Source organism: Gossypium raimondii, chromosome 8, assembly GCF_025698545.1.
Source record: "Gossypium raimondii isolate GPD5lz chromosome 8, ASM2569854v1, whole genome shotgun sequence".
In the NCBI taxonomy this organism is placed as follows: domain Eukaryota; kingdom Viridiplantae; phylum Streptophyta; class Magnoliopsida; order Malvales; family Malvaceae; genus Gossypium; species Gossypium raimondii.
In genome coordinates, this window is record NC_068572.1 from 49622571 (window position 1) to 49694659 (window position 72089).

General features: G+C 32.6%; 4 protein-coding genes across 11 annotated transcripts; 2 read left to right on the forward strand and 2 right to left on the reverse strand.

Annotated features, from left to right (window-relative positions):
* The first annotated feature begins 3816 nt into the window (after positions 1-3816).
* LOC105791891 (bZIP transcription factor 16) lies at positions 3817-14256 on the forward strand. 6 transcript variants are annotated; one of them, XM_052634301.1, is made up of 14 exons: positions 3817-4085; positions 8071-8132; positions 10179-10300; positions 10374-10430; positions 10520-10594; positions 10761-10850; positions 10946-11005; positions 11105-11274; positions 11867-11921; positions 12683-12725; positions 12832-13121; positions 13379-13456; positions 13565-13690; positions 13827-14256. In XM_052634301.1, exons 3-14 carry the CDS (start codon positions 10229-10231, stop codon positions 13929-13931), a joined length of 1221 nt encoding a protein of 406 aa, XP_052490261.1. In that variant the 5' UTR covers positions 3817-4085; positions 8071-8132; positions 10179-10228; the 3' UTR covers positions 13932-14256. The 6 variants fall into 6 exon arrangements, with proteins under 6 accessions (XP_052490261.1, XP_052490262.1, XP_012475637.1 ...); XM_052634302.1 differs by having other exon boundaries at positions 10185-10300; XM_012620183.2 differs by lacking the exons at positions 3817-4085; positions 8071-8132 and adding an exon at positions 9133-9475 and having other exon boundaries at positions 10185-10300.
* A 115-nt stretch (positions 14257-14371) lies between these two features.
* Positions 14372-15238, reverse strand: LOC105791892 (uncharacterized). Its single transcript, XM_012620184.2, has 2 exons — positions 14816-15238; positions 14372-14659 (listed from the first exon to the last, which is right to left on the reverse strand). Exons 1-2 carry the CDS (start codon positions 14961-14963, stop codon positions 14514-14516), a joined length of 294 nt encoding a protein of 97 aa, XP_012475638.1. The 5' UTR covers positions 14964-15238; the 3' UTR covers positions 14372-14513.
* Positions 15239-30431: 15193 nt separating this feature from the next.
* On the forward strand, positions 30432-32825 carry LOC105791894 (probable xyloglucan endotransglucosylase/hydrolase protein 30). Its single transcript, XM_012620188.2, has 4 exons — positions 30432-30702; positions 30809-30909; positions 31110-31318; positions 32182-32825. The coding sequence occupies exons 1-4, from the start codon at positions 30495-30497 to the stop codon at positions 32717-32719; spliced, it is 1056 nt and encodes a 351-aa protein (XP_012475642.1). The 5' UTR covers positions 30432-30494; the 3' UTR covers positions 32720-32825.
* Positions 32826-56029: 23204 nt separating this feature from the next.
* On the reverse strand, positions 56030-63546 carry LOC105791893 (glycerol-3-phosphate acyltransferase, chloroplastic). Of its 3 annotated transcripts, none has more exons than XM_012620186.2 (13): positions 62967-63535; positions 61799-61896; positions 61139-61225; positions 60917-61014; positions 60304-60361; positions 59615-59716; positions 59455-59516; positions 59262-59372; positions 59056-59134; positions 57428-57547; positions 57248-57358; positions 56653-56823; positions 56030-56533 (listed from the first exon to the last, which is right to left on the reverse strand). In XM_012620186.2, exons 1-12 carry the CDS (start codon positions 63244-63246, stop codon positions 56689-56691), a joined length of 1341 nt encoding a protein of 446 aa, XP_012475640.1. In that variant the 5' UTR covers positions 63247-63535; the 3' UTR covers positions 56030-56533; positions 56653-56688. The 3 variants fall into 3 exon arrangements, 2 of the variants coding, with proteins under 2 accessions (XP_012475640.1, XP_052490829.1); XM_052634869.1 differs by lacking the exon at positions 62967-63535 and adding an exon at positions 62053-62937; XR_001133134.2 differs by lacking the exon at positions 56030-56533 and having other exon boundaries at positions 56674-56823; positions 57248-57354; positions 62967-63546.
* Positions 63547-72089: the final 8543 nt, after the last annotated feature.

Sequence of the window (72089 nt, forward strand, 5' to 3'; positions counted from 1 at the left end):
TAGTATTTTGTTCTAGGATTCCAAAAATATCAAAATTACAAAAAAGGGGAGCTAAATTGACTTACCAATTGAGCTTGGAACTTCAAAACCCCAATCCTCCTTTTTTTTTCTTTTCTCTCTCCTTTCTCCTTCTCTGTTTCGTTTTTCAATTCTGTTTCTTTCTCTTTTATTTCTTGTTTTATTATTATAATAATATAATATAACAATATACTTATTATTTAAGTAAACATAATATATAATATATATTTTAAATTAAAAAATATCTTAGATATTTCTTTTCTTATGCCACCTCAATTTAGACTGATGGCATAATTGTCTATTTGGTCCTTTTAACTTTCTTTAATCTATAATTAAACTTTTATCCCCACTTCAATTTAGTCCTTTTTCACAATAACTCCTAATTTAGATAAATTCACTTAATTAAAACCTAACTAACTACACAACTAACTTCGTAATATTTATAATAAATATTTACGAGTCTAATTTATCGGAACGAAGTCCCGGGTAGGGGTGAGCATTCGATCGAATCGAATCGAATAGAAAATTTTCGAGTTAATCGAGTTTTCGAATCTCATTTTATCATTCTAACTTTATGTGAAGTTTTCTCGAATCGAGTCGAGTGAGATGGAATTCGAATCGAATCGAATCAAATATATTTGTTCGAGTTAAATTTTAAAAAATAATTTTGGGTCCTTGTAACCACTGTCACCCATCGGAATAAAATTTGTCCACCTTAATCAAAATTTTTATTAACTTTCATCACCTCATAATTTATTTATTAATTTTTTTATATTGGTTAGCTTCTTTGCTTGCTTAGTTGTTTCAATTATCTTCAGATTCTTGTCACTATGTATTTTGGAATTAAAAATATATTAAATGTAAAAATATGATTTTTTAATAAAAGTTATTTTAAAATAAAATATGAAATTGATACCAATATAAAATTTTAACACGAATATTTTATGGCATAATTAATAATTCAATTTTAATATAAATATTCAATATGACTAAACAATTCAATAATATAAATAATATAAATAATATAAAATGTGAAATTTAATTTAATAATATAAATAGTAGGTATAAATAAAATTATTACTATTTATGTTTAGTGAATTTTTTGGATAATTTTGATTTTTTATTTGAGGTAAAGGTGAGAAGTAAAAGTTTAGGGGAAAATAAAAGGTTTTGGAGAATAAAAGTTTGAGGGAAAGTAAATAGGGGGAGTAAAATTTTGGAGAGAAAATATTAAAAAAAATTGGAGGGGGGAGGGTTTGGGGTAGATGAGAGGTGGGATAGGAAGGGAATAAAAGTTTTAGGGAAAAAGTGGGAGGGAGTAAAAATTTTGGGAGAAAGTAAAAGGTTTTGAGGGTTTTTGGGAGTAAAATTTTGAGAAAAAATAAATGGGAGAGTAAAATTTTGGTGGGAAATGGATTTTGGGTAGATTAAGGGTTGGGAGGGAGTAAAAGTTTTGGGGAAAGTGGGAAGGAGTAAAAGTTTTGAGGAAAAGTAAAAGGTTTGGGAGTTTGGGGTAAAATGTAAAATATTATAGTTTGATATTCAATTATTCAAATTATTTGAGTTATTCAATTTGAAAACTCAACTCGATTCGAACTCGAATTTGAAAAAAATTGAGTTGATTCAATAACTCGATTAACTTCGAATAACTCGATTCGCTTAACTCGAAATTCAATTTTTTCGATTTTTTCGAGTCGAATCGAGTTTTGCTCACCCCTAGTCTCGGGAATACTTTTTTTTTTCAATTTGATCCTTTTTAATCAATTAACCATCGGAACATTAAAATTTCTTAACGAAACTTTAATACTATCCTAATGACACTCCGTAAATATTTATAAAAATATTTACGACTTAGTTTATAATATCGAGGTCTCGATACCTCGTTTTTGACCCAATTTACCTAATAATTTCTTTTAAATCACAAAATTCTCAAATTTTAGAAATATTTCTAAAATCACGCTTAACTTATAATTATTAATTAATAAATTTTCTAATTTTTTATCGGGTTTAGTGATCTCAAATCACTGTTCTGACACTACTGAAAATTGGGCTGTTACATAATCAAACATGAACCAGCTCTTACCACCGCAGCAACACCAGTCGCATCGGGAAATTCTTCACAAACGATCTCATCAACATTAACTAGTTAGGCTTGATGACTCCCATCGACCTCCACAACTTGATCCAACAAAGATGGGTTCACTCCCTCAATAGGATTATTCGGTTCAGAGCTTTGGGCTAATTGTTTGGCCAATAAAAAACTCATTGATTCATTACCTTGTAATGTTTTTTTACCCCGATTATTCATTAAAGTTACAACCCTCTTTGATCCTAAAGACCCAATTGTAACAAGGCTTACTTTCTTCAATTGGCCTGACGGGCCAGCATTACCCTTAAGACCTAACTTATTATACTACCCAATCTAGGCCTCAAGACCCTCAATTCCCATTTAACCCAAATTTATAACATCTCTTTGTGAATTTCCTGCTAATGTTTCTTTCCCTTTACTGCTTGTCCCCCTAAATTCTTATCTCCATCACCAAGCTCATCCATATCATTATCTAAGTAAATCAAAGCACTAAATCGGGAACCTTCAAATTTTCTCATCTGATTTCCCACTCCAATCACCCTAAGCTCCCTCGATTTACATCGTGAATTCTTCTTTACAAGCATCCAAGGCCTATAGGACCCACCTACCTCTCTTTTGCCTTCATTGGCCATCATCGAATCCACCAGCGTCGAAATAGACGGTAGAGTCTCCTTTTCAGCATTAGGGTCAAGTACTTTATTTGGGAAAGCCTCCTTCATATGCCCATACCTCCCACATCTAAAACAAATTGTCGACAAGAACTCGAACTCGACTTACTAAAGGGTGTCGTTGATCAAAACTGGAGAGACCAAAAGCTTGTCCAAATTGACATACACGACCATGCGAGCAAAATGCCCTATTACCCTACTGTTGGTATTCATATCTAGTTTTGTAACTGTTCCAACCATTCCTCCAATTTCCAATTGTATCTTCCTTTTGTACATATAACACGATAAACTAGGGAGCATGATCCACTACACCACACTCTAAAAAGGTTGTGCAAGGTTGAAATTCATCGTCCAAGGCTGCAGCGATAGATACTACCCGTAAATAATCCAGGGGCCTTTAGAGAGCACTTTATTATAATTACTCTTGCTTTGAAATCTAGTAAAAAAATACTCGTTTTCAATATCCATTAATTAAAAGGGTGAAGAAGGTTTCTAATGGCTATAGATTTTGTTCTGCAATGTCGAATACCCTATATTACATTCCAGGATTTTTAAAACCACTGTAGTACCCATATCATTAATCAAAATCTGGTGATCAATCCATTAGTATAGCCTTATCCAAGCCCTCGGATTTGTTCGTAAAATGAACTTTCTTGGTGATCAATCCTTCCGCAAAAGAATCTTCAAACCCAACACCTTCGTAGAGAGAAGTAGCCATTGATACTTGTAGTTTTAATTTGTTTGATTTGATACTTGTATTTTTTCTCAACTAACTTTTTGATACTCCAGTCTAATGGTGTTAAATTATGTTTAAATGGACACATGGACGATTGAAAAGGTGCGTAGGCGGTGCGTGGGCCAGATCTTCAAAGCTAAACATGCATGAAGAAAGAATATGCAAAAAAAAACAAAAAATCGTTTCCTTTTTTTTTTTTTCCTTTTATCCCACTATAACATTTTTTTTTCCTTTTTGTACCTTATCTTTTACAAATTTGGAAAAACATGGTTAAAAAGTTTTCATAAGCTAATATTGTCACTCCACTATACTCTTACGTTTCTTAAACCAATGACGACAGCAAACAATAACCTACTTTCTCCTCTTCAACTTTTATGGTTAAGATTTTTTTAAATCATCTTTTAAAAATCCCAAAACTTGAACCAATGCCTTGACTCCCTCTTCACTGATCTCGTAGCTCCGGCGTTGGATGGTCGTGAGTTTGAGGCATGTTGTTCCTCTCACCGTAGGTCGACTTACCACCGCTGGGATCGTGGATCTGAAGGTCAAAGCTTAAGGAACCTATAAATGGAAGGTGATGGTTTCTTCATTCTGTGATTTTTCTACTTTTTTATGGTTTTAACTCAGTTTAGGAAATCTGACTTCAAATCCACAATTAGGACGCTAAAAAGATAGTGGTTTCCATCAATGATGATGGTTTTTTAGGTATGGTTCAAAGTTGATTTTAAAATATGTGTAAAAAAAAGTTAAGTTCAAAATGGAGTGGGTTTCTAAACACTAGAGTTCAAAATTAGGATTTAGGCTTTGAAATTCCTTATTTTAAATAGTGTATATTTCAAAATTTGGGTTCAAGTTTGAAGAAGGTATTGAATGAGTAAAAATATTTTACAAATTAATTCTAGTTTTGGATTTGTTTGCTTCACTTCGATTCTATACTTATTCTATAAAACTTAGTTGACTTTGGATTTTTAATTAATAATTTTATTTTTGGATTTGATTATTTCACTATGAATGATATTTTTAGTTTAAGAATATTTCTTCTATTAATTAAAATAAGGGTAACGTACACCAATAATCATTTAACCTTGATTTCACTAATAAAACAGTCACTCAACTTTTAACTTAGTCACTCAACTTTAGAAAAATAACAAATCAGTCACACACTAACATTTTATGCTATAGGCCTAACGAAATAGGTAACATGGCTAGTAAAGTAGTTGACGTTGCTAATTAACTTGCCACGTTGGACATGAGGAGCAAAAGGGTCTTTTTATTATTCTTCTTATTCTTCAGCTAACCATCAAAAGTAGAAAATTGTCAAACAAAACCTATGGCATTTTTAAGGTCGCTGACCCCCACCATTGTCATAGCCACTGCCTCTACCTCTACCTCTGCTCTGCCTGCCACCTTTGTTTTCTCTTCTTCTTTTTCCTCCTCTTCTCGTAATTCTTCTCATTTCCCCAAACAACCAGCAACCTAATTTCCTTTTCATTTATGCTCAATAATCCTTTCTATTTCCTTCCATTTTCTTTCATTTTCCAAGCAACTAATCAAACTAAAAAAAGAAAAGCATAAGAAAAAAAATTAAAATAGAATAAACAAATCAATTCATACCAAAAACAAATGAAACTCACCATCAATGGTGGTGTTCTGAGTCTCACAAATAACAAGTCTAACTCAACACGAATTCTAAATTGCTAATCTGGACGATTGAGTTAGTGACGCCGACCTAGTTTTAATCTTGAGACCACGAAATTTCAAAAATCTAACGCATGTTCTCTAATCAGAAAGAAAAGAAGGGGCAAAGACAACAACATCGACTGAAACCGTGAAGGAAGCCATGGGAAGAAAAAAAATATTCAGATGAAAAAGGTGGAGATTTCAAAGAGTGTGAGGGATTGGATTATTGTTAATAAATGAGAGATTTTTGGATGATGCGAAAGGAGAAGACAAGAAAACGTGGACGACGACAATTGATTTCTAAGAGTGAGGGATTGGATGGCATCTCCATTTCTTTTCTTCTTCTTCTTCTTCTATTGCCCAACTAGGGTTCTTAAATTGGGGTCGCCTAAATGACAACAAGCACTCCAACATTGTCGGTTAAATGATAGGTCAACTCTCCATTATGTCTATAACGGAAAATGGTTACTATGACTGATTTGTTATTTTTCTAAAGTTGAGTGATTGAGTTGAAAGTTGAGTGATTATTTTATTATTAAAATCAAAGTTAAGTGACTGTTGGTGTGCTTTAGCCTTAAAAGAACCGTGAGAGCATGAGAGTAGAAATGAGGTTATTTTTTATTTATGTTTTTAAATAATTTTGACTAAAAATAAAAGGTAAAACTTTTATCAAGTCTCTGTTTCCTGTCTGTTTGGCTTTTTTAGTGTGGCCTACAGTGTCACGTGTCGCTCTTTTAGTAAGCCATGTGTCTTATTATGTCAGAATTTGACACTGTTACACTAGAATACCAACAAGCTAGAAGGAACAAAAATATAGATATCAAATTGAACAAATTAAAACTACAAGTACCACATTGAAAATTTTGTTAAAATACATGAGATTTTTTTTACCATTATCCTTAATTATAATTGTAAGGATTTTTTTTTGTATTAAATAAATCTAAAAAAATAATTACATATCATGATATTTGAGCATGAAAAACCATGAACATCATAATCTAGTTTTATACGAAGTCTCTCAAAATGTTTGTCAAGACACATAAATGCTCACTTGGTATAGGCTTGCAATTTTAAACTTGTTTTCATATCACAAATTTTAATTCTCCACATATTTTGTATTTAGAAGGATCATTTTGTTATCAACAAAGTATTTGTCTTGTAACAACTCGATTTTCAATAGTAACCAAAATGCAGCTTTCATAAACTCATTTTCAGAAATGAGTCCGTAAATATTAAATAAGAATATTTACTGAAATTAATATAAAAATATATTAAAGATTTGTCTAGTAATTTTTTGAATTAATACTTAATTAAGGTTTAGAGATATAGGTTTTAATTAACCAATGACTTGAGGATTTAAATAGCAATTAGTCAAAGATTCAAAAATTAAACTATTTTTAATTGAAAGATAGTGGAAGATGATGATAATTTCCTTAAAGTTTGATTAGTGAATGATTAAGCAAAACAAATAAGATTTAATTAATTAAGTTAGAGTAATTAACTTTTAAATCAGGTATAAAAGCCAAAGTTAGTGGAAAAATGCACATTTTCTTCTCCATTCACCGTCTTGAAGCAAGAATAAAATCCTTTCAAGTTTTGAAAACATTCTACCATCAATTAAATGGTAAATTCAAGTCATTTTCTTGTACTTTTATAGATTTAAGGTCATGAGAGCTTGATTTAGTTAACCCATGTACTAATTTAAAAGTCATTAAAGTTTTAAAAGTTTCCATTGTTAATTTCTTGAATAATTAGTCTTGTAATTGATAGATTTTAAATTTAAAATATGAAAAGATTAGATTTTAAAGTTAATTTAGCTTAATTTAACTTTGTAACATTAGAGGCCAAATTGAATTAATGTAAAACTTCTTATGAAATTATTTAGAAATAGAAAATATAAGGTTCCTAATGAGACTGTATGAAATCGATTTTAATTTGAAGCTAGAAACCAAAGTTATGCTTATTCGAGTTTAGAGACTAAATTGAATAAAATATAAAATATGAGGGAATAAAAAATAGAATTATATAAAATCATGCATATCATGGTATAGTTTGAAAATGTTTATTTTATGGTGTATGTGATTTTGTGTTTGATTTCACATAATAAATAGTTAAATATAATTAGAATTCTATTGAATTTGGCATGTATGGCTAATTATGGATTGAATTGAAATGACATGTGAATATTGGTTAATATGCAATAGTTCAAGGTACAAATATGAAAATTGATTAATTACGGGACATGCAAATGAATTATGTGATCTGGTACAGAGATTGGTAATGATGTACATATGGAGATGATGTTTGTGTGAACTTAGTAAAATGTTATGGTACGTTTGCAATTCCAATAGGGTTATACATGCGCTTGATCGGGGATATTTTAGGTTATAACGAGGTCTAACATTTTTTGTAGATTCTCGGGTTATATGTGATCTAGGTTTATCCTGGACGGGTAACCTAATATAAGTCAACTTGTGTGAGCAACCTTGATATTATGTCAGCTTGTGTGAGCAATTTAATTACCTGTGTATCCAAATATGTTTTACTATAGTTCCATCGGATGATAATCAATTAAGTTGAAATAGAAAACTTGAAAGTGAATTGGAAATGAAATAATATATACTTATAGCTTGACAAGTGACATGTGATTTCCTTGATGCTAGTGATATTACTCATGACATATAAAAATGACTAACATACTTGATTGGTACTGTTGATATGTGTCTAGTTATGCTAATATGTGCCAAGGATAGCCATGTTGAATGTCAAAATGATTAGTAGATACCATACTTTTAATGATTAAGGTAAGTATGATAATTTCATTTTGAACTTATTAAGCATTGGTATGCTTACTCTAGTTATTTTTCCTTCCCTTATAGATTGACATATTGCGGAACTTGTCGAGCTAGATCAGCAGAGGAATGCACACTATCAAAAGACGGTAGATATATATTCATTTTGAGTCTAGACATTGTGGCATGTATAATGACCTTTGTTGTTCAAATGGTCAATTTAGAGTTAATGACTTTGTGTTAATGTGATAATGGTTAAAGTAGTGAAATAGGTTTAATATGTGATCTAACTTATGCATGTCTTGGTCTTGTGTGATGCTAGAAGGTGTAATAACCTTAATTTGTATGGTTTTGCATATTAAAGATTGCAATTATGATAGTTGGAATGGCTAAATTGTTGAATGACTTGAGAAATGATATAATTGAATGATAAGAATGAGATGTAATTGAATGTATGTTTTGTGTGCTTCATGTTGTAACCATTTAAGTGCTAAACTTTCAAATTGTACTAATATGACAGTGTTTGAATTAGCAAATGATTTGCTTTAGATATGTATAGTTGATATGGAATTGATCATGCCTTAAGGTTGAAAGGTTGAATTGTATAATGTTGAGTGGTTGGTTTAGATACTTATATGCTTGAATTGAGTTTGTTTGACATGGTTGAAAAGCATAATATTTGTAGTAAGTTGAAAGAAGTCATTTGAGTGTTGGTTTGAAAGCAAATGAATAGATACCAAAATGTTAAGTTGCCAAAATAGGAGCAACGCCGCGACCTCGAAAATAACTTTTAGTGTCAGAGTGTTAAAAGTCTACAACTCTTTTCAGTTTTACAATATTATGTTTTGTAAATTTTAAACTTTAACTAAACATTAGTTGTTATTAAGTACTATTATAATGTAAATTTTGGTTGCCAATAATAAATCTAATTTTTATTGTATTTTTCTTGAAAATAACTTTCAAAACATCTTATTGAATCAAACCAACATAAAAAAAAACCAAATATTTTTCAAAAATAATTTTGCAAGAGCTGTTTTCACGTTTCAGTTAAACAAATCCAAGTGAAAAACCCCACAGTAACTGCTTGAAGGACAAAACAGAAATTTCGCTGGGTCAGGAAAAATAGAGAGGAGAAATAGACTACAGTACGGCGAGTTACAGAATTACTCCGTGAACCTTTCTCCCTTTTCGATTCCATTTCCACCCCCAAAATACAATTTAACAATCCCTCAAATCAAACCCCAACCTTTACATTTTCCCATCGGGATAAAAGAAGAAAGAAACACGGGCAAATTAGACTTTTAGTCTCCCAATCGTGCCCTAATTATTTTCCCCCAAATTGACATCTGTGCCTTTCTCCCCCAAATTGACATCTGTGCCTTTCTCCCCCACCCATCTTAATTCAATTTCAACCTCCTTAGCTTCCGAAATTTTGCTTCTATTCAGTGGATCAGGCTTGGGTTTCATTTCAATTTGGTTTGTTCTTCGAGTGGTAATTCAAAATTTAAATTTATTACCTTTTTGTTTGTTTAATGATTTTGTAAATTAGTCAACAGCAAATTTATTTATTTTTTAAATGCTTGTTTCTGTTTTCTGCTGGATGCATGTTACCTCTTTCTCTTTAGTGATATCTGCTTGTTTACTGAAAAAAAACAGGAAAAAAAGAGATGATATTTGAACATTTATATGCTCAGTTGTTTTTAACCATTTAGTTGTTTGTAATGCGAATGGGGGAAATTTGTTGTTGCAATCGAGAGATTTGAGAGAACTTCTGAATCAGCTAGAATCCACAAAATGAGCTGTTTGGTTGCCGAGAAAATGACTTGAGAGAATTTTTCTGTGTAATATTCATTAAGTTATGAAAATGAAGTAGACTGTAATATATATACAAGCAGAAATTAGTTCCAGCTAAGCTAACGTACCAGCTGCAACTTAGCTCACCAACTAACTCTAACTAACTTCTCCATAGCAGACTAAGCTACTGTATAAACCGTAATATTTGTGATTGGGGCTAAAGAAATCGCTATGTGCATTTTATAGGTTTTTTAAAGGCAAAGCTTCAGTGTTAATATTCGTTATAATTTTTTGCTAAAAATAGTTTAGGGTTAGATAAATTGCATTGTTTTGAGTGAATATACTATATAGTGAGGAAGAAGGTGCATACTGCCTTATTGTTATTGAAGTATGTATTTTAGTTGTAGGATGGTTTGAGGGGCTTTTAGAAGTTGGTTGCTGGATATAGAGAATGGGCAGCAGTGAGATGGATAAAGCTGCAAAAGAGAAGGAGCCAAAGACGCCGCCTGCTATTACCGCGCAGGTATACTTTTATTGTTGTTTGAAAGTTTTGGTTTTTTTCCCCTGTACCTTTTAATGATTTTCTTGTTTTTCAGGAGTCGTCATCGACCACTAACTCGGGTTCAGTAAATGCCGATTGGTCTGGGTTTCAGGTTTGTTAGATAAGATCTTTAGTTTCATTGCTTTATTGAGTTTCATATGTAATTCAAATAATTACATGTGGATTGTTGTTTGCTAACAGGCATATTCTCCCATTCCTCCACATGGGTTCTTGGCGTCAAGTCCCCAAGCTCCCCCATATATGTGGGGAGTTCAGGTACTTATGATTTCTCTTAGAATGATTCATTGTTATGATAGTTAAACTTTCTCGCTTTCATTTGTTAAAGAGCTTTAAGATCTGGTGGCATGATTAGCTCTATTAAGATTTAATGACTTAATGTACTGGTTCATAAAGCTTTAATGTAATTCTTTCTTTGTTGCAGCATATTATGCCTCCCTATGGTACCCCACCACATCCTTATGTTGCAATGTATCCTCACGGTGGAATATATGCTCATCCATCCCTTCCTCCAGTATGTTCTCTTCCAGTGTTCTTAGATTTTATTTCTAATGTCATAATATCTCAAGACTTGGAGCCATCTTTTTGACATGTTCTAATCTTTGACAGGGATCTTATCCTTTTAGTCCTTTTGCTATGCCTTCTCCAAATGGCATTGCTGAGGCTTCTGTAAGCAGTTCATCTTACTTTGTCTTACGATTAGTTTTCTGGAAAGGTTTGCCTTTATGTCCATGCTTCCAAAGGATTGACTCTAGAGATTTTATGCAGGGAAATACTCCCGGGAGCATGGAAATGGATGGCAAGCCTCCTGAAGTGAAAGAAAAGTTGCCAATTAAAAGATCAAAAGGGAGTTTAGGCAGTTTGAACATGATTACCGGAAAGAACAATAATCTTGGTAAAACATCAGGAGCTTCTGCTAATGGAGGTTACTCTAAAAGGTATGCAGCAAAGAAACGGTCTTGCACTTATTGTATAGTTTTTGGTCGTTAGTTTGTGTTATTGCTTGTTACAAGGAATATTTCTCACATCAATTGCTTGGGGAGGGGGTTATTCTTGACCTGCATATGTAGTCTTATGGAGAAATTTAATAGAACTGAGTTATATAAAAAAGGGCCTATGAAACAAAGCAGTTGCAATTGGGTTCATTGAGAAGTCAATAAAGTCCTTTATTGAAGAAGCTCTCTCCTTTAGCTCCATCCTGAATAAATCTCCCATGTTTCTCTCTTCATTTATGGTGTACGAAGTGTTAGAAAGTTTAGAAAGGCGTTTGTAAAAGTCATTGTTATCATCCAAGGTATGAATCAACTTATTGTTCTGTTTGTTTTGTGGCTTGAAAGGTTCATGTTTTAATATGATGTAGGCCGATGTTATTTGTTGTTGCTTTGAGCCTTTTAGTTGGTATCAGAGGTCATATCTGGATTTTTAAATGCATCAATTCATCTGAGCATACACTATTTGCTTGTGCTTGCTATCAAAATTATTGCCCTACTTAATTTAGCTGACAGTGGAATAATTGTTATGCATGTGTAGTGCTGACAGTGGAAGTGAAGGTACAAGCGAAGGCAGTGATGCAAACTCCCAAAACGTGAGTGCAAGGCCTCTTACCTCATTTATTAGTTTATTTTTTTGAACTGACCTTCTCTTTTTATTAGTTTATTATTTTGAACATGATTTGCTCATGTATTTCTTCTATATTGGAGGTTGTGAACACCCTGCCAGAACGGTAGGATTTCAGGACAGGAGTTTGCAATTTCATGACTTTCTGCCCCACCTCAGCTATTAATTTACCCTACAGTCTGGATATGTATACTCTAGGTTTTGAAGTGGATGTGAAGATTGATGTTTTAATTGATCAGCCTTGCCTTGAATCCCTCTTTTTCTATTAAATAACCCTAATAATGTTGATTGCCTGGGAAAGGGAATAATCCTCAACATAAGTTGTTTTGGATGGAACTGTATCTAGGGTTCCTTCTTTCTCTTTCCGGAAGTCACAATACTCTTGTAGCTTCTCAATTATGCTGTTCATAGCTACTAGGAGTTAACCTGCCTGCTGATCAGATTAATTTCTTTTATCTGTTACATGGGAAACAAAGTTTAATGGGCCTTCTGTACGTCCTAAGAAAAACATTTTGGAGTAAGGTTATTGAAGAAATGCTAAAGCTGTATTCTATAATCATCTCAATTACAACTCCTCATGTGCTGCAGCTTCTTTTGGAACTCTTCCAAGGATGAGAAAACTTTAAATGTTTCATTTTTATTCAAATTCAGCCATTCACCTATATTGCCTTTAATTTCTTTTTTTCAGGTCAATATTATGCTATAAAATGTTATTTTCTTCTTTTTTAGGATTCACAATTGCAGTCTGGAGATGGAAAAGATTCTGGAGAAGGTTAGTGTTATTGACATGACATGACATGACATCTTTTTGCACTGTATTGTTGCCATTTGTGTTTGTTCTGACTTCTGAGGGAATGTCTGCAATGGTTCTTATATAGGTGAAGCATCTCAGAATGGACGCTCAGCTCATGGTCCTCAGAATGGAGGTCCTAATTCAGCCCATTCAGTGGCAAATACAGCACTGGCCATTGTACCTATATCAACTACTGGGGCTGCCACAGCTGTTCCTGGTCCAACTACTAACTTACATATTGGGATGGATTACTGGGGTACACCTGCTTCATCTAATGTTCCTGCAATGCATGCGAAGGTTCCTTCAACCCCAGTTGCAGGAGGAATTGTAACCCCTGGATCACGGGACAATGTCCAGTCTCAGCTTTGGTTACAGGTTTTTTCTCTCTGAACAATATAGTGAAATTCAAGATCTCCTTAAGAGTCAATTAATTTTCTTTTGGATGTGGTGCTATGCTTTTTTCCATGAAATGTCAAATTTCAAACTAAATTTATTGGAATATAATTAAGGTTTTTCTCCTCCAAGGAACTGCTACATACTTTCCTTGCTGATATTCTAAGAATGTGTTTTTGTATTGCTTTTTCTTTTGGTGTTGTATGTAACTGGAACTATTTCTGGTTTTATGAATTTAGGATGAAAGAGAGCTTAAAAGACAGAGAAGGAAGCAATCAAACAGAGAGTCTGCTCGGCGATCAAGGTTGCGAAAGCAGGTAATGAAGTAGCCTTTAGAAATTGCAGATTTTATTATGGTTATCTGCCATTAGAGGCTCAGAAATGAGTTGTTTATCTAAGATTCTAAATGCTTACTATTGAATCAGGCGGAATGTGATGAGCTGGCTCAACGTGCTGAAGCCTTAAAGGAAGAAAATGCTAACCTTAGATCAGAAGTTAGTCGTCTCAAGAGCGAGTATGAGCAGCTTCATGCTGAGAATGCCTCTCTTAAGGTCATAATTTACTCTTGCTTTGTTTTGCAAAATATTAAAACTTGTTAGTATGTTTCTATATTTCGAACTGTAGTCTGCCTTGTCCAAAGGCCTATTTGCATAGAATTGCTTTCTAATATCAGTTAGATAATTGCAGGAGAGGCTAGGGGAAATCCCTGGGCACGAGGATCTGAAGTCTGGTAGGAATGACCAACATAGAAATGAAGATGAACAAACAGAGATTGTGCAGGGTAGTCACTAGGTTTCATATACCCTGTTTCATGCCTCATCCAGGAGCACAACCTAACCAAATTAGCTACAGAAGGTTTTTATTTTGCATAGCATGTTTAAATTTTATCAAAGCTGACCTTGATAGTTTTTAGGCCCCTTTATCCTCTTATAATCCATCACCAGTGATTTGGCTTGCCTTTACAATGAAAGTCTTAGGATGTTATGTAGGGTCAATATCCTGTCATACCTTTCCCTATTGAAAGAAGGGTACAGTTTAACTTTTCAGGCTTGTTTTATGTTAAAATATGATTGATGAATGTTTTAACTGTGGGAAGTAATGAACTCTGATTCATTAATACTTTGGTGCTGCCAATTCATTTGTTATTCTCTTTCAATTGTCATGAATTTGTTGTGTATGGTCTATGTTTGCTACTATTGAGCTATTCTTACAGCAAATGGCACAAAAGCGTATAAACAGCAACCCTTACAATGCTTATGATTCATGTACTAGAAAATTGATAAACATAGGGGTGGCAAAGATCCCAGAACAATACAACAAAACGAAAGATACTGTTACACACTGGTCATTCAATGAATTTAGACACCCTTATTGCTACTCTTTCCTTTTGTCATAAGCAGCTATATTTTGGGATTCACATTCAGGGCTGAATAGGCGAACCAACAAAGCAGATGCCGAGCTGACAGACACAGCTCCACAGGCAGCCCACCGAAGACTTCTTGGAACAGTAATTCTAGGGCCTGCACATTACCATTAAAAAAAGAAGAAGTTTATGATGACAAAAACTCAGGATACAGGAACAGCAAGAAACTAACATTGAACTTATGTACATCATAAGCAGACACCCAAAGTTACGAACATATTTAATATTTTGGAAGGTTAGTGAGAGAACAGACCGTAATGCAATCTACAGAGAACCCAAAACCCTAGAGCTCCTCCGACCGTAAAAATCCCAGCCGTTTGTCTCATTAACCTGGAACAAGGCTTTGCATCTGATCTCATCAATTCACCATCCGACCAGCCAAGCGCACGCCTCAACGCCATCTCTCAACGCTTGTTCGATGTTACCTAATGCTATCGAACCCACACAAAATCGTCTTCTCTGCTTACTCTGTCTTCGCCTTCGTTACCCGGACTCGGCAATTTGGGGTGCCGTACCCGTGTCGACGCGATCCAACACGGTACACGCGTCAGATCCGGAAAAAACCAGCAGACACGGCGGTGGGTGAGAACTGAGATGAGAAGAGAATAAAAAGAAAAATAAACTGATTTGCAGAGCCGAGAGAGAGTAGAGATGCACGATGGTAGGAGGAAGATGATGGTATATATTAGGGTGTAATAAATGCAGTATCTGTATTATTATGTTTAAATATCCCAAAAGTCCTTATACTTTTTAAAATTTTTAAATTTAATTTTTATACTTTAATTTTGACATATTGAGTCCCGTACTTTTTAATTATTCTTTCTAATTTTCCGTTAAAGTTAAATGATGGGGCTGTTATAAAAGGTAAAATGACCTTTTAGCCTTCAACAATTTTATCAATTTAATCTTTATCCTTAAAAGTACGTAAAAAGTAAAAAGAAAATCATATTTTAAATAAAACAAAAAATAAAAGATTTAATATATATTTAAAAATATATGAAATAAATAAAAACTTTTAAAATTTAAAAATAATTCTAAAATATAAAAAAATATAAAAATTCAATGTTATCTAAACTAGACCGAGCCAACCAATCAAACTGAGAACCAACTGAGGAATCAGTTCAATAAGAGGTGAACCAATTGAACCAAGTTAAAAAATTTGATTGAATTGGCAATTGAATCGATTTTTATAAAATTTTAATATTTTTATTTTTAATAGTTTATTTATTTTGAATTGGTCGAACCGGTCAACCAATCGGCTCTCAGGATGAATGGTTCGACAACTGGTCTGGTTTCAAAAATATTGCCAAATTTTCAAAAAATAAAATTTTTATTCCTTGAATAAAAGGTGTTCATAAGCTGTGTAACCCAGTTAGCCTAATTAGTCCGACTCATTTTGGGATGATTTGGACTTATATTTTTAATCTTGGGTTGGCCCAAATTGGCCCATTTTATTATTTAAAATAATAAAAAATATAATTTTTAAATTAATTTTAATTTTTATAATTAGATTTAAATATAAAATAATTTGTTATTATTTTTAAACATTGAAATAGTCCATTATGGCGAAGCGAACTTAAATTTCAAGTAAGGCCTCAGTCTGCTGCCCTCACTCATAAAATTCTCTAATGGTAGTAAAGTCTCTCTGAAGTTTGAATTATTTATTCAGTCCATAATAAATCATATTTCAACAAGTATTTTTAAATTTAATTCAAATAATTTATGCACCACAAATAATTTTAATTAAATTTAAATATAAAGTATATGAAACATTAAAATAATGATACAAATTCTATATTGATTCGAATTAAATTTAAATATACTCTCTAATTTTTTTGGTTCAAAATACACTATAAAAATTTCAAGACTTAATTTATTATTTTGTATTTTTGAAAACGGGTCCACTTCTATATGAAATTCTTTTAATATAGTGTATTTTGAAAAAAATTAATATGAATCGATTTAAATTTTATTTTTACTAATATTTTATATACTTTATAATTAAATTTACATAAAATATTTTTATATATAATTTATCCAATTTAACTAAATTTATGGAGTAAATAATAGATTTTATGAATTTTGGATGTTTTCATATTTTTCATTTATTAAAATTATTTAAAATGATTTTCTAGGAAAAAATATATTGTTAAACTTTTATGAGTTTTTAATTTTCACATTCATATATTTTTACTGAAAATACGAAAAACAACTTTTAATTTTTAAATCATTTCTGTAATTGTTTATGTACTTTTAAAGAGTAAGGATCAAATTGACAATAATTGTAAATATTGAGGGTTAAAAAATATATTCTTTTCTTATAATAGCTATTTCAACAATTCTAATAGCAAAATTGACAGACAGACCAAGTTTTTAAATAAAAAAAGTATATGGACTCAATGTCACAAAATTAAAATATAAGGACTAAATTTTAAATTTTAAAAGAGTAAAAGGATCTTTCATGTATTTAAACCTTATATTTACAAGCATAGTTTTAGATGAGAGAGAATAATATATACAGAATAGTTTCTTACCTATGCCATGGATTTAATTTTATGTATTAATTTAGATATACTATTAAGAATTTTGTATAAATTTTTTGCACGAATTAATTAAAACATATTAAATTATTTAAAATTTAAACATCTCACATTAAGAAAGTATATCATATAAATAATTATACACAATAATATAAAGTAAAAACATAAGTTTATTTGTATTTAAAAATTAAATAATATTAAATTAGTTCATATAAACTGTTTTTTTTTACTTTCACAAATAATATGTTTATGTAATTAAAATCTAATAATCGATAAAATAAAATTTTAAATCGGATCTATCTCTTGAAGTTCATGGCAGATGACCCTAGTGGTTCCTATGCTTACAATGGCATAGTTAGATAAATTGTTACTGTAAGAGCTTTCGCCCCATTATTTAGCCCCCAATAATATTAGATTCAATTAAAAAACATAATGTCTTTTTGTCAATAACTAAAAAACATAATATTTGATAGATAAAATATCCTATGCTTCCAATGGCATAGTTAGATAGGAGATGTTGATGTTATTTTTCTATGGCGGTGGGTAAGGAAACATCTTTTAAAATTGAAGTTTAGCATGGGAAAAATGATTAAGATAGGTTAAGTTGAAATGCGACAATACTCTTCTAATGGAATCTCTGTTGGCAAGTGGAGTTGTTAACAATTCGATGGCTGAGTTATGTTTATTACTCAAAGCCATTTTTTGATAAAAGGTCGACTTTTATTTTGATAACGAAAACGAAAATGGGAGTCGTCACCAATCTTTTTTGATGAGGTGTGATCAGGTCACCTCGTAAAAAGGTTGTTTAATAAACAATTTGAATTTATTAAAACAACGCTTTTGGTCTGCGAAATTCTGAAAAACGGGTTCGGGAGTCAGTTACGTATGAGGAATGATTAGCACCCTCGTTACGTCCAAGATTGGTACCTAGCTGATTAATTAGTGTCTTAGTGTCGAGAATTGAAAACTTTGAAGAGATTTAAAATATGATCCTTTGTTAAAATATTAAAAATTTTCAAGAAAAATGGCATATTTCACGTTAATCAAGAAAAAAATTATGTCCCGTAAATTATGACATAATGTCTCAAATTCCCGATACGAGAATAAATGCCGAAAAATTTACTCATTTGAAAGATATTCCATTATCTCGGTTTTATAAAAGACCATACTCCGTAAGTTAGAATACGATCTTTTATTAATTCTAGAGATTATTGAAACTTATGTTTTAAAAAAGATTCGTATGTTCGAATTTGTCGAGAAAAATCGAAACCCCGTAAGCTAGGGTATGACCTTTTCGAATCAAAATACGAATTTTTACTTATTTTAAAGTCATAATTTATGTAACGAGTAAAATTAATGTAACACAAATTGGTAAAAATAAAACACAGGGTTAATATGCATAACAGACTAATAACAAATGCGTTAATATAAATAACAATAGTACGAGCAAAGATAAGATAAATAAAAAGGCAAGCTATTTATAAAAAGAGTAAATAAACGAATAAAAATTAATAAAAGTTTAAATAAAAATTGAAAATAAGCAAACGAATAAAAGAATGAAGATATTAAATAAAATAAATTAAAAGTGATGACAATAATTATAACAATGATAATCCAAATTTGAAAGTATAAAAAGATAGAAATAAATAAGTAAATAATAAAATGAGAATAACTATATTTAAAATATTTAGATAAATAAATAAAATAAATAAAATAATGCAAAACTAATCAATAATAATATTGTAATAATAAGTAAATAAATAAAAGAAGAAAGAAAAAAATAATGACAATTAATTAATTAATTGATTAATTTAATAACAATAACATAGTAAAAATGGCAAAAAGGACCAATTTGAAATTTAAAACAAAATTTGGGGGAAAATCATAAATAAATAAAAGGAAAAGGAATAGATTGAACGTGCAGATAAGAAGGAGGGACTGAATGGGCAATAATTCTCACACTCCAAAACGCAGAGCTTCAAGGGACCAAATTATAAATCGAAATAAATTATAGGGCAAAATTTAAAAATAAAAGGAACTTAATTGCAAAATAATTTAAAAGCGGAAGGGCTAAAGGTGAAATTAGCCCTTTCGTTAAAAACGCGCGGATCTACCAGGCGGATCAGGTTGAATTCGGGTCGGACGCAAAACGGCGTTGTTTTGGCCACTGGTGCTTAAGTCCAAAAGGGCACCATATCACACCCTATATAAATAAAAAAAAAGAAGAAAAAAAAACATTTCAACTTCATTTTTAAAAAAAGAAGTCTGAGAACTCTCTCTCTTCTCTCAACCCTTTTCCCCTCCCCTATCTCCAGCCTAGGGTTTCGGCCATGGGCCGCCGTAGGCGGTGGTCAAAGCGACGTGAAGATCAGGTTTTTTAACCCAGTTTCAGATCCCATTTGGAGGCCCAGTTTTCTTGACCCAAAAAGCCGAAGAAGAAGAGATCTTTCACACCCTTTTTTATCCGATTCCGATGACGAGAAGGGATTTCCAGCAACGAGACTTACGGGGCGATTCCAGGTATTCTCCTTTCCCTTTTTTCTTTTCGTACCTTTTTTAAAAACTAAAATAAAATAAAATAAAATAAAAACAAAGAAACCCTAAATCAAAATAAAAGGGTAATCACCTTTGTTTCCCTTTTCTTTTATTTCTTTCTAATCTGTTCGTAGAAAAATACATTGGTTCGATCTGGCTTTTATAGCCGAAAATATAATATTTGCTACTGTTCATTACTGTCTTTTTCCCCCTTTTGCACTGTTGTTGCATGTTCCTTTTCATTTTGCAGGTAGCGTTGGAGCAGGTGGGCAAAAGGAGGCAGAGCAGGTGGCGGCAATAGCGGCTGCGGCTAGCTTGGGTTTCAGCTTTTTTGAAACCCTAGTTAGCCTATTGGGTTATTGGGTTTTGGGCCTGTTGGGCTGGGTTTTTGATTTGGGCCTTTTGGGCCATTATTATTTTGTAATGGATTGTTTATTTTTTATTTGGTTTGGTTTTTGTTTTGGCACTAGGCCCGGGTAAAATTGTGCTACTACAATTACATTGTCTCTTAGGCAGGAATTGGAAGGTATGTGTTTGTCATGTTCCAAGGGCGCATAATGAAGTTGTAGATCATATGGCTAAGTGTGCGAATTCTGGATTTATGAGTTTATGTGTGTTTGATGAACCGTCATTATCTGTTCGGGAGTTGTTATTAACTGATTGTAACAGTCGTTCACGAGCTTAAGTGCGGTTTTGATGTAATTGTAGTTTGTTATTATCTTCTAAAAAAAAGTAATAACTAATATTGATCTAATAGTAAAGGGATTAAAATAAACTTTTAAATATGATACAAGTACTTGTAATAAACTTTCACTTAAATCAACCTATTCCAATCCAGTAAAAGAAAAGCTAAACTCATGAACAAAATAAGTTGGAGAGATGCCCAAAAACTTCCAATATCATCTTAACTAATACCATTTCATCAAGCAATTAACCATTCAAGTCTTACATTTATGGTTATCAAATTGCCAAAACATACACTTATGCATGTATAAACATTAACACTTCTTAATTCAAAGATTAATCAAGCTCAAACCACACTATCCATTCAAAGTTAACACATATCTTAACTCCTATGTACATGCCACATAATCGAGCTTAAAATAAGCAAAATTCTACCGGGTCGATAGTAGGATAGTGTGAGTTTCGAAGTGATCCGATCGACGTGTTCTGCAAACCGACAATCTACAGAAAAAAGGAAAACAACTAGGTAAACATTTCGAATGCTTAGTAAGTTCAAATGGAATTTACCTTACTTACCTTAACTTTCACAATAATGTAAGCTATTAAAATTTAACGGTATAATACATTACATCCTTTGGCACCTTATACTTTCATGTTCAAATCAACAATATAACCAATAGGTTAGTTTATTTGCATAACAAAACTATGGTACTCAAATCATAAGCATATACAACCATTCAAACCATACTCAATTTGAAAAATAACAACTCAACACGTGTTCACACATTTCAACCATTTCGTTTCCAATTTAAATTATCGTTTTGTTTTTGTTTTGCCTAGAGAACCGTAGTAAATTGAATTTGGATACACGAGATTTATTTGCTCACACGAGCTTCGGACCAAGGTTGCTCACATGAGCTTAGTTTCATGCTGCTAACATGAGCTTTTGAGAATCCACAACATATGTTTGATCTCAAGCCATCGTATTAATTCCTAATCAAAACACCCATTTCCCTTTTTGGAACATAATGACATGTCATTCGTATCCTGATCGTTTACTAAGTTCACACAAGTTCTATTACAATATTCAATTCATTTCAATCCCTGTAATGTTGTCATATACATATCATTCAAGTATATAAACATTCCACATCCATTCTATACATCGTATTCACTTGTAATAATATATTTCTCATACTTTACGATTTAGTCTTTAATATGCCAAAATCGTCAGAATTACAATTAACCTAAACTAACAGACAGTATAATATATAGTTCAAACACATCGTAAATAATATAGTAAGTTCCATATGAACTTACTTGGCACAAACAGCAACAAATGAAACGTTGAGGACTAATACGTAATTTTGCCTTTTCCTCGATTATCCTCTAGTTTGTTCAATTCCCAATCTATATGATAATTCATTTTAATTTATTAATTCCAAATACCTTATAACATCCTATTATATGCATATGATAGTTTATTCCATTTTTCAAAAGTTCCCTAAAGTTTCACATTTTATTAAATTTAGTCCTTAAAATCGAAATTGCTATAACTTTCAAATTTGAGCCTTAATTTTGAAATCGATCTCAATTTTATCCTTCTACAGCCTTCTATTATCCACAATTACAGAAATTCAACATGAATTTTGATATTTATGCACTTTAGTTCCTATGTTCAAAACTAGCAATTAAACTTTACAAACTAGTCATTTTTCACTTTTAAGCTTAAAATCTAACAAATTAATACCAATTTCATCAAGTATTCAACAATGGAAAATTTTGAAAAATTTACCAGTTTTACAAATCGGTACATGAGTTAGCTAAATCAAATTTTTGGAACCTTAAAAACATAAAAGTTACAAGAAAAGGACTTAAAAATCATATCAAATGAGAGACCGAATGCTAAAGCTTCCAAAACCCTATTTTTTTCTCCTTTGCATGTGAGATTGAAGAAGAACTAAGAGCACGTTTGGTTCGCTGTATTGGATTAGAGGTGTAATGGAATAGAGGTGTAATAGCAAATCAACTGTTTGGTTGAATGTAATGGAATAGAGGCGTAACAGTAATCTTGTGTTTGGTTGAATGGAATAGATGTGTAATAGCATAATGGAAAAAACTAAAATGACTAGAATACCCTTAGCATAAATTTGTTTTGGTAAATGATTATTGTTATTGTTATTTAAATTTTAATAAGATTATTATTATCAATAATAAATAATTTAATCATATTTAAACATAATTATTATTAAATATATTTTAATTAAAATATATAATTTAATAAATTTCATAATAATTAATATTCTTATATGAATTTACTCAAATCATAATATATGATACTATAAAATATAAATTAACATAATTATTATTAAATATATTATAATTAAAATATATATTTTAATAAAATTCTTAATAATTAATATTCTTATATGAATTTACTCAAATCATAATATATGATACTATAAAAGATAATTTAACATAATTATTATTAAATATATTTTAATTAAAATATATAATTTAATAAAATTCTTAATAATTAATATTCTTATATGAATTTACTCAAATCATAATATATTATACTATAAAAGATAATTTGAAATAATTAATATTAAATATATTTTAATTAAAATATATGATTTAATAAAATTTAAAATAATTATAACTAATAAAATTTAATAAGTGAGTAAGAATTGAACTCTAAAAATAAATAAAAAAACATAACCATATCGAATTATCATCAACAACTCGATTGAATTTACAACAATTCTGAATTAAATGGAAGTACTGCCTCAATATCTCACTTCAACTAAAAATATAAAGCAAGCATTTAATAGAAGAAATTCAAGCCGATACAATATCTCTTTTTCACCCTGCTCTCAACTCCAATTGGCCTTCCATGAAACCAATTCTTCACTTCAAACAAAATAGCTCACCAATCTAGCAGAAAACGAATCATGTCCAAAGTTGCCATTGAAAATAACCTCCAACTTCATGTGTCCATTCCACAAGTTAAGGGAAAAGCAATCTCGCCAATTCGGATTTATATGATGCATTGATAAATCAGGAAAAAGAAGGCCATGAGGTAAGGTTGCTAAAAATCACAATGAATCAAAAGTAATTTACCTCTCCAGAAGGCTAAATTGCCAAGAGCACATGTTTCCTCTAAAGCACCAAAACCGAAGGCATATTTGTTGACAAGTTGCGATCGCCTCAAGATCTTAGTTCAACTACAATATAAAGCAAGCATTCAATGAAGAAATTAAAAGCTTACTTGTTCCTCGTTTTCAGTGAAGGGAATCGCCATTTATTCCCTCTACACTCTTTGTTGTCTTCGTTCCTCGATAGTAGCAAATTTCTAAAGTCAAAGCTTAAACTCTAGGTTTTGGCTTACTTATACTACAATTCATTAAACACCATCCATGAAAAGCACATCTATAATGTTAGATAAATTTTGTCTTGCATTGGTCACAACCTTGACATTGAGACCACTAGAGATCAAAGTTATATAATTCTAAAAGACAATGCACAGAAAATACCAACCACCTAGTCTTACATCAACATAAAAGCCTAAGTTATAAGAAAAAAACAATCTTTCTGACCCCTAATCACACCAAAAGGAGAAGGGGAGAGTAGCTACTTGAAATAGTACATTTTAAAGTTGCAAGAACAAGGAAATAAGATTTGTCACTTTAACTTACAAGGAAATTAACAAGTATGACAGATAATATTCCCAAGTAAACACATATAAAAGTGAACATGCTAGTGTGGCATAGGCAAACACGAAAAACCAGAGAGGAAGTCAATGATTATATACTTACAGTAGATAAATATTGATTCAATCAATTCAGGAGAGAAAAAGAGTGCAGTGGCTTATGTATTAAGAGTTTTTCAAGCAACCAGGTGAACCTGAAATTAGCATTTCTTTTAGGATACAGAGTGAAAAAATAAAGAGATGGTTAAGAAAATGTCAACCACATAGATTTGCATAATCAAAAGCATTTTGTAGTCACCCACTTACCCAAAATTGTAAAAGAAACCAAGAACTTGGCATGACTCTTTAGACAAAAGAAAATAATGCAGTCAGCTGCCTTCCATTCTAACCTTTCCAAGATTATACCCATTGAGAAAAACCAAAACTTGTCTAAGTTACCACTTTCACAGTTAGAAGTGACACCTAATTATCAGTCAATTCATCTTCATACAAAACTACATGCGTAACAAACATGAATACTTCCCTAAATGCAAACTTAAGAATGTTAAGAGAAGCATACAAAATAAAATGTATCATCTTTCATACCATGTTTATAGTTTAAGACGCTGACCTCATCACAGAAAAGAATTGCTTCTTTTCATGTGAGCGCAGCGACATCAAGTCATAGCAGTGCAATCCTCCCAATGGAGGCTTGAGCTCCCTCCAAATTTCTTCCTTGGGTTCGATTGCAATTTAAAATGACAACAAAATCATCATCAATCACTATCCTAAATATCCTGGGACACAAAAATAAACCTTTGCAAAATTTCCTAGTCTCTAAATTCTCAAACAAAAATTGCTAATGCATGACATAGAACAAAAGCCTAATTCTAGCAGCTCCTTTAAAAGAAAATATACCTTGTTTGAGTCAAGCTCAACCATGTCACTTCCACAGTCATAGTCCAATATCACCTGCCGGAACGGTTTACTGAAACATCCAAACAATCAATTTTGCTTCACTTTTAGTTTAATATTCAAAAGTAAAATAAAATCAAACTAAATGATAATAAAACTGAATTTAAATCACCAAAAACGTTAAATAAAATAATCGACATTTCTTTTTACCTCTGAATTTCCATTGAGCAGCAGAAGGAACTTCAACAGGAGGCAAACCTTCATGCTTCCAACCGGAAAAAGCATCTAATGCATTGAAACGAATATCGTTGCCGCTTGCGACGTCTTTAAGAGAACCAAACAACTTTCACCGAATATCATTTCCGGTAAAGTGGCGAAGTTTGGAGTCTTTGTTCCCATTGTTGGAGAGCCAATAAGTTGAGAATCAACCAGTTACCACCATGAAACAACAACAGGGTCGAGCGGATGAAGAAGAAGAAGCAGTCTGCTAATGAGTGATGAAGAAGAAGCAGTTGTGGCGGCCGAAAGGAAGGAAAAAGTTATGGAATCAAAAAAATCAGAAGAAGCAATTAGGAGGGTAAAACAGGGTAGAAGAAATGGGGAGAACTTAATACGCAACAAAACATAACTTTTCATCCGGAATAGAAATCGGTGTATTTTGGGGATTAGGTCTGTAATGGATTAGACCTGTAATAACAATACACTGAACCAAACAATGGATTAAAGAGATATTAAGTGGGGCCCACCGATTATGGTAGCCAATACACCCAACCAAACATAATGTTTCATCTTTTTTCTTTTAATTTCACTTATATAGTTAATTAATTTAATTAAGATTAACCGAATTAACCTTAATCACTAAACCTTAAGTGTAATCAACAAAAATAAGAGGGTTCCAACCAATGCCACTACCGTTTACCCCTTCTATAATGGTCCAATTGCTCAATCTGTCCTTCAAGTAATTAAAAATTCATAATAATTAACTTTTACCACTTTTACAAATTAGTCTTATTAACTATCTGATTGACATAATTAAATGACCAAACTTTAATTAAACTTTATACTAACGTCCTAAATATTAAAATAATAATATTTATGGAATCGATCATTGGAAATTGAGTTTCAAAACCACTGAAAAACTGGTTGTTATATTTTTAAACTCCACAAATATGGTCAGGGGATTGACAAGTGTCGATATAGTAAACTATTAAAAAAAGAGACATGTGTCAATTTTTTAAAGTTGCTTGTGGAATAAAAAGTACACTACTAGTATACCAAATATTCACCCTATATTTATAAAAAAAATATTAATTGAATCAACGTTTATGATATTACAATTTGTTAGAGGTTACATGTGGAGTGCGTTAAAGGTTTAAGTATTTATATTATTATTCAAGAGTTTAGTTGAAGAAATGTTATTTATCAATCAAGTTTCAATTCAGTTAAAATTATCAAAACTCGTCCCTTTTACAAAGTAGCAAGGATAATGGTGGTGCTTTTATCTTTTATATAAAATCTGGAAAATTAATAAAACCTAAAACACCATCATCTTTTATGTGTAAACTTTATTATTTCAACCAAAACTTTATTTAAATATATTTTACTTCAATTTTAATAAATATAATTGTTATATAAAATGTTCACACGTATCATAATTGTATCCTAATTTACTATTTAAAAGTTTGGAAATTAAAACATGTATTAATAAAACAAGCCTCTACCCAGATTTTCCCCAAATTAATCCATGGGAAACTGTTAAGAAGAAAAGAAGTTTGAGATATGGGAATGAAAAAGTATCCATAATTTTATTTTGGAATAATGGTAAATTTAACCTTTAATTTTATATATATTTTTGGTTAATTTAGTTATTATTCGCTTTTTAGCTAAATTCAACCATTAACCTTTAAAAGGTTAATTTATTTATTTTAACGAAAATGATGACAAAAATATTAATTTTTAACGATGTTGGCATGTCAACATGCGTGGTAGTCCACGATACTTCACACTTGACATGTCATTATTATTTTCTTATATCTCATATGAACAAAGAATTTAAAATTTATAAAAATATTCAAAAATTAAAATTAAAAAAATCTAAAATTAAAAATAAAAATAAAAAATTCATGAAAGTTCAAAAAAATTAAAATGAAGTACTTATAGATTGCCATTCGAGCTGTTAATTTCAAGAATTTAACATTTTAGTTAGTATCTTGATTAAAAGAACAACTCGACTCTTTTTAAAAAGTTGAGGACTAAATTTAACTGAAAAAAAAAAGAATAAAGATAAAATTAAGAGCTAAATTTGATATTATATTTTTTTATTTAAATTATTACATTTCAATAAAGAAGTTTGAGACATTTAAAAAAAAAATATTTCTTTAAAATCAGCAGGCAGGAGGAGAGGTGTGAGTCAAATGTCAAACTCCTTCCTGCGGCGGCTGATATTAAGGAGAAATGGTGGTGTTAGATTTTATTTAAGGAAATAAAGGGACACATGAAAATTAAAATCAAACAGTGGAAATTTCTTCTTTCTGCGGCTGCTGCTGACATTAAAGAAATAAGTAGACATGTGAAAGTTAAAAGGGGAGGAGGCATACAAGTGGATATTAAAGAAATAAGTAGGTATATATATATATATAATTCAAAAAATTAGCATGAAATACACATGAATTGTCATGGGGGCGCTATATTTAAAAAATTAACATTTTCATCAATATCTCTATTAAAAAAATAATATTTAGACTCTTTTTTTAAGGTCAAATTCTTTTTAAAAGGTTAAAGGTGAAATTTAGTAAAAAAAAAAGAATAAGAGCCAAATTGACAAAAAATATAAACGTTAAGGGTAGACCTACTCATGGTGGCTCAGCCCGAAGGCCCGATCAAAAGTGGGGGGGGGTTTGGGCAAAAAAATAAAGTCCGTTAAAAAAATAAGTCAAGCCTCGAGTAAGGCATTTTTGGCCTAATTTTTTTCTATTTTGCTATCATTTCACTATTATGTTACTATTATTTTGTTGTTATTGTTTGGATATTATATAAAACTTGTTTTGTTGTTAATTTTGTTATTATTTTAGAGGCATTTGCTTGTTAAGTTGCATATATCTTAGTGTTATTTAAATATACATATTTTTTAAAATTTATTTTCAGGGAAATATTTATTTTAATATTTTTAGTATTTTTTTATGTATTATATATTTAAAAATTATATAAAAAATTAATACGGGCGGGTCGGTCTAAGCCCGGGTTTTAGTATTTTTATTTGGATTGGGTTTGGACAAAATTTTATGCCCATTTTTCGGGTCGGGCATAAATTTTTTGTTGGGCTCGGCCCGACCCGTGAACACCTCTAGTTAATGGTCAAATTTGTCTATAATAAATAACGAAACATTTAGTTTGTAACTAATTAATAATAAGAACACATTAAATATGTACAATATTAAAATGAAAACATTAGATTAACTTGTGACACCAACTCAATCAACAAAATTATTAATATATATAGTTGATGGAGGTAATAAAATGTGCATATTAAAATTAAAATGTATAAAAAATCAAAATAAAATTTTAATTGAGTGGAAAATTTAAGGAATTTTTAATGAGATTAGCATGGTTCAAAAATAACCCATATAATATAACTTAATTTAAAAATAAAAGAATATCAAAATAATTTTCCAAACTTGGAACACCATCTCAGAGATTTAAAAAATATTATTTTTGTAATTTAAAGTTGATACATTCTCTCCAATTTCCATTATGAATATATTCATTTCCACGCAATTATGAATCCACAACAATGTGTATATTGTTTCTACGCCATATCAAAGCAGTAGCCGTCTGATATTTTGTTTTCAAACAATGAAAATTAGGGCCTAAACTAGGAAGCTAATCTTGTTAGGATAAGGGGTTTCCATTAAAGCTCCCTTTGTATTTTATGAAGAGATTATCCTCATTTTTTCTTTTTCACCGCTGTTAAGCACCAGTGGTGAGATGAGCCAAACACCCTGTATTCCATTCTTACTTTTTAACTCCTCCATTGCTTCTATATACTATTGCTGCAACTTTTTCCTTTTTAATTATATGAAATATTGATTTGTATAGTAATTTAATAAATATATAAATTTGATAGGAATCAAAATAATTTTTATAATTAAACACTTTTATATGAATAATATTCTTTTACAAAATTTTAATATAATAAAAAATAAAAAAATATAATTTATGATTTTTATTATAAAATTTTAGGTATTTATTAATAAAATTATTGTTTAACATACATACAATTTTAATATGTATTTTATAATTTAATATAAAATATGATTTTAATTATTATTTAATGTATTTTATTTTAAAATATATATTTACATATACATATAATTTAATATAATTAATTATTAATAGTTATTTTTCATTTTCACCTCACACGTATAGTTATAGTTGTGCTTAAATCAAAATATATATTTCACTATTCATTTTAATGTATCGTCATCCATCGAAAAAGAGTTTTTAAGGTTTTGAGATTCTTTTTACTCATGCGTTTCGGTAAATAAAGATCCTTGTTTGCTTTACCTACAATGCCCCTCCATCCTTAACCAAGATTACAAGAGTCAAACATTTGGGATTTCCCATAATATTTTTATGGACACCAAACGCCAGCTGTTTTACCAAAACCTCTTTGATTGGTTGTATAATATAATATAAATGGTTTTTGGTTGGTTGGTCAAGTATTTTGTAGAGCCATACATACACATAATATGCCTAATTATATAGGGTTGTTTGATCAGGGATTGGACCTTAGCTCCTACAATATTCAACCTATAGACTTTAGGTAAACATGAATCAAGTAGGAATAATATGTATGGCTGGTTTGCAACAATTTGCCAAAACCATAGTGTATACATACATTGCATGCTTGCTACAGGCTAGGGTACCTAACTTAAATGCCTCATTACAAAGTCTTAACAAATATTCACATGTTCTAACAAATCCCTAAATATCAATTACAATTTTAAATCAATTTAAGAGATTACCAAATCCATCATTTCTTTTCTTTTTTATATAATATGAAAATTTTAATTAATAATACAAGTTTTCGAAATTGATTGAGTTTAGATGTAAATAATGCTGCATGACAATTAATATTTTTTAATTTGCATATGTATATTATCTTAGTTTCATTGCAAGAAATGCCCTTCCTTCTTAGTTTAGTTAGCATGCTCCTTCATACTATATCTTATCCTTTACTAGCTAAGAGGAGATTTAGGATTCACTATCATTATCATTTTTAACTAATCCGTAGCTCTTATAAATATATATAATCATCTCGCGGATGAAATACTGAAAACCGAATCCATTGGGTGTGCTAAAGTGTGTCCATTTGATCAATTTTAAATTAATTTAATTTAATGTCCCAACTAAAATCAAAGGGGTATTCCAGTCAGCACAATTGAAAAGAATATATATTTACAATATTGCAGCCGTTCTCATCTCGTTAACTACCCTTTCTTCTGCCTTGGTGTCTGTATAAATATAGGAGACGTACACAGAAAGCAATAAGGTAATTGAATTAAGTTATGGGTCTCTTAAGCTGCTCTATTTCTGAAACCATAACCCCTTCCCTCCTTTTCTTCTTCTTGTTTTGTTTCATCGGCTTCGCTACTGCTACTTTCAACGTCACCACCCTCGCCTTTGATGAAGGTTACAACCCTCTCTTTGGCGATGGCAATCTTGTTCGTTCCCCGGATGGTCATAGCGTCCGCCTCCTCCTCGACGTTTATACTGGTAATTACATGTGCTTGATTATTATAGAATATTTATTATAAGATTCACCATGCAAATCTCCTTTTTTTTTTGGGGGGGGGGGGTATTGATTTGATATGAAATTCAGGGTCGGGTTTTATTTCGTCTCGTATGTATCAACATGGATTTTTCAGTGCCAAAATCAAATTACCATCAGACTATACTGCTGGAATAGTCGTTGCCTTCTATGTAAGTTTTTTTTATTTTTTTTCTTTTCCCGTTTTGGTCTTGAATTTTGATTCATCGTCACAATAAAAACTTAAAATTCCAGATTAACAAATCCTTTCTAAAAGCTATTCATACAAAGAACGGGGAATTGAATATGAATCATGGCGGCGGCTAACGGAATTGAATTGTTTTATTTGTGTCTGGTGCTATGGTCAAATCAGACATCAAACGGTGACGTATTCGAGAAAAACCACGATGAATTAGACATCGAGTTTTTAGGAAATATTGAAGGTAAACCATGGAGATTCCAGACAAATGTGTATGGGAATGGCAGCACGAACCGAGGCCGAGAGGAACGCTATAACCTTTGGTTTGATCCATCAAAAGAATTCCATAGATACAGCATTTTATGGACAGCCAAGAACATCATGTGAGTTGCTTTAAACACCTTATTTCTCTCTTTCTATTTTTTAATCTAACCTTGCTCTAACCCGTATGTATGTGTTGTTCCTCACTTTATATGCGCATATGTTTAGTATGATGTTTTGACCTTAGTAAAGAGAAAACGAGAAAAAGTAAGCTGGGTTTTGCGTGTGGATGTTTCTAAAGCATGGGGATCGGCATTGCCTTAAAATAAGAGAAACGATGGATTTTGGCTGCTTTTTTAAGCTAAAAAAGATAATGATATTTTAAAATTTTTGAGATATATATATATATATATATATTTGTCGCAATCTTTTATTTATTTATTTTATATTTAATACTTATTCGCCCAACATATTAATCTATATTTTCCCACGTAATTAAATTTCTAGAAAGAAATGAAAAGGTGTTCTGATTTTAGGTTTATTGACATCAGAAAATGACTAGTCAACTCCCATACCTCTTCGTTTTCTATTTATAAGACATTTACACGACTGACTTAAGGAGTTTGATTAATTAATTAATTACATGTCATTCAAAAATTCACTCATCTACACGTGTTGATTTCAATGTCGTGCGTGTTTTTTATTATTTTTAGATAATTTACAAGTATTTATTGGTTAAAAGTTTATATTTTTCATCAATATTTAAAAATTAAGTAATTTTGATCCAAATATTAGTTAGGCTACCAAACTTAGATGCCTTTAGATTCTTAAAAGCGATAAAAAGAAATGCCATAATTCTACCTAACAAATGCTTATCCCAAACTTCTCAAGGAGTTAACGATAATTGCTTTTTATCTTTTTTTTTCTCCGTAGTATATTATTACTAAGATGATGTGTTAATTTGGGGTGTTGAATTTGTGATCAGATTTTATGTCGATGAAGTTCCGATTAGGGAAGTGGTACGCAATGATGCAATGGGTGGAGACTACCCATCAAAGCCAATGTCTTTGTATGCAACAATTTGGGATGCCTCTAGCTGGGCCACCAACGGAGGAAAATATAAAGTTAATTACGAATATGCCCCTTTCACTTCCGAGTTTAAAGACCTAGTCCTTGACGGTTGCGCCATCGATCCCATCCAGAAATTCCCCAACTCCACTGCCTGCTCCGAGACAGATACCTGGCTCGAGAGCCGTGACTACGCCGTCATAACACCGAAAAGCCGATCCGCCATGCGAAGATTCAGGCAGCGTTACATGTACTATTCATATTGTTATGACAATGTGCGTTACCCTATAACACCTCCCGAGTGCGCAGTTGATTCAAACGAAAAACAAAGGTTCCGTAACACCGGGAGGTTGAGATTCGGTGGAAGCCATAGGAAGCAAGCGAGGATGGAAAGAGCACGCCGAAAGAGAAGGTCACGGGCTGCTGCCGTCTCCGATGATCAAACCGATATGTGAACATACCATTGAGTTTGTAAATTAAAAATGTCATTGTCTCAAAATCATTTTTTTTCAATCTTATTTATTTCATACATATATATATGTTAAATAATTGGGTTTGGCAGTTTTTTTTTTCCTTGACCTACCATGGTTTGCATTTTAGTTGAATGATTCTTTTTTTTATTTAATGATGGAACCGAATTCCATGCAACATAATTAATTTAATTTTAGCCTTCTCTGTTAAAGTAGGTGCTTGAAATTCAAGCATTGGCCATAAAATTTGAACAGAGTCTATCTACTTTTTTGATAGACTTGTTTAACGGATATGGAGAAGACAACATAGGGATATCTGAAAGTGAAAGTCCAGCATAATATAAAACAAGCTCTATCAGCTAAATTTTAATTCTAGTGGAGATTTGGCAATCCAATCACATGGGACAAGAAAGATGCTTAATTCCTTTCCGTTTAGTTGCTTGCCTCTATGGAAAGAATACACCTATATAATACTGCAAAATGAAAACTACGCTTATTGCGAAACGAATTCAATTAATTCGTACACATATTTTAGGTCTAATTATGCTGCCAGTCTCTTCACTCTTTGAACATTTGAAATTTAGTCCCAAGCTTTTTTTTATTATTTATTACCAAAAGTCCCAAGAATTTAGTCCCTCTGCTACCCATTTGATTTATTAAGTGTAGTCCAATTAACAACATCATCTAAGGAATTCCTTTAAATTGGATTATATGATGTTTTTAAAATAAAAATTTTGCTCACATAGCTAATATTATGTGTAGGAAGTCAAATAAGCAAAGAAAAATGTTCAAGTATGGGGTTTTAAGGTTAGTTCCGAATAACAGGATTGTAAGGTTTTTCATAATTGTTTCAAAGAAGATGGATATATATTTGCTTAAATGGCTCCCTTGCAACTTTAAAATGGCTGTATGAGTTATTCTTTTAAAAAGAACAAAAAATCAAATATAAAGGAAGTCCTTTGAGAATATCATCAATTGGAATAGATGAACTAAATTTCTGAAATTAAATAAAGAGTACAGGGACTGAAAACAAAATTAGATCTGTATTTAAACACCTTTAGTTTATTTCTCTCTTAAAATGAGTCTGGGCAGGGAAAATGACAATTCAAAAGTTGGTATTGCTAATTCAAGCGAGTGCTAATTGTAATTATGATAAGAGATGATGGAAAAGCATCCATGTCCAGTGCCACACTACCTAAGACATTGCTCCCACCAAGACCAATGAAAAACTCTGATTTTTAGTCAATTATATATATGTATATATATACTTTCCCCATTGCTAAATTCACCCTTCTTTTTTTTGTTCTTTTACAAGTAGGTTAAATTGCATGTTCTTCATAGATTGAGAGTCTTCAAGTGTCATATTTTACCATTTCAAGACAAAGGTCTTTTACTTACTACAAATTTATCGTAAAATACGATGTGATCTATAATTTGCTTTATTAAAACATTTCATTTATGTTGTGTGAACGAGAAGAAAACCCCCATTGGATGGATGAAGACGACATTGTTTTATTTAATAGCTAATCTAATGGTGAAAGTGACATTAAGCTTATCTTATACAAGAAACTCTGATAATGTATTATTAGTATCAAATAGTTTCAGTGTTACATTAGTATTAATGTCTTACCTAACGTAAACAAAACCTCAATTTATTATTATTTTAATCTTTTAGATTTGAGAATATAAATTCTATAAGTTTTGTACACATCAACTGCAACTAAACCATAAAAAACAATTCGGATCGGGTTGGGTAATGTAAAATTTTAACCCCATTTTTTAAGTTTGGGTTCGGACTAAAGTTCTGTCCATGTTCGGTCCAGATTAAAAATATTAAACTCAAGCTCAATCTTACTCGTTCGTATTAATTTTTTAAATTTAATTTTTATATAAAAATAAATTTAAAAAATATAATAAATCAAATAAATATTTCCTGATAAATTGAAAAATACATTAAAAAATTATTAATTCACCAGAGTTTTGTCTTCTTTTATAAGTCACCGGAAAAAAAAGGAAGAAGCATCAAACGTCAAATTCAATGTCAATGTGGCTACTTTAATTAGTAATTAAAGGTTTTATCTTTTTCATGAATATGAATTAGTAATTAAATATTTTATTTTTATTATGAATATGAAATAATTTTAAAACTCGTTTAAAAATCTTTCAAATTTCAGAATACTAACCACTACACTATAGAACCAATTTGCTAAGGTTTGTCATTTCTCTACATTTAGTTAGTGTTTCTCCTGAACAATTCCATTGCAATTGTTATATACAAGATCTTTGTGGGTTAGTTGAAGTCAGCTGTATATCATGAATGATATGAGAAAGCAACAGGTTGAAGTTGGAAAAGGTGAAAGAGTTGGGTGGGTTTGGCTAGTTGTTCCAACTATTAACAACCCTCATCCAAAATTCTAAAGGCCATTAACGTATTTGTCACCATTTACCAGCCATTGGACTATTTTATCAACTGGCTTCCATCGTAAGAAAGCTATTTTTGGAACTGTTTAACCCAAGACATTGAATACCATATAGTCTTCAAAGGAAAGTTTTCTTAATTGAAATCGTGAAATTGTTTAATTTTCAAAAAGTAATAATTTTTAAGACATCGAAAATAAAGCAAAGGAGCAATGAAAAATACTCTTAAAAATATTTTTTAGTTCAAGAATGTAATACATTTGGATTATTACAAACGACGGTACAGATTGAATTACATCAACGATTGAGATTAGTGTTTATCTACCATATGAAAGTTTTAAAAGTTTTAAACTCTGTATTATAAGATTAGTGTCTATTTATAATAATTATCATGGTAACTCTAATTTTATTGATAAGTAGATGAGCTTATCAATAAATTTCATGAATCGAATCAATTTAAGTAGGTCAAATAACTCTCGTTTACTTCTAGATAACAGTTTTATGCGCAAATAAACCTCGTTACAATGAACACCATGTGGTCTCCAAAGGAAAGCTTCTTTAATTGAAACTTGATTCTAGCTTGTACTCCATTTATCGTATTTTACCATTTCTCTGTTGTTTCTTAAACTGGGCACACAAAGGAAAGGATCTGTGTATTGAAAGCTCTGCAAAAAAACAAAAAAGAGCTTACTTAATTTCGATTTGAGTAAAAGTTGGCAGCGACCCTACTCAAATCATTAGGATATTACATTTAGACCAATCATTTCACGTCTTTATTTTACCCCATGTCTTACAATGAACGGAAACATTCAATATTGGTGGTAATGGGGGACCAGTACCAGTTCATGTGAAACTTTCAATAACCTGTTTCCACACAAATGAAAAGTTTGGATTTTCTTTTGCAATTTATTACATTCGACATGACAGTCTTAAGAACCGCATTTGTTTCACCATAAGCAACTTGGTCATCCCAAGGATAGTTTGATCCAAATTGCATGTAAATGTAAGGTACGCTGATTCCATTCAATTTTCTGTTTAAAGGTAGAAATATGCTGTGGAAGAAAGAAAATTCAAAACAAAGCTTGAGGAATGAATCATTAATTTTCGTTTTAATTTTATCTTTAACATATAATAAACCATAAAACTAAAATAGTTAAAGGCGCTTATGTGAAACTGTGTTAAATTAGTAAAATAGGTCAATTTTTTTCATGAAATTTAGAGAAATAGGTCATTTTTAGAGAGTGTGTGTAAAAGTGCGTTCAACTGGGCGCGCTTTACTCCAACAATAATTTCCCCCAACAGTAAAATTATTCCCAGCCCAAACGGTAACTTTTTCTGTTTTAAATACCAGACCATTTTCCGTTATTTTCATTCAAATTCAACTCTCTCCATTCTCTCTAAACTTTCAATTCTCATTATTCTCTCAACATTAGTTCCAAATTTTCCAATAAATTTGTGTAAAAATATTCTAGTTTTACTTTATCATTTCGTAAATTATTCATTTTGATTAATTTTTCACAAATGACAAGTTCTCTTATTCGTTTCGACGACAAGCACATTTCTACCGCGCAATTAGTGATTGTAAGATTTTTTTATTTTCATTAATTTTAATTTTATAATTTTTTAAAGTATTTTGTTGATATAAATAGGTGGATGATCGTGTAATAGCTTGTTTTTAGTGATATCGAAAATAGTGGTTTCGGGACCGCGATTCCGATAAGTGAGTCAGTAAATGCTATTTATTTAAGATTTAAGAGTATTTACTAGAGTCATACTAAAATTTGGTTAAGAAATTTTAACGTTTAATTAGTTAATTAAGTAAAAGGATTAAATTGTAAAATTGCAAAAGTTAGTTTCTATAAATTAAATGTGTAAAATTAATAATGATATTAGAGTAGAGGATTTAATGGGTAAATTGACCTTTGGATGTGTAGTGGACGGTTTATACATGCATTTTAATTATATTATATGTTGTGTAATGGCAAAATGGTAATTTAGTAAAATTATAACATAAACAAATAAAAAACAATTCTTATCATCTTTCTTCTCCATTACCACCGAAAATTGAGAAGAAAAACACCATTGTTGCAACTTTAAGGTTCGATATGAATTTTAATCCGTTTTAGTAATTGTTGTGTTTTTCTTATTGTATTAACTTAGTTTAGTTAGCTCGAGGATTAAATTGTGGAACTGTTAAAAGTTTGGGATTTACTATGAATATTTTTAATGTGTTTTGAACCTTTTGATGGATTCATGAATTGAATAGTTAGATATAAATATTTGGTTAAGTAATTTTTGATAATTTTTAAGATTTAGGGACTTATTTATGAAAATAGTAAAAGTCCATGTAGATTTTATGAAATGATCATTAATATGGGCTGAGTTGAGAGCTTAAAGAATTCAGCTAGCATAGTTGGTAGTTTAAAAATGGAAATTTTGCAAGTTTCGGGTTTAGGGACTAAATTGTACAAAAGTTAAAATGTTGGGGCAATTTCGTAAAATAATTATGGAAGGGCTTAATTGTATAAAATTGCTTATTTGAGTGCTGAAATGGTATTGATTGAATGAAACTATTATTTAGATCAAGAAACGAACCAGTTGGATGTTAATCGCGAAAAAGCCAAAGTAGCAGAGTAATTGTTGGTCTTGTGTTGGAGTCGGTTCTACCTAGGTAAGTTCGTATTTCAATTAAAGTAGCTCATTTGATTTATAGAAGTGAATTGATATTTATATGTACATATTTATAAATTGGTGATATAATTCTTTGATTTGAGAAAAGAAAAAAAGACCATGATTGAAAGATATCATGTCATTATAATCGAAAAGGAAAATACCATGGTTGAAAGATACAATGGCATTAAACTGGAATAACCCTAGTTGAAAAATACTATAACACTATACCGAAAAACGATCAAGTCCATAGGTTAAAATACTATGACATCATTTCGGGATTGTGTAAGACCTTGGTTGAAAGATACCATGACATCCTCAAAACAATGAAAAGGTTGAAAATGATATCAAATGAATGACTATTATGTTAATGATTTAAGGTTTGTTTCGTGAGTAAGAATTTTTGAATACATAATGAGGTTTGGGATTCATGTATGTTTTATGTAAAGTAAATTTATTAATCAAGTTATGTTTACATGTATTTGAATTTACTAAGCGTATTGTGCTTACGTGTCGTGTTTTTCTTGTAGATTTTGTGAAGCCTAGTAGATCGGAAGTTCAAGTCTGAGTATGCACACTATCCATCTCTTATTTTGGTAGATGTTTTGAGTTACTTTGGAAGTTGGTTATGAATGACATGTATTAGGACTTTTGGTTGGCATTTTCCATGTTGTTTGTGTTTGGTACTTATTTTGGTAGCATTTTTTGGTCATGTATATAAATTTGGTACATTGATCTAGTGAATTAGTTGTAAAATACTTTAGATCTCTTGCTTAATGTTTGTGATGATGTATATATGTAAGTTGTATAAATGTGTATGGAGTGAAATGAAAGTTTGAGTAGTTCAAAGTATATATGTATTTAAGGTGTTAGTTTGATTTGAAATTGTGGATTCTTGAAAGTAGACATAAATGGTGTGATTGATTGACAATTTGACTATGTGATTAGTTTGCTTATGATGAATATAGGTGCAAATGATTTTGGTGCTTGATAAGTGTTTGAATTGGTTTATTTTGAGTTATAAATTGTGGTGTCAATGAGGGCACATTGGTTAGGCACCTAGGTTGATTGATTTTTGGTATGTTTTGATGTCTTTGAATGTGTTTTAACCATATGAGAGTATCTTGAATTGATTTGGTTTGGTGCCTAAACAATTGGGTTTGAATTGGCTTGCATTAGGTGTAACTTGTGAAGCACACGGTCTGGGATACGGGCTGTCACACGAACGCATGCCACGCATAATCACAACACAGCCATGTGTCTTTTAAATTTTAGGTGCAGGATGAACCACGCAGTCTCAGAGAGTTACACTGCTTGGCGACACGGCCGTGTGGCCAAATTTTGAATGCACACACGGTCTGGCACACGGCTTGCAACACGGCTGTGTGACCCTATTTCGAATACCCACACGGGCAGACACATGGGCTGGGATATGCCGTGTGTCACATACATCGAATACTCACATGGTCTAGGCTATGTCACATGGCCGTGTGACCCTTGTTTTCAAAAGTTCATATTTTTTTCATAATTTTTTTTGTTGTGCTTCAAAATGGTCCCTGAATGTTCCCAAACTATTTTTAGGGCACCGTAGGCTCGGTTTAAAGCCCGTAAATGTATTTTTACTTTAACTAAAACGAATTATTGAATGTTTTATTTAATTTTATTAAATTTTTTATTTGAAATTAAATGTTCCTGTTTGTATAGTAATACTTCGTAACTCTACTCCGGTGATGGATACGGGTTAGGGGTGTTATAGATTGGGTTTTAGAAGGGTTCATATACAATTTATCCAAGAGCGCACCCAATGAAATTTGTGGTTATTTGCAAAATGCGAGATTCTTACATGCATTTCGTATACTTAGGGGTTGTAAATTGGATCCCACACTTATTAGCGCGTTGGTGGAAAGATGGAGACCTGAGACATACACATTCCATCTTCTATGTGGTGAGTGTACAACCACACTTGAGGACATAACTTTACAACTTGGTTTATTGGTGGACGGGTCAGTCGTTACAGGGGTAGCGGTCATTCCTAGTAAGGAGGACCTTTGCGAAACATTTTTAGAGAAGGTGCCGAACAAGTTTCAAGGTGGCTGGATAGAGATGAAATGATTGGAAAATAATTTCAAAAACCTTCCTAAGGACGTAACTAACATCGAAAAAGAACAATACGCCTGAACATTCATCTTGAGGTTAATCAGGGGCATTCTAATGTCTGATAAATCTCGAAATTTGGTGCACATAAGATGGCTACTACATTTGGTTGACTTCAAATAATATAGTTGATTGAGTTGAGGATTAGCCATGTTGGCCACGTTGTACAGAGAGTTGTGCCAAGAGAGGAAACCGGATAAGATGTCAATCGGTGGTAGCTATCATTTTTACATTCCCGAGTGGACACCTCTTATACATTCCCACTGGTGAAAAGGTATAATTAATTTGATAATAATATAGTTACCATAGTAAATGTTGTTTATTTATTATATGTTTGAATTAACATATTGTTTAAGTAGGTCGAACCATGTGCCGAGTTATGTGGGATTACCAGAACAGGTTGAAGATATCCAGTTGCTGTTAGATCAACGCTCGGATGTCATGATTTGAAAATATACCAAAATTTATAATAATTACGCAATGATTTAGAATTTAATATTTTGTAGATAAAAACATTTATAACTATGTACTACAATTTGAATGGATGCCATATGTCGATCCAATAATCGTAGCATGCGTTTCGCCCAATTTTTTTTTATCATTTGGAGTATATGGGATGTGAATGTGCCATTGGTAGTTTACGTGATGGTAGAGATGCATGAATCTGATCGAGTGATGCGGTAATTCGAGTGGAGGTAAAATATTTCACTGGCATTGCAAGACATTAAAGCACTGCACAAGCTTGATTTGCGGGGGAAAATCAACAAAAATTGGCAGGAATTCCACAAAGAATATATCAACATTTGGGATTGTAAGAACGACTTCATACCTATGAGTGAACCTTTTTTCAAACTAGAGACGATGATCTTTGCGGGGTACATGCCATGGTTTAGACTCGGCGGCAACTTATATCTACAGTCGATGGAGGTGAGGAGTAGGCAAATTAGTTCGAAAAGGACACGACGATCGCCCCAGAATTGTAGGTCTAGAGCAAGTGGCACGACGGGTTCATCATTGGCTCCAACCCAACAAGGGGCACTGATGTCTGCACCACATCCTGATCAGTTCCCTTAATATATTCTTGTTCCTTTTATTAACACCATGTATTTTACACAAGCATCACACTATACACCACTGCAACATCCTGCATCTACACCTCCTATAGACATGTATTTTGTGGCACCTCCGTCCCCAGCATATTACACCCTGGTGCCGACATGAATGTTGACGTATCCACCAACAACAACAATTCTTGGATATTATGCGCAACTGGGTTGTGAGACATCATACAGTTATCCGTCGATAGTGTTGCAAACACCCCAGGCATCATTGTTTTATCAAGGTGGCTCATCTCCGTAACCATCGTATTGTAGAATGGATGAGACATAATGGGAGGCTAGGATGACACCGCACTTAATCATGAAAGAAGGAGATGAAGATGAAGACGAGGGTCGAGGTGAAGATAAAGACGATGAAGAAGAGTTGACACCTCAAATTGTACGAAGAAATCTTCTCCGCAACCGTAAGCCACCATCCTGCACACATTCGGCCCGACGACGCCAATGATTTTTTTCCTTTACTTTTGTGATGAAAATATAATTTAATCAATAAAATATGGTCATTTTTATGCTTGTGTTGCAACTCATAATTCACTTTTTAAAATTCTAATCTATATATTGAACTGAAATTTTCCATCCATAATATTTGATACCAAACATTTAATGATGATTTTATAAATATTTAGAGATAAATTATTACACATGGTTTATCCTTATTTGTTATTTCACTATGGAAAACAAAATAGTAAATGGGTAAAATTATCTATCACTTAAATTCTATGAAAAATTCAAAGTAAAACATGTAATATGACCAAATGATCTTTAAGGTATACAAAAGAAAAACAGATTTTGTACAAAAAATACGAATAATAAATTTGTGTACAATAAAAATGAACAAAATTGTGTTAAAAATGAATAAAATATGTTAACGAGGTGTTATCCTCAATGCATCCCTCAACTACGAACATGTTGCCTTTATATGCATAGGGTTCCTACAATAACTGCATAACCTTTGTTGATTGGTCTTCTCTCGAACATCCATATTGTTGCGTATTCGAGTAGCATTTGGCTGACCTTTTGGGAGGCGACGCGACCGAATATTTGATACCAACTTGAACGAGGCCCTCGACACTAGAGGCCACATACTCTCATCTGAGACTAATGGAAATTCAGATATCCATACATTGTACATGGGTTCTAGTTTGTACACATCATTAATATATGGTGTATTGTATTTGTGCATTCGTATATGCATCAATTGCAAGTGCACATGAGAATCAAAGTGCTTGGAATTTCCCATAATCACAAGTCCATCATGTTAGGAAAACATGGTATGTTGCCAAGGTAATATCTTGGTCGGGTCTATTGTACTCTGCAACTCAAAATGCTAGGTTTGGACGCGAGTGACACACTACATACATAGTGTTTGCTCTCTCTGCATTTTGTTTAATTTCTTTTGTGACATCCTCGCATCAAAAGTGATTGTCTGCTATTTGTCCAGCATATGTCTTTACCCACTTTGGAAATAAGGCTACCGAACGAAAGTATGTTTCTTTCACAATAGAGGTTATCGACAAATGGCATGTCCCTTTCAATACAAAATTGATGCATTTCGTTAGATTTGTTGTCATGTACCCGTATCATAGACCCCCATCATGTAATTGTGTCCACTGGTCGAAGGGTATGTTAGTGATGTATGTCGTACTGGTGCAGTTGATGGAAACGGTGTTGGACGAGTTCGTACCATGTCGAAAAAAGTATACTCATGAATGCAAAAAACGAATGAAATATGGTATAACATGATTGTGGAAATAGTGGCAACTATATACCCATGTCAGTGACTTGATCCCGCTCATTATCCGAAGGTCATTTTGTGTAGTAGTTGGAGCTGACATGTCTAATATAGTACTTATGGTGTGTGCGATCCCAAAGGCTACCATGCCATTCAATTACGGCTAAGATTCTGCGTCCTTTGTCAGAGATGACGCATATGTCAAGCTGTGGGACAATATGACAACGCAATCGGCTAGGGAAAAAATCTAATCATCTGCCTTTTCTCTAAACGTTTTTGCAAATGCTATCGACAAAATCCTCAAATTACCATCCTGAGAAACGACCATCAACAACCAATGCCCATACCTCCTGTACAGCCAAGTACCATCAATTTGTTCCAGTGGCTTGCAGTACTAGAAAACTTCCCTACATTTGTTGAAGGTAAAAAAGAATCGATGGAAAACTCTTTTCTAGGGACCAAACAATCGCGGAAGTACGCTAGGTGCATTTCCAAATCGGTTACGAAACCTGATATATACCAATCCAGTACCTAACACCATTGCCACAAATCATTATATGACCTGTCCCACCTGTGAAACAACCTTTTCATAGCCTTTTGTTTTGCGACCCATGCCTTGTAGTACGATGACATCTAATCGAACTAACTACAAATATTGGCAATCAACAACGGCACGGGAATCCTAGGACTCACTTTCACCATAAGTAAACTTATGTTAGCTATTATGTCAGAGTAGAAAATGAATACACTGAGTGAATATTGTACCCTAGTGTTAAGTTTCAGGTTACTGAGATAGCCCAATTGATGGACGGTTCTGCCACCAAAGTCATAATCAGTGCCTAAAACTGAAGGATTTCTTCCCATTGATGATTTTAGGACATCATAATGTGATCTTTGTAACAAAGTAATGAACCCACCACAAACCGTGTCATTGGACTTTCTGCTTCTGCTTTGGTTCCAACATTAGTCGGAATATTGACCGAAGACTGACCAACTCTATCAACCTCGACAAACTCGATATATAACTCAAGTATAGCATATCCACTTGAGTAATGCGAATATAGGATCGCCTAGAGCTCCATCTCGTCTTTTACGTCAAATAGCTCATACTTAAAGGGATCTACATCTCAAGTTCGAAATTCTTCCCCGACTTGAACCCCTAACTTTCCTCCTAATTCTTGTTCGTAGCTCACGTAATTTAATGCTAAAATTGAAGGCCAAGTCCACGGGCTGGGCTCTTGCAAATATAACCTCGACGTCCGTATTACAAATTTAACTGTCGTAATAAATTACGAATTTTAATTTAAAACGAATTAAATATTTAAAAAATCTTCAAATTATTATTTAAAGAAATGGGAGACGACACTCGCAATACAACTCTTCAAAAACTTAAATTTTCTTGTGTCTCAGTATTGAATACTTCAGTAGTTTAATAGGAAAAAAGAACTAGGAAAGAGGGAATGCATGCTTGAAAACGTGTTTCAGAAAAGTGTATTCATCGAATAATAATGAAAAGTTCAAAGGTGCTTGAAAACGCTTGAAAAATCATATTAGAAGACTCGTTTTCATCAAATAATAATGAAAGGTTCAGATGTGCTTGAAAACTTACTCAGGATTTTCGAAGGCATAACATGTTGATAGACTTTAGACTGGTGGTGGACAGAAAGCGTGTCCAACTAGGCGAGCTTTCCTACTGGCATGCTAGGGAAAGCGCGCCTAATTGATCGCGCTTTCTTTGTAATTATCAAAAAGCACATCCTACGAGGCGCGCTTTCACTAACATGTCAGTAGGAAAGCTCGTCTACCTGGATGCATTTTCTGTCCACCACTTGTCCAAAGCCTGCCAAGATGCCCTACGCCTGGGAATCCTTGGTAAGATTTCAAGCATCTCAGATATTTTATGAAAATCGCTTTTGTGACGTGTTTTAAACCATACTTTTTTTTTCATTTCAATCTCACCCTCTCCCGTGCCTATAAAAAAGGGCCTCTCCCTCCGTACTCTATCGTCTCTTCCGGCCATCATCATTATTTTTTACAATATTTTTCTCTTTTGATTTTATTCCCGCTTTAGTGTTTAAATTTTTTGTCGAAATATTTATTCCTGTTTGAGGTATTCATGAGTTGTCAGTGATGTGATATTTCTTTGAAACACACATTTCATATACCGTACTAGGATGAGACCATTACCTCAAAAACCCATCCTATAGAAGTCAGGTTCCGAGGTGGCAGTGCTTTATACAATCACGTGTTAAAGCCTACATAAAGGTCTCGGTTGATGGCTGTTATGCGAGCATGGATCAGAGTATAACTTGGGGGACAGTTGACGATCATTATACGGCCACAAGCTCAAGCTTTTTGGATACCCAAAGATGGTTCCTTATAAATACCATATATAAGTTTGAGGGTATAATCATAAGGAAAAACGGAGGGGCTTCCCGCTATAATTAGCGTAATTTTTTTCTCCATTTCCACGCAGTCGATATCCTTAACCTTCCTTCTTATCTGTAGGCTGACACCGCCATGTATGCAAGAGGACTCTCAAGAGGGCAACAGTTGTGATGATAGAGAAAAGGTGATGCTCTTTTTGGGGCGACAATGGTTGTCGTTATTAAACAAATCATTAATAACTACAACCGCTACCGTGCTGACCGGAGTTTGACCTTTACTCCACCAAAATATCCACTTTCCTCCTAAGAGTCCTCTTGCATCCACATCAGTGTCAGCCATCGGATAAGAATGAAAAGTTAAAGATTTGACTGCCTTGAAGTGGAGAAAAAATTACGTTAATTACATCAGAAAGCCCATTCGTTTCCTCTATGATTATGGCTTCAATCTTATGTATGATATATATAAGACATCATCTCCGGGTATCCAAAAAGCTTAAACTCGTGACAACATAACGACAATCAACTAGCCCCTAGTTATTCTCCAACCCGTGACCGCATAATGGCAGTCGATTGGGACCTCTTATAACACCCCTAACCTGTATCTGTCACCGGATTAGGGTTACGAGGCATTACCTAACTCAACATAGTCTAACACAGTCATTTATCACAATTCATGTCTACTAATCATATTTCATATACAAACCATTTTATTTTTTTCCGAACCAACTAAATCATTACTCAAGCCGAATCTTATAACCAAAAATTATCATATATATACTTTGAAACATACTTCCCAAAAGAGCTTATAATATGACCGAATATACATAATAATTAGTATCTCTAACAAGCCATTTCGCATGGCCACTTATATACAACTCAAAATTAACCATAGTCTATACATGCCATATGCCATAATATCAAGCTTTCAAAAATACCAAATTGTAGTGTGACGATAATCCTTGACGATCCCCGAGCTCGAGCTAGCTTTATATATCTATATACAAATCAAATTCGGCAATGTATAACCATATACAAATCAAATTCGGCAATATAAATCTATAAACAATTCAAATTCGACAATGTATATCTATAAACAAATCAAATTTAGCAATGTATAAAACATATACATTTAAATTCAAAAACATATATTTACTTATGAACTTACCTCGTACAGAAATGAACGGATTGGATCAACTACTCGTCAACTTTCGATTCCCCGATCTAAATTAGATTTATTTCTTTATCGATCTATATGAATTCAAATTTAACTCATTTAATCATCTATTCATTCAATTTCATCCAAAAATACCTATTTGGACATTTTTGCACTTTAGCCCCTAAAGTTTCACATTTATTCAATTTAGTCCCTATTTCACAAATACACAAAATATACACAATTCAATATAACCCAAGCTTAGAAAAATTACTATAGTGCCCCTAAAAGCCCTAAAATTTCATTTATTTCATATTTCAACCACTCAATTTACATATTTCACAATTTAATCCCTATTTGACATTTTTGTCAAAAATCACTTCACAGAACATATTAATCTATTAACAATTATTCATTTTCCATCATCAACATTCAAAAAAATTAAGCTATCATCAATGAAAACTCAAAAATTCATCAACCAATTCAAAAATTAAGGCATGGGCTAGCTAGAATATGAAGCAACGATCTCAAAAACATAAAAATTATCAAAAATCGAGCTCAAACCGTACCTTAATCAAGCCATGTGTGTGCCAAACCCTAAAAAGAAAAAATAGCTTCTTTTTCTTGGATATTCGGTTGAAGAAAGAACATAAAAGATGATACTTAGCTTTATTTTACTAAATTTTGTCTTTATTTACTTAATTACTTATTTAACCTTTAAAATTATTTCAATTTACAAGTTTACCAAGCCATGACATTCCACTAACTCATAAGTGGCCTATTTACCACTTAAGGGCCTTTACTTTAATGTTCTATAGCTATTAGACACCTTTAGCTTATAGAACACAACTTTTACGCTTTACGCGATTTAGTCCTTTTTATCGAATTAAGCATTCAAACAGTAAAATTTCTTTACGAAACTTTCACATATATATAATCACATGCTGTAAATACCGAAAATAATATTAAAATAATTTTCTAACCTCAGATTTTTGGTTCTGAAACCACTGTTCCGATTTAACTAAAATCGGGCTGTTACACCTCTACTTAGACTTCGACCCGTGATCGTATAAAGCACTGCCAACCTGGAATTTGACTTGCATAGGATGGATTTCTAAGGTAATGGTTCCATCCTGGCATGACATATGAAATGCATGTGTTCTAAGACACGTTATCGTATCCTCAACCCCTCAAATCTACCTATAAACTTTCACGGTGTCATCCTCAAAACCTTAAATAATAAACAACCTTAAAATACATAAACCCAAAGAACCATAAACCTAAAAAGAAAACCCTAACCCTAGAAAACAAACCCTAAAAACTCTTCGATGGCCAAGAAGAAAATGTGAACGTGCGCCCAACTCTTTCCAAAAATGACCTATTTTGCCTATTAAAGTTTTTTTTTTTGGCATATTTAGCTAATTTAGCCATGTTATTTCACAACATATTTTCAAAGAGGTTAAGCTTTTTCATTAGAATAATAAACTTAATGTAATTATTTATGCAAACTCATGCAATTATTTTTTGGTAAAATAACAACTATTATTGAAAATAAAAAATAATAACACGACCAAATTCAAATTCAAGTGGCCTAAGCACCAAGTGCCAAATATATATACAATGGCTAACTAAAACTTTTAAAAACTTTGAGGGTTTTAATGAGAATTTTCAAAAATTTTGGTAGGTCTAATTAAAACTTTAAAAAAATTTAGAGGTTTTAAAAAACTTTGAAGAGTCTAAGTGAATTTTTTAAAAATTTTCAAGGGTGTAATAATATTTTTTAAAAAAGTTTTGGGTGGTCTAATTAAAATTTCAAAAAAAAATTAAAGGTATAGTTAAAATTTTTAAAAACTTTGGGGGACCTTGGCCCCCGAGGCCTTCATGAGGATTCGCCTTTGTGTTTAATACATGACATGTGTTTATTTTAATTTTTTTAATTTTTTTTAATATCCCATTAGGACATATGGCAACATTCCACCTCTCGTGGAGTTTTTTAACTCCACTGGTAGTGGACGAAATAATTTTCCTATATTTCAATATGGAGAGGGACTTACTTACGCCATATAAAATTAACATGGTTTTACACTATTTCATAACATTTTTTTTACAATTAACATTTTAACAATCTAACCGTAGAATTTATCAATATAATTGTACATATCATACATGTAAAATTCGAATCAATCGATCTCTCTATCATATTGGTCTAAATTATTGTCTCTCTTTATCTCTCTATATATATTTTTATTTAACCGTTGAATTTTTTTTTACATAAAACAAACAGTTAAAAATTATTTATTCCAAACTTTACATGCATGATCTATATGAAGGGAATATGAATGTAACGACCTGAAAGTCAGTGGTGTTGAAAAAATCAGTTTCGAGACAACATTTCCGTAAACCGGATCTATGAATATTTTATTTAATAATTATGAGTCTAAATTAGAAATATATTGAGTTTTGGTATAGTAATTTTGGTGAATTTTTAGTTAATTAAGGAACAACTACTAAACTGTAAAAGTAGTAAAAGTTCGATTGTTAAAGAAATTATAAGTAAAACTTGTATTAGGGACCTAAATGGAAAATAAACCACTAGGTAGTGGATGGTGGTGGCATTTTTTATGCAATTTGTATGAAAATTTTAAGTTAAAAAAATAAAAATAAAATGTAAAACATAAAATAAAGAAAGAAAGTGGAGAGAAAGAGAAAACACCATTGTTTTCATCTTTCTCAACAAAAAATTAGATCAGAAGAAGTGAAGAATGCACGGCCAGGGCTTGTAAATTTCAAAGCTTCAATTGGTTAGTTCAATTTAGTTCTTTTCTTGTAATTTTTATGTTTTTGGAATCTCAGGAGCTTGATTTTGCTAGCCCAATGACTAATTCGTGAAATTGTTAAATTTTATAAAAGTTATCATTGATGAATCTTGAAACTTTTAGTGTTGATATGCTAGTTTATAAGCTTAGAGATGAAATATAGACTAACTTGTAAAGTGATATTTGTTAGTTTTGAGTTTAGGGGCTAAAATGAAAATTAATTGAAATTAACTTGAAATTTTTGTAATTACTAATTTTGGAGGGCTGTATAAGGGTGTAATTGAAAATGGCTTGAAAAATGAAGCTTAAATAAGAAGATATAGTTGTTTCGGTTTTAGGGACAAAGTTGAATAAAACGTAAAAGTTGCTTAAATTTGTAAATTGATTGTGAACTTGTTGGTATATTGATTATTTGACATGTTTATATGAATTCATAACTAAAGACGACACAGGAACATAAAAAAGAACTAGGAAGGTGAAAATCGGTGACAAATTGTTCAAGTTTTGGTAAGTGTTTCTGCGATCTAGCACTTAATTAATTTTCATATTTTTTTAGTTTTATGATATTATATACTGCCATGATTAACCGATCGATGGTGAGCAAAAAAATTTGGAAGATTTATAATTGAATATTGAAATAAGTTCCAAAATGAATAAATGCATGATTATGGAGAGCATTATATTGTTATCGGGAATGATTGAACAGAAGCGTTATGAAGATAAGAATCGAGAAATGAAGGTGTATCAACTTCGACCATATGATAAGAGCTGAAGGGATTAATGTATCATTGGACTAGACTCGACAAAGCCATCGTCGCCAGGTAATCCGGGGTGGTAGGTCATCGTTGCCGAGCAATCTAGGATGACATAAATGAATTAAGAAATCATCGTTGTCGGGAAATCCGGGGTGGTAAGTCATCTTTGTAGGGAAACTGAGGGTGGCAATCATCATTGTCGGGTAATCCAGGATGACATAAATGAATTGAGAAACCACCATTACCGGGAAATCCGAGGTGGTAAGCCATCATTGCCTAGCAACCCGAGGTAGCAGTCACTGTTTCTGGGCAATCCTGGATGACTTCAAGAAGTGATCAAAGATGAATTTATGAGTCTGAAAACTTCAGCGGAAGTAGAATGCAAGATGATGTTCGTGAATATTGAAACCTAAACGTAGGAAACCTTTCTATTTTAAAGGCTTATGATTGAATGGACTATTCTATAGCATTTTATTATATAGAGATACATGGCATTGCTTAATTATCATGAATTTTTTCTCTTTATCCACTGTAAATAGCCTAATTAGCCCGGGCACACATAAACAAAAAAATATAAAACCAAATAATGTCCAATTAATGTCCAAATTACAAAAAACCCAATACCAGACCCAAACTATTAACCCAATACAGCCCAAACCCAACTAAACCTAAAACCCTAGCCCAACAAAACAACCCAAAACACTTTCAGAAAAAAAAACTAAAAACCTAGTCACCACAAGACCTCTCCACCTTTCACAAGACGCCACCACAGCGTGCCGCCACGTCTACTTGCAAAACGGACTAGGAGAGTCCAATACCAACACAAACACAATGTAAAAGTAGAAAAAATAGAAAAATTTCGGGCTATAAAATGCCCCGATTCTAAGTATTTTTGGAGGAAAAATAAAAATAAAAAAAACAAAAAAATCAAATCAAGATCAATTTTATATAAAGGTAGTTGTTTTTATTTCTTTTCGGTTCATTATTTATTTATTTATTTTGTTTTAAAGAAAACAAAAATAAAAAAGGGTTAAAAATCGTACCTTTACGGTGGAAGAGGTGCCGATTCTGATGAAAATCGGCTTTCCAGGGGTCCGGGGGTTGAAAAATAGGAAAAAATAGTGACTTTTCATTTTCAGGCCACCGCGGGCGGCGGCGCCGTCGCCGGCGATCGGCGGCCGCTTCGGTCGCCGGCCTTGGGGGCTGTTGCAGAGAGAAAAAGGGAAGGGTATTCAGTTTTTGGGGGAAAAGGGGTTAAAATAAATTTTTTTTAAAAAAATTGACTTTTATAAGCCTTGTAAAACGGCGTAGTTTTGGGGTTGATTCCCACAGCCCAAAACGGCGTCGTTTCACTTTTAACCCGCGCATTGACCCGACCCATAGCTAGGATCCGCATGTTTCTTAAAAATGGACTATTTATGCGCGCGGTCCCTCCGCTTTTGCTATGGTTTGCAATTTGGTCCTTTTTCCTTCTTTTTCGTTTCTTTTAATTTAACCCCGTAATTTTATCCCTATTTCATTTTGGTCCCGCGTGAAGCTGTGCGTTTAGGGAGTTTGGGATTATTTCCCAATTGGTCCCCTTCTTTTGCGTGCATTCCATTTGGGTCCCTATTCCCTATTCCTTTTTTTTATTTTTTTATTTACGATTTGTGTCCTTAATTTTGTTTTGATTCGTATTTAAACCTGATTTGTTTGGTTTTATTGTTTGTTTATATTTTTTTATATATATACTTAGACTTAATAATAATAACAACATTAATACGCTTATTTATTTGCTCATGCCTTGTTTATTTTTTTCAATATTATTTATATTCAACTTATTAATTTATCATTCTTTTATTGTAAAATATTCAATATTATCTTACATATCTGTTCATTATTTTTACTTTTAAAATATTTTAAACTTAATATTATATGTATATCTATTTATCTTCAAATTTGGTATTATTTCAAATTGTTCGATTTTTATTCATTATTTCAATTATTTTTTCTTAGTATTTCAAAATGGTTTTACAGTGTATTCTCTTTTATATATTTTTATATACATACTCTTTATTATTTCATTTTATCTATTATTTATTCATTTACTTGTTATTTATTATACGTATGTCCTTTTAAAATATAATTGTTCATGATCTTTTATTTACGCAAAATCATTATATTATTTTAATCCTCCTTTGTTATTTTTTATTCCTTTTTTGATACTTTCATGTCACATTTATTTATTGTTATCATGCATCTTCCACTTTCTTTATTATTATTTTTATTGATTAATTAACATTAGATTTAATCGATTATTGCCATTGCTTATTTGTTGTCTAATTATTATAGATATATTGTCATTTCGCTTATTCGTGTTATCATTCTATTGCGTCTTATTCGCTTGAAAATTACGTTTAAAATCATTTAAGTTTTGAAATCATTTTATTCAAAAGCTTTCAAGATAACGCAATACTTGGTATTTGGGGTCTGCGAGAAGATTGTGCCCTAACTTATTGGATTCCAATTTTCCTCGTTGAATCTAAGTAATCGAGTATCCCTTTTTAATCAAAACATATAAATAAAAAGCTCATTCTCGGGGATTCGATACGTTGTGTCCTAACTCATTGGATATGACATTTTGTTTTCTCGAGATGATGATTTTTTAAAAAAAATAAAAGTAATATTCTATGTTTAGAATTTTGAGAAATTGTGCCCTAACTTATTAGGCTTTGATTTTTCTTTTGACTTAAACATTTGAATATCCTTTTCAAACTTCACTACATGTGTTTTAAGAATCAAAGGCAAAATTATTCTCGAGGGTTCAACTGTCGCATCCTAACTTACGGGATATGGCATATTGTTATCGCAGGACGAGTGGGCCTTTGCTGCATTTTAATTTAATTCAAGCGTTTTAAAATTAACATTAATAAAAAAGGCATCGTATTTTAAAATCTTTTCAAATTTTTAACTTTCAACATTAAGACATTAAGTAACCAACTAGGTACCAATTTTGGGCGTATCGAGGGTGCTAATCCTTCCTCGTGCGTAACTGACTCTCGAACCCGTTCTCTGGATTTTGTAGACCGAAAATTATCATTTTAGTAAATTTAACCTTTTATTAAAATGATTAAATTATGAGGTGATCCGATCACACCTAAATAAAAAGGATTGGTGGCAACTCCATTTTCATTTTTTTAAAGTCGACTCTCGTTTTTCAACATATAAAAAAAATGGTTTCAACATCCGTAGGCTAGGTTCGTAGCTACGTTTTGAGTCTCACTTCAACATCCAACCTAGGCCCCAGACTCCCTAAAGTTTGTATCCTATTTTGGTTATGTAATTGGCATGTAACTAGGGTTTTCACTTGAATATTTTGATGGCTAATGAATGTTGAAAGTAGTTTTGAATGTTTTAGGGAATAGTTGATGTTTAACTTTGTAATGAGTTTAAATGAAAGATGATGGTATGTATGTAAGCATATGTATAAGTGTGTTTTGGCAAGTTGTTAAATTGATTATGACTTGAAATGGTAACCTTGAATGTATGGTATGTTTGTTTAAGGTTTAATATTTGATAATCGAATCTGTTGTGTTATTATTTGATTAACTGTAAATGTTTGGTACCAATCTTGTAAGTTGATGTTGTTGGCATTATAAAGCATATAAAGCATTTTGGTATTTTGGTATTTTGATTGCATATAAAGCATGTGTATGGTCATTTCTAAATTGGATTGAATGGTGATGTATTTTAGACTTGGTTTATGATGTGTGATGGTGTCTTAAGGCATATTGGTTAGAAATGTGTTTTGGCATGGTTTTGTGCATTTTTTGGATAGGTTTAGGTATGGTTTATTGCAAATTCATGATATAGTTGAGGTGTTGATTTAATATCTTACATTTTAAGGTACCTTTTGGGCACACACTGGATATTACATGATCGTGTGTCACACACAAGCAAGTGACACAGCTGTGTGCTCTATATGATCAAAGTGGTTTTGTTTAAACACGATCACAATCTCTCACATGGTCTGGCTACACAACTGTGTGAATGTTGGTAAGATTTTACATTTAGGTTCACACGGTCTGACGACACGGCAGTGTGACTTTGTTTTGCACAACTTCAGTCTGTGACACGGTTTGGTTGCCTGACCGTGTGATTCAGCTCTACATGGCCTCAGCCTGGTCACATGGTCGTTTGACTCTGTCTTTTGATTTTTTCTAGTTATTTAAAAAGTTTGTAATTTAGTCCTAAATTGTTCTCAGGTCAATTTAAAGGCTTTTGTATATTCGATTAAAACTTTAAATTGTTTGTAATTCATATTAAACATGAATCTTGACCTGTATTTATTGATTTGTTGAATGTTATTGCGATAAATGTATGTGTTTAATTCTGTTAATTATTGTAACATCTTGTAACTCGAGTCCGGCAACTGGACCAAGTAAAGGATGTTACAATAAATTTTAATGGTTAAATTGTTAAAATATCAATAATAAAAATATTATAAAATAACATAAAACTATGTTAATTTTACACCATTAATAAAACTAATCCATTTCGTGGGATTACCGGTAACATGCAGTGCCGAAGATTCATAGCAATTGGTTGAGAAACATTGATGAAACCAAGAATAAAAAGAGATTAGTGTACATGAAAAGCATATCAAAACCTAATGAAGTCTCATATATATTTCATATTCTCCAAAGCACATCAAAGGCTAAGCCCTTTCCCCAATGTAATTTCACCTTTATTCGACTAACTCATTATTGGCAAAATCAAATATAACATATATACCATAATTCAACAGCTTAGGCATATCACACTCTCAATTTCCTTTAACAAAGAATTCTTTACTACTTCACAATAATTAAGCATTTGTAACTTAATCTAACACTAAATTCCCGCTTTCATTGCGCATTTTAATATTTTTCTTAATTTTTCACATTTCCATAATATCTATTATTATACAACTTTTATAGTCATAATTGCATGCAATTTTACATTTAGTCACCTATTTCTTATCACTTAATAAATCAAGACAGAGATAAACCAAAATAAATCAAGTTTCAACATCACAAAATTCAAATATATTCTTTTGAGTGTCTAAATATCCTTTTGGATGAGCGTTTACCTCCAATAAGGTGCGTTTAGCTTCTTCTTTTTTTCCTCACATATTATAATATATTATCGTTATTTTTACACTAACCATAGATAAACGCACTGACAATCCAAAATAAATCTAAGCCATCTCCAAAATGCAGCTACTATTTATTCGTTTAAGATTTCATAGACTAAGCTCCTTTCACCATAGTAAATAATCCTTGGGGCTAATTAAATTACCAATACCACGAGGTCAAATCGAAATACATGAAACATAAGATTTTTTTTATTTTTATTTTTATTGCAAAAATGTCTACCAAATTTTTAACTCCAAATAATTAATTTTATGTCAAGATCACAATTCCTATATATCAAAGAAATGCTTAACATAACACCATAAAATCTTCTCAAGTTTAGATCACCAATTACTTATTTCAAATTGATTTCAACAGCAAAACCCTTCTTTTTTTACCTCAACGTTGGCCACTTGACTCTTGCATGCAATGTTATAACTGGTTCCGCGTTAAGAATTCTCATGTTTTTGCTTGTACACTAATTACAATGGTCATTTCAAGTTCATTGCCCTACAAACATGAACCCAAACCTTGTTTTCCCCCTTTGCCCACTAAACACAAAATCACACCAAATTCTATTTTGGTCACAACAGTGAAATAAAATTAATTGACTTTGATATCCGAATTTAAAGAAACTGAAAGTTTATAAAATTAATAATCTTCTTCCGCTCTGGATTAGTCCATGTCTTTTTGAATGTTTGTTTGTTTATAATGTAGAAAAGAAAGCATTAACCGTAGCTAAAAGTTGTTGATTTTTTATGATTAGTCTCTTGATAAATGATGTGACAGTATCAAGAAGACATGGTCATGAGAGAATTCTGGTTCACATTAATGCTAATTTTCTAAATATAATGTAAATTCGTCTGCTGTTTTAAGATTTAAGAGTTAGCTTCCAACAAAATGAGGGTTTGATCCCCTCACGCATCACTGAAATATCAGTTGCAGAAATAAGGCATATCTTCTCCAGTAAATTACTGTAAAATAATGAGTTACGGAAAGGTAATTTATGTTCAGCTTCTAAATTACAAGAGCCAGTTTAAATTTTAAAAAACAAAAAATAATGGTCCCAATTTGAGAGAATCTGCTCTAAACGGTGCCTTATTAGCATTTCCTACTTTCCATTTACTAGGTATACATGTTTGCTTCTAGATCTGGACTTTTGACTTATCGAATTTGAATAGATCATATGCACACAAGAATTGCCTATGGACTATTATATTGGCTTTCACTCTTTCTAGGAAACAAATCTGTACAGCACAAACCTGAAGCAGAACCTTTTGAGATAGCTTTGATGGATTTGGCTCCCATAAAAAGGTAAATCTACTGTTGATGTTCTACTATCAAGAAATATATATGGGGTTCCTTTTGCAGGGAAATCTTTCTACGAATCTGATGGCTTTCTTGTTAAACAGTACAAAGTTTATGCATCAGAGAAGATTTGGCCTGCACCAGATTAAACCAAATCGAATAAATTATAACATTGGGAGGTTCTCACCTTAACACAGATAGAAAGCATTAGTTGTACGTACACTTGATACAATAAAAAAGTTCCAACTGATTACCTACAACCAGATGTTTACACCATGACATGGTTTTGACTAGTTCCATGGCTGCGATAAAGAGACACCTGCAGTTGATGCCTCTAACCCTTGTTTTCCATGTATTGCGGATTTGAGGACATTGTATTGCTCACTCACAGACTTATAAAGAGCTTGTGAGTACACATCCTTAGCCTGCCCAAAAGGAAAGCCAACTTATACTAAAGCAATCAACAAGCACAAATAAAGAAACTCTCTAGAGTTCTAGACATATCAATGAATGGAAACTTCACTAAAACTGATGAAGACCATCGCTGATGAGATACTATGAGCCAGGTTTCAGAGTCTTAGCTAATTTTGATACAAATAGTTGTTATGGTTCACTCCCCATTGAAACACTATAGTGTGCCTAAACATAATTAAGCATGTCTTTGTGGTATAGTCATTTCATCAGCATATGATTTTACAGTCAATACCAAGAAGTGTGGCTGATCTTTGAACATAGGTTATAAAGTCATGAGAAAATTATAGTGATAAAATTAAGTCTGCACCAGTGAGATGCTGTGTCATGCAACAAGCAAGATAAATGCATGTATAATAAGAACATAATACAACCAACCTCGGACTCTTTACAGGCAGCAGCAATTTCTGGGAAGCTGATTTGTGGTGCTATTGATAATCCAGCCCCATGAAAGGTGATAATTCTTTTTTCTCCAATTTCTTTTTCTACCTTAAAAAAATGCCATTGAGTCACAAGATGAACAAATTTTATTTGCCAAGCTGACAAGCAAATACACACCTGTCGCGGAGGGGGCATGATGTCATAGCACAATAGAGCCAAAGGATATACATGCCCTGGGGTACCTGAATGTTCTATGAGCCTTCTCATATTGTCCACTGAAGAAGAATCAAAGAGTGCCTAACACAACTTGTATATTTAGTATGCAAACAAGCTTATCATAAAAAACAAGGAGACACGCATAGTCAAAAGGTTGAGGTCTTTTGAGAGAGAGGGGGGGGGATCTAATTAAGACAGAATTTAAACAGAATGCTTATTGCTCATTGTATAAACAAAAAAACTTTGAATGCATGGTATTCTAAAATACTTTACACAACAAACTTTGCAGTCAACAACGCAAAATCTTGAACATGCCAATGCATACTATTCCTACATTTTGTTAACTGCAGCATAACATGCCAATAAAACCTAAAGTTCTGACCTCCTCAAGACATTTTAAACAGTAAGGGGTAGAAAAGGTCTACCAAAATGTCGATTCCCAACACCCAAAAGTATAACCTCATTCAGACCACTAACCCTGCATATAATATAGTTGTAAGCATACAATTCTAGATTACTTTAGATTCCCCCTTCCCAACAAGAAATATCTTGCTGCTAAGTGTTAACTTATGAAGATGAATTTAAGTTAAAAAAATGCATATCTGTCTCCATGTACTTATTTATTCTAATATAACACGGTAGGAAACTGAGACATAATATGCATATCCAGTCCCTCTCCCTCTCCATCCATCCATCCATCCATCCATATATATCCATGAATTTCAGATATTAGAAGAAGATTCTGTGATTCTATCTTCTACTCAAGCAATTAACATTTGGTTTCAACTCCAAAAGGATACTGCTAAAGTTCATTTAATGATTGCCTCTTCCAAAGAATCTCTTAGAGGCATATTAACTTTAAGGCTTTGCTTGGTAAGGTGAAAAGAAAATTGGAAAAATGGAAAACTAAAGGGGGAGAAAAATAGAAAGATAGAAAAAAAAATACTTTTTATTTTCATTGGCATGCTTAGAGGCATATTAACTTTAAGGCTTTGCTTGGTAAGGTGAAAAGAAAATTGGAAAAACGGAAAATTAAAGGGGAGAAAAATAGAAAGATAGAAAAAAAATACTTTTTTTTATTGGCATGCTTAGTAGGAAAGATAGAAAAATGGAAAGAAGAAACAATTTCTTTCATTCCTTGCTTGGTAGAATTGAAAAATGAGAGGAAAGAACATGAAAATCTTTAAAAAACTGCATAATCTTATAAAATACATACTTAACCTCCAGTTTTCTCATTTTCTGTCCTCTCGTCTTCCAATTTGGGAAGAATTGTTTTTGTGCATTAGAATGAAAAATGGCCAATCTTCCCTATTTTTTTTCCTCTCACTTTTCCTTCCTACCAAACACTCAATTTATTTTCTTCACTTTTCTACTCTCTTTCCATCCTTCTACTCTTCCACTCAACCAAGCACATCCTACTTGAAATTATGCTCCACATTGGACTCAATATGCTAATAAAGCAGCTGTAACCCATTTCTCATCTTATACCTATCAGATCTTCATTACAAGATGAAATTGATATAAGACAAACTGAAGAAATTCTTGAAAAACAATAAAACATGTTAAAGAGAAAGGCAGAAAAAGCTTACTGGATACCATTCTTCTGTAAAGGGATCTGGGCGGTCCCTGCCACCACTTGCAGCAATCCATACTATTTTCGAGCCACCCCTATAACAAAACAAATTCTTTTGTCTAAGTCTGCATATTTATAGTGAAAAACGACAGCACAGATTCAAGCACATTAAGACAAGTTATCATTCTAAATGCATGAGAATTGTCATTATTATTAAAGTACCTTAGCAGCAAAGCCATCTCTTTCAAACTTCTTGTGTTTGCTTTTCTTTTCATTTCAGCAAGCTCAGGAATATCATACATGTGTTTTTTGGAGTACACACATAAAAGGTTCCTAAGAGAAACGGTAAACTTTTTGTGACTCTTAAGCATATTTTTGAATAATCAATTCAAAATGGGTAGAACCATTTGAGTACCTTCCCATGCTGAAAGGCTTACAAAGAGGATCTGTTATGACCCTGTCCCCAGCAACAAAGATCTGTAGCACAGAACCCAAGTACAGTCAAGGCCTCAAGGGCATAGATAAAGGCTACTACAGCAGGCTCAGAATGAGAAATTAATTCAAGAGAGAATCACCATGTTCTCAGCAATAAGCGGATTTGTTTTCTCAAGCAACAATGAGATGATGATTGGGTCAGCTTCAGTCTGATGGTTTGATATAAGTACAACGTTGTGACCCTGCACCCAATTGTCTGACAATTAGATCCATAAAAAGCCAGTTTAAACGTGAAAGATTCAGCCAGTACTGCACACTTCCTAAGTCCCAGTTGCACGTAAAAGTTTCCTGAATGTTGAAAACTTAATATGACCATGTTTAGCTAATGCCAATACAAACTTGGAAGGAAAACACCATTAAACTTCCTTCTGAATATTAATATATAACTTTGACCTTGCTTGCATAACAAAAGTATAAAATTGACATGACCTAAAGCTGATGAAAATTAAGAAATTAAAATAAAATGGACACAAATTTAACATACAAACCTGTTATTCTATTTCTTTCTCAGATGCACGTTCTTGTTAGTTATTAATCAAAGAATATGCAAGTATTGTAGCACGCAGAATAAAAAATTTCATCAACTTACTACCAAGCAACTCCATGATGGATAAATCATGTTATGATCTTTAACGGTATGTTTGTTCAAAAATGTAAACAATGACAAGGACATCCTCCTGCCACATCTTAGTGAAAAAGATGCTGGAGCAAAACTCAGTCTTGTTTAGAGGAATCAAGTAAAAGGAAAAAGAAAACTGAGCATAGTCACCTGCTTAAGCTTCTCCTCTATTTCATAGAAAAGAGAAAGATTGCCAACATATGAATTTCTGCAAAGAACATAATACACAGATGTTAAGAGAAGTGACTTTTTTTAATTTTAAAAAAAGAGACCAAACATGTCCTTCAGTGATTTAAAATATGAATAACATAAATGTTATATGAAGCACATGAAAGAGGGTGAATAAGTTAAATATACAAAATACATGCTTCTTTTTCTTTGCATTTTTGTCAATTCGGTTGATGATAAACAATCAAACATGAAGAAGAGAAAAACTACTAAAGACCCTATGAAACCCTCAATGAAAAAAACACAAAAAAGAATGCACAAGATAAGAAACACAGAATAAGCTTAACCTTGATGGTCTCAAATGGTAGCTAATAACTAAGAAAGAATTACAGTCCCTATTGCACTTCTCTCTCTCTATATATATATATCCATGAACCTTAAAGTTTATTACCATGGTTTACAAAATAGATTTACGAAATTTTAAAAATACAAATTCCATCAGCAAAGCACATCCTTAATTTTCAGGAAGCTTTTACAAATGAAATTGATATCAGCAGAGAAACCAGATACAACAGTATGGGAGTTGTCCACTCACCTGAAATCAATCAAAGGACGGATATAATTTTGACCAAACATATAGTAGTCAAATGGCTCTCGCAGAGCTTTGTGGTAGGGTTCAAAGACAAAAGGATCCTGAAAAGTTACTGTCATATTTCATGCAGAAATTTATAAAAATCTGTATGCAATAAATGAAAATAAAGTGCATATATTTTCTAAACAGCAGAATCATCTTGAAACAGCATTGTAGTACAATTACCTCCACATCCAAAAGCCAATGGTCAAATGCAACAGTCATGTTTGACAATACAACCCCAACAGCTGCAGGATCTCCACTTTGGAAAACCTAAATGTTGACACATGGAAAAGAATCTTCTTTAAGTTGTCAGAGGTACATGTAAAAGGTATGTGTTGAGTGACAAGGTTTCCTAAATATTGAAATCCTCAGGTGATAAACTATTAAAACCGTGCAGTTCAACTGAATACTGTCCCACCAACTTTTTAGTACAAATGCACCATTTTTTTTCCTTATCTAAATTCAGGTCCAAACATAACCCAAAAGAAACTAGGTTTTTTTCCCCAAACATATACATATAAAGTAAAAACAGATGTTATAGAGAAGTTATATTTGACTATTTAGCATTATGTTGTTTACTCACCTAGATCCCATAACACATAGCCTATCTTAAGACAAGAAAAACCGTGCATTGAGTTCCGGATAATACAGATATTTTAAAACCTATGATGTCCATTTACTAAAATATGATATTATTAAAAGCACACTATTAGCACTTTCTAGAAGCAAGAAAAGGAAGCTTGATAATGGATCGTAAAAAAACGTAGTCTACACAGAGGAGAGCCTATCATACATAAAACATATACTATACACTAAAATAAGAGTTTAAGCATATTAATTTACTGCGTTTCTGTAATTCTGATACACTTCTTCCATCCCTGCTGCAACATTTGGAGGTAGCCTTCCGGCATCTACTTCCTTCCTAAGTCCAGATAGGAGTTCTGTAGACAAAAAGCAGCACGAGACAATAAAACAAGTACTCTACTTCAGCTTTGGAACTATGAAAGGCTGTAGTTCAAATTAAGAAACAGGACTATTCAAAGTAAGGAAATGTTCTCTTCTATATTCTTGGTCACTTATTCTTTCAATCAACAAACCTTTCTACGTTTCTTGATGTCCAAATCCCCTTTCCAGTCTATCTCCCTTCTTTATGCTCCTCAAAGAAACCCGACTCCGTTTGTCATTTTTGGAACCATCAAAATATTATTCATGACATTTCAATACAGAGGAGATAACTCTCAAGTATTCTTTTGCTAACGTCTTAAACTTTCTCCATACTTGATCATTGTTGCATTAGATACATCCTTCTTAATCAACAAATTTTGGTTAAAGCAGCTATTACATTGCTTGGACATGTTCTCCAATTATCAATGCATAGAATATTGGATAAATAGAATGGACAGCTCTCATCAAATCTGAGTCCGGTAAACTTAATTTCTATAGCAGATTCGTATTAATAAACAAGTACTCTTAAACAAGGCAAAATTTCGCAAGAACGTTTCTAATTATTCATTTCATTAATCTGCTTATGTTTTCAGCACCAAATTAAACAAACTTGTTTTTACCCAAGCTTCTTGGAAAACCATAAAAACAAAAAAATAAAAATAGCGTCAAGCCATTAAACCATAAAAGTGTTCATTAAATACTAAAGCGACCTTCTCTTAAAGGCTATTTCTATGATGTAATAAATTTAGTATTCTTTTCTATATTAGAAAAATGCTGTTGACTAACACATAAACACATACAACTAAATTGCCATCAGCAAATCTTTATGTTGGCAGTTTTTATAACGAACTCCTTTTCCTTGGGAGGAAGGAAGGAAGAAGAAAAGAAAACAACATAATATTTATAATAACTGTTTTAACGCTTAGTAGTTAAACAGAAAAAGGCATCATACAGTAACATTTACAACATTTTATTCGAAAGCGCATTTGTTTAAACAATTAACACAAAAAAAGTTTCTTTTGAAAAATGAATGAAGAAAAGAAAAAGAGCTGAAAGGAAACTGAACCTTGCTCGGAGCGAGCTTCAATAAAGGTACGGGAATGCTCGACCACCGGCTTCCCGGTGGCAACTACACCTGATTCCTTATCTTGAACTAGCTCGGCCGTTGCTTTAGCTTTCAGGGAGTGAAACAAGGAAGAGCGAATCCTTGTTGTTGTTCTGGAAGTAGATCGAAAAAGCTGGAGACGCTGAAACGGAACCAAAGGAGAAGATGATTTGAGTGAGAAAGAAAATGCAGCCTTACTGCAAGTGCCGCCGAAGAAGGGGAGAGGCAAAGTAGAAGACATTGGAGAGTATTTTATATATGATTGAAAGAACACGAAATCCTCTTCTATTTTATTATCTCTCCGAACAGTCCGGGAGAGGGGAAAAGAAGGGGAAAAAATTGGAACTATAGGAATCTCATTTCATTTTTATTTCTTTTATAGCTTCGTTTTTTTTTTCCAACGGCGGTGGTGTTTGAGCAAGCACGTGGTTTACATCGAACAAGAGCGAACGATTAGGGGAAATAGCTGCAGATTGCTGACGCGTACGGGAACGAATTGGGGGTGTTTATCGAGATGCGTGTCATCGAATGGTTGCCATTCTCCACTTGCCACTTGCCACTACTTTCTACTTTTGTTTTTGGGTATTATTTCTTGTACAACGTTTTTGGGTAATCGAGTAATCTACCGTCTAATTTAGTTATATATATATGCCATTCTTTTTAATTAGTCTTTTGGATTTTTTTTGAAAATTAAGAAAATAGTTGGATTTCTCTTTGATTTTTTTTAATTTTGTTGGGGTTTGGGTTAGGGTTCTTTTAGGAATTAGAGTTTAGGGTTTTAAGAGTGAAACCATAAAAATTTATAGGTAGATTTGAAGAGTTGATAGTGTGATAATACGTCTCAGAATACATACATTTCATATATCATTTTGGGATAGGACCATTACCTCAGAAACTTATCTTATGGAAGTCAAGTTTCGGGGTGACAGTGCTTGATACGATTATGTGTCGAAGTCTAAGTGGAGGTCCCAGTTGGCAACCATGATGCGGTCACGAGTTCGAATATAACCGGGGGCCAGTTGACGATCGTTATGCGGTCACGAGTTCAAGCATTTTGGATACCCATAAATGATGCCTTATATATACCATACATAAGATTAAGTTCATAATCATAAGGAAAAATAGAGTGATTTCCGGTGTAATCAGCGTAATTTTTTCTCTATTTCCAGGCAACTGGTATATTTAACCTTTCATTCTTATCCGAAGGCTGACATCGAGTTGGATATAAAAGGGCTCTTAGGCAAAGAGCAGATGTTCCATCAGAGTAAAGGTCAAACTCAGGTCGACACGACAACGATTGTAGTTATTAATGGGTTGTTTAATAACAAAAATCGTTATCGTCCCAAAAAGAGCATCACTTTTACTCTAACGTCACAATCGTTGCCCGCTTGAGAGTCCTCCTACGTCCTCGGCAATGTTGGCCTTCAAATAAGAAAGAAAGGTTAAAGATACCAGCTATGTGGAAATGGAGAAAAAAATAACGTCAATTATAGCGGAAAGCCCCACAGTTTTTCCCTATGATTATGCCTTCAAATTTCTGTATGGTATTTATAATGCAACATCTACGGCTATCAGAAAAGTTTGAGCTTATGCCTGCATAACGACCGTCAACTGGCTTTTGTTATACTCTGATCTATGACGTCATAATGGTTACCGATTGAGACATCTATGCAGACTTCCACTCGTAACCGTATAAAGCAAAATCACCCCAGAACCCAACTTACACAGGATAGGTTTTTGAGGTAATGGTCCCATCTCGGTACGATAATGAAATGTGTTCGTCTCGGAGCGATATCGCATCATCGATGACTTAAAAATATCTCAAACTGAAAATTTTTAACACTAAAAGGGGGAAAACCAAGAAAGAGAAATATTGTAAAGTGGAGGGATGGAGGCCGGAAAAGATGATGGGTTTAGGGATGATTGAGTATGGAAGGGGAGACCTATTTTATAGGCGCGGGAGAGGGGTGAGATTGAAAAGAAAAAAATCCTCGTGGTCGAAAACACGTCGCAGGACCAACATTTTCATCGAATATCTTCAAAACATGCTTCAAATTTTACCCCGAATTCTTGAGATCAAGGTATTTTTTTGGCAGACTTTAATGGAAATGGTAAGAAAGCTCGTCCAATTAGGCGAGCTTTCTTACCATTTCCACTAAAGTCTGCGAAAAGTACCCTGACCACGGGTAAGATTTGAAGCATTGAATACCCTTTAAAGCACGCGTCTGATGAGATTATTTGATCTGTGAAACGTATTTTCGAGCATCGAAGAGCATTTTATTATTATTACTCAATGAAAGTGCGTCTTTTGAAATGCATTTTGAAGCACACATTCCCTCTCTCCTTATTTTGCTATTAAAGTATTGAAATATTCAGGACTTAGACACACAAGAAATTCATATCAAACATTGAAGAGTCGCATTGCAAGTATTGTTTGCATTTTTTTGGATAACCATCTGAAGGTTTTTTTCTTTTAAATATCTAATTCGTTTTAAATTGAAATGAGTCGATGAATGAAATCTATCATTTACTATAATGGTCAAATCTGTAATACGGAAGTCAGGGTCGTATTTACAAGAGCCTAATTCGTGGAATTGCTTTCAACCGTACCAGTCAATTACGTGAGCTACGGACTAGAATCAAGAGGAAAGTTGGGGGTTCAAGCCGGGGAAAAATTTTGAGCTTGCAATGTAGATATTTGGCATCAGTTAACCCCTTTAAGTGTGAGCTATTTGATGTAAAGAGCAAGCTCAAGCTGGAGGCAGTCATATCATCGCACTACTTAAGCAAAAATGTTGTAATGGAGTTATATGTCGAGTTTGTTGAGGCTGATGGAGCTGGTCCATCTTCATCCACTATTATGGCTAATACGGGAATCAAAGCTGAAGCAAAAAGTCTTACCACACGATTGTGTGATGGGTTCATTGGTTTGTTAGAAAGCTCCTATTATGATATCCCTGAAGCATCAATGGGTAGACATTCTTCGATTTTTGGCACCAATTTAAACTTTAGCGGCCACTATTAGTCGGGGTATGAGCGTAACCCAAACCTCGACACTTGAGCACAACATGCAGTCAGTGCATTCGATTTCAACTTCGATGGTTTGATGTCTTGGGGTAGAAGCACTTATACCGGGGGGCCATCAACCTACACCAGTTTACAATCTGATGTAGATTTTGCTAGGCACATGGGGTATAAAAGAACTAATGACTTACTCCCTACGATCAGGTACGACAAGGGTACACTAAACCCTTTGGTTGAAGATGACAATGAAGGCACAGTTGAGGAAGAAGATGCAGCTGAGAAAGCAAGGGCAGTGGGTGCAGTTGACGGATCAGAGTCAGACCTTAATCCAATTCGGCAGTCCGGTCCAGATGGTTCAAAAGTAGCATTTTTTTCTTAACCAGAGTAGGTTCCAACTAAGCTAGAACATTGCAGTTGACGATGACAATTCGAACAATGCTCCAAATCCAGATCCACTATTCAAGGTAAATGAACCTCTACCCCACATGACCAATATCGATCTCTCCGTTGAGGTTGTTTAGAGTTTCGGTAGCTACCGCACAGAACATCTGACCATGCAAGCTGATTGTTAGATGTTCGGGTATTGGAAGTTGGCATGGAATACCCCAACAACGATGCTTTTCTTATTGCACTGAAGCTGTACAGCTTTAAGAACGACGTGAACTATCAAGTCACAAAATCTTATTTGGAGAAATTCAAGGGAAAGTGCGCAATGTGCGACAGGAGGTGCAAATGGAAAATCATGACATCATTTTAGAAGAAAATGAGCTTGTGGGTGATAAAGAAGTATTTTGGTTTGCATACTTATGTTGCAGCAGGTGCGTGATGCGATCACCCGATTTTCTGACATAATGTGATTTGACCTGGGTCTTCATTTTTTTCCAATAACGTAACTTTAACTCATAATTTGCAGGTGCAAGTCATGATCATCCAAGGCTAGACTCCGATATGATATCTAACATTATTCTACCTATGGTGAAAGCGAGTATACAAAACAACATGATATGAAATGTGTGTGTCTTGAGTCTCTATCTTTCCACCAACACGCTGATGAGTGTAAGATCCAATTTGTAGCCCCGAGCATACGAGAAGCATGTAAGAATCTTACGTCTTGCAGATAACCATGAATTTCGGTGTTTGGGCTATTTGACAAATTATGTATGAACCCCTCCAGAACACGATCATTCGCCTATCTATATCAACAAAATAAAATTATTTAATATATTTTAAAATTTAAAAAAAAACTAAGAATTTAACTTAATTGAAAATAAATAAATAAATTCTTCTTACCATCATCGCTTGAGTGACGGAAATATGCTTGTGGTTGAAACAAATCAGAGAGCTTGTCATTTATGAAAATTTAATTGAAATGAATATACGAAATAATTAAATAAAACTATAGTAAATTTAAACAAACTGTATAAGAAAATTTCGAACAAAAATTGAGATAATTGAGAGTTTATAGAGAATAGAGAGAGTTGGATTTGAGTTAAAATAATGAAAAATGGTCTGGTATTTATAGGAAAAAAATTACCGTTGGCCCTTTTAAAAAATTTTACCCTTGCCAACGTTTAAAAAGTCGTTGGGAAAAATGATAGTTGGAGAAAAATCACACACTCTCTCAAAAAATGACCTATTTTCCTAATTAAAAAAAAACCTAAAAGGCCGATTAAAAAAAATACATATCTTTCTAATTTAGCCTAATCTACACTAATATGTTTCATTTAATGCAATAAACTAGTAATAATAGTGCGTAAAAATATCATAAAATTTTTGTATTATATTTTAGATTGTAATCTAAATTCTTTTATTTAAAAATTAATAAATTAATTCTTTTACGTTAAATGAGTGAACAAACATTTTGTTAAATTTTGGTGTTTATAATAAGGTATAATAACAAACTTAATTTTTAATTTATATCAATTTATTCAATTTGACCCTACTTTTTTATTGGAAGTAAATTAGAAAATTTTGAAACTAATAAGGTTAGAGGGTCAAAAGGCCTTAGTAAAAATTATAAAAATCAATTAAGTTATTTTAAAATTTAAAACTATTAAAAATCATAAAATTTATAAATAAAATTATTAAAAATTAAAAATAAATTTTATAAAAAATAAAATTTGATCCAATTAAAGAGTAGGAGTCAAATTTTTTAAATCTTATAAACATTAGATTCTAATGGGAAGTATTGTTATTTTATAATAAATTTTATTATATTTTTTATGATTTTTAATAAATATTAAATTTTAAAAGGGTTTAATTGAATTTTTAAAATTGTTACTAAGGCCTTTTAACCCTTTAGCCTTATTAGTTTTAATTTTTTTAATTTACTTCCAATAAAAGAGTAGGGTCAAATTAAATAAATTTGTAAAGGTTAAGGACTAAATTTGTTATCATACCTTATATATAAACACCAAATTTTAACAAAGGGTTTTTGTTCACTCATCTAACATATAGGAACTAATTTATTTTTTTAATAAATGAGCTAAAATGCAATCAAATGTATAGTACAGGGTTTTGTGTTACTTTTATTGTAATAATATTATATTGCTTAGTCTGGTAGAATAATAATAATGAATAGATCTCAAATGATAATTTTATCCTTACAAATAAAAAATATTTTATATATTGTTAATATATTGTAAAACATTTAAGTCAAATTATATTTTGCATTAATTAATTACTAATTATAAAATATAATTAACAAAATAATTTATATAATATTAATTATATAAATATTTTATAAAAAATATATAAAAGCATATTATTTATAGTCATATTAATATGCAATATTGAGACCTATTAAACGTTATATACGGTAATAGTTATTAAATATTGACCATTTTACTAAGAAAGGCCCATTTCCTACTTTATTTACGAAAATGTGTCACTTTATTTATTATTTATCGAAATGGGCTGAACACACTAAAACGCATCCACGTAGGAGCATTTTAAGGGGAAATTCCAACAAAATGCATCCCTGAGGGAGCGCTTTTGGCATGTCAACAAAAAACGCACTGATGTGGATGTGCTTTGCTGACATGGCAAAAGCGCTCCCTTAGGGACGCGTTTTATCCCGTGTTTTTCTAGGGTTAGGGCTATTTGCATGTTTAGTGCCCAAAGTTTATAGGTTTAGGGTTTTAGTGGTTAGGGTTAGGGTTTTGTTAAAACAATTTAGGAATTTATTTGTTTATGGTTTAGGGATTTTAAAAAATAAATCAGAGTTTAGAATTTTAAAAAAATTTAATTAAATTAAGTTTTAAGGGTTTTAAGTAAATTAATTAAATTAAGGTTTAGATTTTTTAAGAAAATTAATTAAATTAGGATTTAGGGTTTTTTAAAAGTAATTTTGTGTTTAGCTTTCAAGGTTTTTGTAAAGGGTTTAGGGTCGAGTCTTGAAAAAACTATATTGACAGGAAGGATTTTGTTTTTTTTTTCTACAATAGTTTCTGAAAAATTAATTTTGATAAGACGATTCTGAAAAATAGTGACAAAAACGCTTCCACGTGGACGCTCATTTTCTACAGTAGTTCCCGCTTAGCCTTAGGCTATAAATGAGCCAAATTTCATTCTCATATTGCATAAATTACAGCAAGAAAAATTAGAGAGGCTAAGCAGAATAGAAATTGAAGATGAGTGAACATATTAGTGTTGTTATTTACTATGATGGTGAGGTTCATGACACCGAGAACGATGTTGTTTTTTTATCGGAGAACACAGCGCGACTGGCTTTTAATCAGAACATAGATTTGATAGAACTTCGTAAAAGAATTAGGTGCAAAATCTTCGAAACGACGCCAATGATAGTTTCGTTTATTAAGTATCGATTTTGTGCTTCGGTTGATCCCGTGACATATGACTCATTTGATAACAAAGGTGGTCGTAGCTTGGAGGCGATGGTGCAGACTCATCTCGCTAGTGGATCACCCTATCTTGAGTTATATGTATAGTTTTCATTGCCAAATGAAACATTTACAACTTCAACATCTACTGTTGTTCGAGAAGAATACACGACCCCTACCCGACACTCCGTTAGTGGGAGGCAGAACATAGAAGCATCTGTGTTTGGTGGCAGAATGAAATACATAACTCCTACACGACACTCGGTTAGTGGATGGGACATGCACATCGGTTGGTCGATGTTCGATGCTGGAAATACGTACTAGGGAATGACATCAACTTTTAGTGGTTGGCAATCCACATCTGATTGGGGATGTTACAAAACATCCACAAGAAAGGATGATGTACTTTCTACGACGTCCACCGACGAGGGGACTTCGTACGTTACAAATAATGGTGAGTTGGATGATGAGTCCAATGTGAATCCACCTTGAGAGCCCGACCCCGATGGTGCAGAAGTTACATTATTTCTGAACCGAAACCTATTCCAACCGAACCTAAAGACAGTGAAGGAGGTTTAGATGAAGAAGAAGATCTGCAATTCACGGTGTACTCGCCTCCAGCCCACATGCATAATGTCGATCTATCAGCAGATGATGCGTTAGAGTTTTCATATCTACCACACAGAAGGCGTGACCGTACAATTTTATTGTTGGATTCGGGTGAATTGGAAGTTGGTAAGGAGTTTTCCAGTAATGATAGTTTTCTTGGTGCATTGAAACAATATAACATCATGAACGGGGTTAACTACCACATGGTTAAATCTAAATCTGAGAAGTTTGAGGCTAAGTGTGCAGTGCAAAACAGTACATGTTCATGGAAAATCATGGCTTCAGTTAGGAAAAAGATAGGGTTGTGGGAGATAAAGAAGTACAAAGGTCAATATACGTGTATTGCCAGTACAATATCACTGGGTGTTTAGGGTTTTTGAATAATACTGTTCTTACTTAATGTTGCATTATTTAACGTACTTCGTTGACTGGTGTTTCAAAAGATCATCCCAAGATGAATTCAGATATGATAGCTGGCTTAATACTACCGATGGTGAAGGCGAATCCCAAGACTTCTGTGTCGGTCTTAATTGCCAATATTTATAGCTAATTGAGGTACACGCCTTCTTACCACTAGGCCTAGATAGCTAAGCAGAAGGCGTTGAAAAAGATGCATAGTGGGTGGGATGCTTCATATAATGAAGTGTGGCAGTGGTGTCAGGTGTTAGAGAGATACGTCCCAGGTTGCGTAATAGACCTTGAAACGGGCCCTGCGTACTACAACGATCACTTGCTCTATGGATGCCAAGTGTTCAAGTGTCTGCTCTGGAGCTTTAAGTAATGTTGGGATGCATTTGTGTACTACAAGCCATTGGTACAAATTGACGGTACCTTTATGTATGATAGATATACCCATCGGCTCTTGGCATAGGATGGCGGTGGGAGAATCCTTCCAATTATGTTTGCAATAACACCAAAAGAGTTAGGTGACGACTGAGATTTCTTTCTTTCTAGGTTGATGAGGCATGTCTGCCCCCAACCTGATATCTACGTTATATCAGATCAGGGCACTAGAATACTAGCCACAATTGAGCGACATGGAAGCCTATGGGATCGCACACACCATCGGGGTTGTCTAAGATACATTACGTCTAACTACTACGGGCAATATCGGTCTACCACTGAACGACGACAAGTGACCAACATGGGTATTTAATCTCCATTAATATAATTTCGTTTGTAATATTCAATTTATTCTTAATAGAAGAGTGATATGTAATTTTCGCTATCAACTTATATTAATAGGGTATGAAATCAATAATGATCGTTTTCATGAGATGTTGGCGATTTTGTGGTCAGTTAACGATCAAGGCGCAGACTACCTCTGTAACATACCTTTCGATCAGTGGATACAAGCATACAACGGTGGCCTACAATATGGTCATATGACCTCAAACCTAGTTGAATGCATAAATTCTATTCTAAAAGGAATGTGTCATTTACCGATAACCTCGGTTGTGCAGGAAACATATTTCTATTTGGTGGCACTATTTCCAAAGCGAGCATCGAATTATAAAGGCAAAATATAGGGAGGCCATGTATGGTGCCGGAAGGTATTGTAAGAAATTAACAAGGCGAATGTGCGGGCCAACACCATACGTATAATGTG

Bases quoted from the DNA above. Each gene is read 5' to 3' on its own strand.
- LOC105791891 (XM_052634301.1), top strand. From the start codon at position 10,229: ATGGGCAGCAGTGAGATGGATAAAGCTGCAAAAGAGAAGGAGCCAAAG. The intron at 11,275-11,866 runs GTATGCAGCAAA...ATGCATGTGTAG, and splicing joins AATGGAGGTTACTCTAAAAG to TGCTGACAGTGGAAGTGAAG. The intron at 12,726-12,831 runs GTTAGTGTTATT...GTTCTTATATAG, and splicing joins TGGAAAAGATTCTGGAGAAG to GTGAAGCATCTCAGAATGGA.
- LOC105791892 (XM_012620184.2), bottom strand. From the start codon at position 14,963: ATGGCGTTGAGGCGTGCGCTTGGCTGGTCGGATGGTGAATTGATGAGA. The intron at 14,660-14,815 runs GTCTGTTCTCTC...GGTAATGTGCAG, and splicing joins TCTCTGTAGATTGCATTACG to GCCCTAGAATTACTGTTCCA.
- LOC105791894 (XM_012620188.2), top strand. From the start codon at position 30,495: ATGGGTCTCTTAAGCTGCTCTATTTCTGAAACCATAACCCCTTCCCTC. The intron at 30,703-30,808 runs GTAATTACATGT...TATGAAATTCAG, and splicing joins CCTCCTCGACGTTTATACTG to GGTCGGGTTTTATTTCGTCT. The intron at 30,910-31,109 runs GTAAGTTTTTTT...TGGTCAAATCAG, and splicing joins GAATAGTCGTTGCCTTCTAT to ACATCAAACGGTGACGTATT.
- LOC105791893 (XM_012620186.2), bottom strand. From the start codon at position 63,246: ATGTCTTCTACTTTGCCTCTCCCCTTCTTCGGCGGCACTTGCAGTAAG. The intron at 61,897-62,966 runs GTTCAGTTTCCT...TTTTGTCTACAG, and splicing joins TGAAGCTCGCTCCGAGCAAG to AACTCCTATCTGGACTTAGG. The intron at 59,135-59,261 runs GTACTTTAATAA...GTTTTGTTATAG, and splicing joins GAGATGGCTTTGCTGCTAAG to GGGTGGCTCGAAAATAGTAT.